Here is a 71,669-nt window from a genome sequence, read left to right as displayed (position 1 = left end):
GAATACTGAAAACAACCTTATTAAAAATACAAAACACACAAAAAAAAGTTCCTTTGTATGAGGGTAAGCTTGAGTAAAAGTAGTTGAAGACTTCCTTTTTTAAATAAAAAATTAAAATTAACAAAACAGAGTTCAAAAGCCCTATTAAAAGTCTAGTTCAGGCACTATTTCATTTTCTTCACCGCCTTCAGTAATGTTTGGAGACATATGAGAGGATAAGTTTTACTGACCAGCAGAACTTTAACTCCTAAGTTCTTTTTTAAAGAAGGTAAATCTATAGAAAAAAAACCACACTTCAAAAGTTATTGTATCTAACCAAACAGGTAACTGGCTCCTTTAGGACCTCCTTCACACCAAGTGTAAAGAACAATAGGTGGCAAAATTTTACCTGCTGAATTTTACTTGATATCATTAAGTAAATACTTGTCTTGGAAGTGCTTCTTTTATTTGTGGGGTATTTACTGCCTCTCTGTACCAAGCATTTTTTTGAGCCACGGTCAAGTAATCAGATTTTTTTTATCATTGTTGTATATGTTGCCTGTCGGAACTTTTTCTGTCTTTGGTAAGATGTTGAACATATTCTTTTAATAATTTTTCCTTAACAACTGCTCGTGATTTTTTTATGTTTAGCACAAATTTATTTGTTAGCTTTAGGTGTCCTTGTAAAAATGACTTGATTAAATCAGGTCCCAGGAAAGACTTTATATTCTTTTACTTTTCAACTAGAACTATGGAGATAATTGTTCGTCATATGAAGTAAGTCTTATTTACCGATAGGAAATCAAAAATTTTTTTAAAATGATACATTTGAAAAAGCCAGCCTCCTCTAACTTGGAAAAATAATACAGTTTACCAGGTTTTAAATCATGTTTTTCTTTCAAATAGTAACGAATTTTTCTTCGACAAACACTATATTTTGCAACAGCTTTCTCTTATGTCTTGTCTCTTGTTTTTAGACTTTACATCTTTAAGATTTGTAGATTTTTACTTTTTAGATTTTAATCTTCACATATGGATAGATCGTCCTCTGTATAGTCTTTGTATTTTCTAGTTTTAACCCCCTTTTTGTAATGACTTTATATCTGGAAAAAAACAGAGCAATTCCATGGTGCCGCATGTAACTCATATTGAAGTTTATCAGTTAAAATATATCTGTTACGAGTTACTATTTCTCAATTTTTTTCAGCAAAATATAAAAAATACTTATCTCTAAGTTTTCGGTTCGATTGGTGAATTTATTTACAAAGGACGATCGTTAATTTGCTAGTGTCGGGTGTGACTCGAAAACTTTTTTATTTGAATGTTTTTTTGTTTTATTGTAAAATTTCTGTGAATCTATTGAGTGCTAGAAGCTGAAAAAATCTGAATAAGCTAATCATAAGTAATACTATAAATCGCAGGTTTGCAATCATCAGGCAATCTTTCTGTTTTTGTTTTATTTACCAAAGAAAAATAGTGCCGGAAGAAACACTTTGGTGCCGGATGTAACATTTGAGTATGAATAATAACTAGGGACAGGCGAAAAACACGAAAACACGGAAGCCGTGTTTTCCGTGTTTTTCGTCATTTGCCGTGTTTTCCGTGTTTTCTGAGAAATCCGTGTTTTTGTCAGATTTACCGTGATTTTCTGTTTTTTTTTAAATTAACTCACTCTATTCTCTTACTTACTTGTTGTTAGTGGTAATTGCTTGACGTCAATTCATCTGTCTCTTTTGCACAAGTTGCATTTAAGGCGGTATCTGAGTCACGTAATGCACGAAATCTTGCTCAGTTTTAATTAGTGGAGGCATTTACTGCAGCTAACATAACGCTAAACTAACTTGATCATCCTAAGCTAAAGAAATATTTACAGACGAATGTGAAGAACCTTGGGGCACTACCATGAGCAAGTCACCTACGGCGCGATTATCTACCGAAAGTTTTTGATGTTACTCATGATGAATTGAAAGCCCGTGTTGAAGCAGCATCTTCAGTTGTTGTAGTCACTGATGAGGCCAGCGATTCCCAAGATTGTTTCGTTCTACATATACTGTTTATACCAGTAACAAGTTCTGATGAAACGCAGATGAAGGCGGTAATAGTTAATCTGGTCTACTTAGAAAACGTTAATGCAACTACAGTCAGTCAGGCAATTATTAAGACCCTGAACAAATTCAACGTTAACTTTAATAAAGTCAGTGCATTTGTTACAGACAATGCCAGTTGCATGACGAAGACTATGAGAAATCTCCAAGGGATACTCCCCCACTGTGTTTATTTGTCATGTAATGTTTTTAATTCAGTAAGCTAAGAGCTAAGTGAATAATTTCAATTTAGAGACTTCAGCAACAAAGTTGAACAAACGGTCATAAAATCTTAGTTAAAACACAGTTTTTGCTTATTGAAGTTATTTCACTATGAATAAAAATGCGGCATTTTGATGCCGTGTTTTTTCCGTGTTTTTACCGTGTTTTTTCCGATTTTTATTCTTTTTTATTTGTTTTCCGATTTTAATTTTTTTCGCACTTTTTTACCGTGTTTTTCGCCTGTTCCTAATAATAACCTGCTAACAATCATTTTTTACATAGTTGTATTGTTATTTTAGCCCAATGTACGCGTATACAAACTAAAGTTGTCTTTAATTAGCCAATGTCAGTGTTTTTTTATATCAGAAGAAGGGTATGATGAAATATCGCTTTGTTGTGGATATACAAATTGTGTGAACTTATTGTGATAACGCCGCATACATTTAACCTGCCACCCAAGATCAATTCCAGCAAGTTCACCTCTTTGGATGATCAAACCAACATAGAATTTTTTTAAACGTTGTTTTTACTCGGAATCCAATGGACAATTACATAATCGCCTTCTTTAACGTTGACGGCTCCTACTTCCACATGGCCGGGTGAACCTGACAAAATGAATCATATTAATGGCGTAGCCATCGAAATATAGGCAACATTGTTTGCAAGTTTTAAACAAACTGAAATAATGAGTAAAAATGATTAAACTGAACAAACCTGATGAGGTGCACTTTATGAGTTTCAACATATTTCTTCAAATGATTTGCGATGAAACAACCCAGAGACGCATCTGACACTTGTCCAACTTTTATGACAAACCTTTTAACTGGGATAACACAATTCATAGAATGTGTTTAAGGCACAGTGACAATTCTAACCCAAGGAATATCAGTGGTGTCTTTCATTTCATTAAAACATTTTGTTGGGGTGTAAAATGAAATTCAATGTTTGGATTTTTTGTTTCAGCAGTTTGATAAAACTGTTCAATATTTTTGACTTGTTTGTCTGGTTTTAGAGCTCTTCAAACTGATATCTTTACCATGCCCCGGATCCCTTCAACAGTTTCTATTCCATGGCTTAAAGCAAAAAAAATTCTATGTCAGGTCAAAATTAAATAAATCTTTCCTATGAGTCAGACTGCAGAAGAAATATTTCTGTTTAAACTGACTAGTCGGTCCATACAAAAATATTTGCACTTATAAATTGCCTGGGAATATTAATTTAAACATTTCGTAATATATAATTCGTGAATACAAATAAAATAACTACAAATACATTAATATAATGGATCTGAGATGGTCACACTACCTTTTCCATCACCTGAGTGCCATGTGTACGAAGTGAAAAATGTACATTGTTTATGTGTCCATTCAAAAACTCTAAATCTCATCCTGTTCAACAAAGTTGTAATTTTCAACAAAGTCAACCTCGATGACCTCGATGACACCTGTTTATTATCTAGGTTTTATTTTGCTTGCTGAAATACCAAAGCCTGTTTCCTTTTTACATACGTGTTCACGCAGAACTGTTTTACCGTGTATTTTAATTTCGAAAACACATATTCATATTCATATTCATCTAATTTGAGTTTACACAAATCACATTCACGATCCATACATTTCTAGTCGGTCTGATCACATGTAATATGGGCGAGAAAACCCGAAAATGATGCACTAAGCTGAGAATGTAGTTGTAGCAATCAAAGAAGAAGGCGGGCATTCTCATCGTAAATACAAACGCACACATTGTTTGGTGTTTTGCCGTTGAGTTTAACATGAGGAGGTCTGAGTTCACAAAATTTTGATTTGCACAATCAATTCACTAGCATGGGTCTGCTAGAAAATACCATGAGCTTCACTAAGTGACATAAGCATATACCCCTGGTTTGCACATGACATTTAGTTTTTAAACCCTCCTTACAGTTCTTTTAAATATTGCAAATATGTATACAAAATCATTCTGAAAAAAAATAAATTAACATTTGTCATTCAACTATAAATAAGTTTTGATGATTGAAATTTTCCTTCGACGAAACGAAATTTGCTATGATTCAAGATTATCATTTTTTCCTACACTTTATGGGTATTAGTTTATTAGATGATGATTAATATTCAAGAAAACAAACTTATGTTTTACATTTTTGATTCCTCAATAGGAATATATTGGTAGTTCAAGTGATAAGCGAGTCAAAACGTTTTTTGAGGCCTTTCATAATTAAAGTAATTTAAGTGAATTATCTGTTACCATGGAAAATCGTGACAGTTTGGAAGTAAAGGAAGTAACAATTTCCACTTTATCTCAAACATTTTAGAAGTATGAAGTTCTTTCTCTAAAGGTAGATATTGTTTTTTCTTTTATAAATCAGCAAAGGTTCTTCAATTTTTAAAGGTTCTCCCATTTTATGTATTTTTATCTCATATATATTTTCATAATCAAAATTAGGCTATTGATTGAAAATGAATTATTTAAACAGATTCAAAAACGAAACATTATATTCTAATCAAATTTTTCGTCAGTATTTTGTAGTCACGAATTAAAAAACAAAAAAAAGTTTCTGCATTAAATCTAAAAATTTTCTTCAAGTTCTTTTTGCCTTTTTGATCTTAAAATTTTTCGATTTCTTTGATTAAGGGGTATCTTTCGTTTGAATGTCTTACGTCATACTTTCAAAAGAAAGCATTTCTTGTGACGTCACGTTTGCAAATGAGAAAAGAAAGTACAGATCCTTACAACACATTAAGGTATAACATTAGTTAAATATAAGACAGTCAAATTTTCGTTGATCAATCGATATCTATATTCTATTTCTCGATAACGTTTTATATTACAAATATCTCGATAATCTCGCCGATCGAACCTTTTTTTTAATGCTTTAACAGTACACGTAACTTTAACGAATGTTGAACCTGTAAAAACAGACTGCGTAGGTAATAAAGTAATTAAAATCAAATTATAGCGTTCATTTCGAGAAAAAAATTTTTAGAAATCGACAAAATGACGTATAAAAACGGATCGCCACGAAAAGTTTTTCAGAAAGCCAGTTGATCAAAAAAATACCTCAGAGCTCATGGCGATAGCTTAAAATTTCTAATACTGATTTTACATCCGCATCCACAACCGCTCTCGCAAAATGTTAAAAAATGCCTGCTTTTGTTATAATACTTTAGTTTCATTCACAAATATTTCAATCTGCACGAGTTAATTGTTAGCTTGCTTCGAAACCATAATTGTTAGCTTGCTTCGAATCCATAATTTCAAATCTCTTCCCTGTGTAGTTTCTCAGATGTTAAATGTGAAAGTTGAAATAGGACAGAACAAGTGCCGTTTTTTGCCTTAAAAGTACGCTTCACTTCAATTCAACTCGTGAGTAGTATTATCAAAATGATTCCTGCGTCATAGCATCGTGAAACAGGCAATAAGCTTCTCGGAAAAAAAAAACACCCAGCTCCAGTTTGCGTCATTTGGGAATAAAGCTATTTGAAAATTTTCTCCTTCTTCTTTAATGTTTGTTTAATTTCAGGGCGATTCGCTTGTTACTATCGAAGTGCGGAGTTGCATTTTGTAAATTTTAAGCCTTTGAGCTTTTAAATGATTGCTTGCCTAAAGTAGTGTAAATTATGTTTGTTGGTCGTAGTTGTTAAAGCCTACATTTTTTGTTACCTGTACTGGTATTTAAAAACGCAATGGTATAACTCAAAACCCATTATCATAACCGACATTTAAGTGTTGACACGGTCAATAGAGCAATTTTTTTTGACGCAAATTTAAAACTTAGTAAAAATTGCTTAAAAAGCATTCAAATTTGTTTGTGAAAATTATCACATCCCGTTTAAAAAGATTCCAGCAACTTTGCATAAAGTTCTTGCTCACGCCGGAGAAATAATTATTTATTAACAAGCACCTCTTGGTATATGAGCAGAAGAGGCAGAAGAAAGCTAACATAATTTTAAAAATATTGAACCTGTCTCTTCAGAAAACGATCTGAAGTAGGCAACTAACGCGATACTTTCATTAGTGCAACCAACGAATGAAACCCACTCATCAGTTCAACTTGGTTGGCGAAAAAACGACAGAAAAAATGGCTCTGGAATATCCTGACGTCCTAAAAGGTTTTATGGTATTCGAAGAGTTTGCATAATGTTCATTAAACAATGCCTGTAACGACAATAATTTGATGAAAAATGTTTATGAAATTGAAAAAAATTCTTTGTGTGATTATATTGAAAAAAAGTAAAGTTTAGGCAATTCTTTAACTATTATAATTATGTAATCATATATTTTGTTAAAGTGCAATATATATTTATAGTAACATAAAAATTAATTTTTTACCATGTACCGTGAAAAAACAAGTTCAATCATTTTTGTTATAAAGTTCAAATTATCTTCAAGATTTTATTGTTTGGAATTATGAAATCGTTCAAGATATTATCATTTCATTGAAATCGACAAAAAGTTAAGCCCTTTTAAAAAGCTGATTTGAAAAATATTCATTCGCAAAATATTTTTATCATATCAATCACTAAAAACTCCAAAATCTAGAAAAAATTATGATTATATATTTGTCCGCCTGCTTGTATGAAACTCACCCATTGTGATCCTGGATCAACTTACGATAAAAATGAATCAAAGGTTTTTGACTAGCTAAAACTTTGACCGTTTGGACAGTTTTAGTTTGAAGGGTAGAACTAAAACATACTCATAAAACTTTTTTATATTCGCAGAAAAATCTCTAGGCTTTTTTTTTTTAAAGAAATTAACTTATTTTATAGAAACTACAAAATGAAATCGAGACCACGGTATGAATTAGAGAATCGAGAGAGTATTTTTTTTTAAACGGTTCGCAAGCAAAACTCCTCCTTTGTTGTTCTTGTGCTGTATCTATTTGTATTATTTTTAAAGACGTTCTTTTAAAACGAAATCAAACTTGTCACAGTTTTTTTTTAAACATAAATGAGTAGTATTTTAATATGTATATGCATACATGCATACATACATACATACATACATACATACATACATACATACATACATACATACATACATACATACATACATACATACATACATACATACATACATACATACATACATACATACATACATACATACATACATACATACATACATACATACATACATACATACATGTGTTAAATATGTATACAATATTCTATTATAAAAATGTTTATTCATAAAATAAAACCAGATGGTGTTTGTAAAAACATGGTTGTTATCAACAGTTAAGATGTATGAAATTTAAGATCTCAAATTCATTGGGATCATTGGCGTACATAGGGTAAATAGCGCCTGGGGCAAACACCAATCTCGCGCCCCTCCTCCCCCACATAAAGTGCTTAATTACAATTTTTTAATAAATGATGACACAAACTTTTAATAAAATTCTTTATAAAAATAGATCTAACACTGAGAAATAATTCAAAACTTAATTTATTTTATATAATTCTCGCTTACTGCATCGCAACCAAGCCTCTTTTGCGCCCCTTTTAGATTGGCGCCCATGGCACGTGCCCTGCCTGCCTTACCCTAGATACGCCACTGATTGGCATTGACTTGTGTACAAGTGTTTGTGTTTCTCAAAAACAGATATCTTGATTCTGTTACTCTTTTTTTTACTTGCATAAACGCCGACGATTTTTATTCTGCACATTTTGTGAAAGTTTTTGTGTTATTTTTAAAACACAAGAAAAGCTGACAAAACTTTTTTAGATAAATCTTTTTTATAAACGGTTGAACGACAACCTCCTTTCTATTTTATATAAAAAGTTTGATTTGTTATTCATAATTTTTACATGATTCATCTTATAAAAAACTTTATTCGCTGAAAATTAAACATAGGCTTTTTTTTTTTTATTCGGACTTAAAGTTTAACTTAGCACCAGCTACATTCGATTTGTTGATTAAAGCTACTTTCAGTCTGATTTTCAACTTTTGCATTAACAGCATAACTTTTTTGTTTGCTTCCCTTATTTGACTGTTTACAATTGGAAATAAATTCTTGAATTGATTTTCTAAAAGGTGCCCAATTATGTACGTTGAATAATGGTCCAACAATGCCTCCAAACAAACTAGGCATCAAAACGTAACGAAGTACTTTTAACCTCTTTAGTTGTTTATCGGTATCATTTTTGACGTAGGTCGTGTACGTCATCAACCAGTACACAGAATATGGAAACCATGTCATTGTAAAAATGGTAATTAAACAACTTAGTCGAATAAGAACTTGTTTGCGTTTTCTCCGCACAGAACTTTCTTTTAAATTTCCAGAATTTAGTTTGATATAGCTAGTTATACATGCTGTAATCATCGCTAAAATTGGCATTATTAATCCAAATGTATACATGATGCTCATATAAGTAAATCCAAAAGAATCGTTGATCACCCATTTACGAAAGCAAATTCCAGCTTGGTGGTCTAACTTGTAAGATAACATATAGGGCAAGAATGATAAACAACCAAACAGCCATGTGATTGTAAACACTTTGTTCAAGTTTTGATCATTTATCAATTTGCGAAATGGATTGATCATTAGTTCGCACCTTAAAATGGACATAAAAGTCAGCAAGACGCAGGATGCCATCGAAAAGACAAGCATTGTGCTGTGCCCATCGCTTATACTACACAGAAAACTTTCAAGATATTTATTTAGTGAAGGAATCTTGCGTAGATCGATAGTCAAGTACGGTATTATACCAATATACTGTCCGATGTTAATAAGAGACAAGTGAAGTAGGAATCTGCAGAACTTCGTTTTTTTATCATTTTTCAAAAAAAAAACAATAACTACATAAATGTTAATTAGAAGGCCGAAAGTAATTAAAACAGCATATACCATTGCCGTTGCATTGTTTTCAACTTCTCTGAACGGTGAATTAGATCGAAGAAAGGAATCAGTATCATTTAGCATTTTATTAAATCTAAAATAGAAATAAAATTTAAGAGATGTATTGTCACGAAGAGAAAAAAGTTTTTTTACTTGTCTTGGCTTTATAAAACTTTTTTTTTTTTTTTTTCCTCTAAAGGTGTTTCTCAAATTTTTACAATCTCTTTGTACCCTCCCATTAATCTTAGTATGTGTCATAGATTCTCAAAGTTATCGCCTTTAGTTCCACTTTTTAACAAAAAATTAAGAAAACCACGTGATTTCAGTGTGAGTTTATTTTATTAACAGTTAATAAAATACTGTAAATGTTCAGCATTTTATCTTTCTTCAACTAAATTCTAAAAACATTTCAATCTGATGTCTGATGATTTGTGAATTGATGATTGATTGATGATGATTTGTGAATTAGAGGAAGTTATTTTCGAGCAGACAATTTTATTTTTTTAACTGAACTCTTTGTCTTTGTAAAATAAACCCCAAAATGTTAACATAATTACTATTACCACACGCGATCGTCATTCCTCACAAACGTCATTTATGACTTAAGGTGTGTAAAAATAAACGTTACATATAAAAAGGGACTAATCTCAGTCAATCAAATTAGAAATGCCATTCTGTTTACTTCAAATCGCTTTTACTTCAGATGTATAATTTTACAATGAGGTCTCTAGAAGTGAAATTCTGGGACAAGAACCCCTCTCCCCTCCTAGGTTGACGAATAAAGCTTAAATTGGTTCCGTTCCATCTTTTCATCATTTAATGATAAGTTATTTAGTTTGCGACTTATTGTTTTTACTTTTTTTGATATTAGAATTTTCGGTATTAGAATTTTCTTTTTATTCTATTTAATAAATTAACCATTGAAAGTTCATTTTAAACCCTAAAAGACGCATTTTACTTGCATTTTATTAATGATTGACATTTGCAAACCCTACGCTTCACCATTCCAAAACTATTTTGAGTGTATATAGACCAATAATGTTACTTATCGCGAATCTGCTTACTCATCTTTCCAATTATAATGTTCTTTAAAAGCTTAACATAATAATTTTTCTAAAGTTTGTAACGCGCAGGAATGTATAAATAAATCAACGCGATATAATAAGCTTATTCCGCCCGCGCCTCGAAAATATTTTCATTTCTGAGTTCTTAAAGTATCATTATAATACATTTAAGCGACTAATTTTAACATAATAAGGATGATGCTACTATTTGAGTCTAAGGCTACACAATACTGATGAGATTCCTCTTTAGGACTTTACAAAGAGAAAACTATGTATTGTGTCGCCAAAACGAATGCACGTAAATCGTGCGCTCTATTTGTGGAAAAGTATAAAAACGCCTCTCGATTAAAAGTCGCTCAATCGCGTGTAGTACTTAATGTAAAATATCGCATTTGTTTGTGGAAGAAATCATTGTACTGACCTGCTCTCGGCCAAACTTCAACGTCGTTTCGGTAGAGAAAAAAGGGTCTCTCGATTAAAAGTCGCTCAATTGCGTGTAGTATTTAATGTAAAATATCACATGTGTTTGTGGAAGAAATCATTGAACTGACCTATTCTCGACCAAATTTCAACACCGTTCTGAACATCTTCGAAGTTTTTTATCGTACAGCTTAAAAAAAAAATTACATTTATCAATTAAAGTCACTAGAAAATTTTCTTATTATCAAAATTATATAACTTAGTATAATATAATAATGGAATACTTACTCTTTCGTTGTTTAAATTTTTAGAAGAAAATTGTAACACGTTTTCATACGATTCGTATTATTTACTGTTAACCGTTCCCTGGTTTCTGTTGATCCCTGCCTGGTTTTTACTGTTAGATTAATTGTTTGCAGTTGTGAAAAAACGCGTTCTGTTTGGAATGTTTAGTTTGCAAATAATTTTAATTGTAAGGAAAATCTATCACAATGATAAATATTAAGACAGGTTTTAGAAAAAATTTCAGGGCTTCATTTAAAAGATATCAAATGCAAAATAATACAAGAACCGCGAGAATGTTCTGCAAAATGATGCTGGAATAGTAAAAATTACTCTTGTGTTGCTAAATAGCTCGTATTTTAAAAAATCTTCTAAACAGGGCAAAGCAAATAGATGAAGTTGTATATGATATGTATCATATATATATATGCATCTTTTATATATTGTAAATGTATGTTACATGTATCTTATATATATATATGTTTAGGAGAACTTGCCTGGTTTTGTTTTTGACCATTGAAAAGAAGTTTCAATAGGTGAAAATCAATATTTAAATTAAAAAAAAAACGAAAAGAAAAGAAAAAATATATTTCAGCACACACTTTTTGCTTTTATATCGCGCAAAACAGATGTTAGATTTTGTGTTTTGATGACGAAGCAAAATAGAAAACAACAGCTACAAAACTATAAAAAAAATAATATATGTTAATAAAGAAAAACAAACTAAAAAATCTACTTTCGCTTCTTTAACCAAAAGAATTGGGTGTCGCAATAGCCGGCATTTTAATTACTTGAGTGGCACTTTTGCGAATGGATTTAACATGTGGAAAACTCTAGAAAAACTGGAACTTTAAGTGATTTACTGGTTGTAAATAAACATGTCTAAAAGACAGAGGAATCTGGTAAGCTCTTCTCAATTTCACTGTGAATGTGAATTGTTTGTATTTCATTGGATTTATTTTTAGAAACAATGAGAAGGTTCTTGCACCTAAAGTCGGATTTTTTCAATGAAAAAAAAAAAAGAAAAAGGCTATCGCTTTTTTTAAAATGATGAAACTGATCACAGCGTTAAAAAAACATCTTTCTATTGGCAGTAATAGAATTACTTAAAACAAAACATTTTTTCAAATAGAATGATTTAAACTTCCATGGCCCAACGTGCAACGAACTTTTAACTCACTGTATCCTTGGCCTCTCTTTAAAAATTTTGTTTCACTCCATAACAAACAAAAAAAAAAAACAAACATAGTTGACATTAATTTTGTATAAGAAAACATACATATTTTTTTCATTTGTTTATTTTTATTTTATTTATTTTATTTGTTTATCTAAGAAAGTTTAATCTAAACATTTACAATAATTAAAAATGTAAAAAATTGAAGATAAAAACCTGTTTAAGAAGTTTTTTTTTTTCTTTTTGCAATTTTAATTTCACAGTGTATTTAAATATTTTTTTCTTGGAATGTAAATTAGAATTCTAAATCTAGATGGTTTTCGGCTTTCTTCTTTAAAAGTACGTGATTTTGCTTTTGGAAAAGGATTAACCTTTTCAGGTTTATAGATGAAAAAGTGTTTTGGTACAGAATGGCCTATTTCCATAGTTGATGAATTGTTTTTCTTTACAAGAATATATTTACTTTGAAAAATCATTAGTATATTTTTATTCAAATTTTATTTAGTAGAAATATAATTAGTTCAGAAATTTATTAATGGAACTGGTCTGTCGGTTACACTTGTAAACAAACTTTATCATCAGTTAATGCTTTGATTCACTTGCGATAGACCAGATGATAATAAAATATAGACCAGATTCACTTGCGATAGACCAGATGATAATAAAATATAGACCAGATAGACCAGACAGACAAAAACCTGTTAAAATGTTTAAAGGATAAAAATGATAATAGATAAGATCCAATAATAATCTCAGCAACGTCATACTCACCTTTCCTGGGTTTGAGGCCATTCAGTTACTACAGGTTTTATTGCAGTATTTCTCTTTAAGGGTTGAAACACCCATCGAAAAACTAGACTGGCGTGCACATTTATAATACCTGTTTTGCTCACATAGATGCAATCAGGCAAATACCTATTTAAAGAACACCACTAAATGTTTTGAAAAAAAAAAAAAAAAAAAGGCAACTTTTGTTTTGTTAAAACTAGTGGCTCTTGTTAAACTTGTAGCTTGGAGGTTCCTTAGTAAAAGAAAAAAAAATTTTATTCCTTTTTAGAAAATCAGAACAACGTTGCTCACCGGTTTTTTGCAAAAGAAAATATTTTAAGTAAGGGTTTTGACAGTCCATAACACATACTACCGCAATGATAAGGTACTGTACTAGGGTCTCTTCTTCGTATTTAGAAAATACTGTCCAAACAGCTCATCAGTTAAAATATTTACATTTTAATTCGTTATTTTTAGAATTATTCTTCCAAATAAAAGTAACACGCCTTTAAAGCATTGTTCCACTTATACCTAATTGTTGCAGCCCGAAGTGGAAGTACATCATTAATACCAGGGCTGTGGAGTCGGTAAGCTGCTGTTCCGACTCCGACTCCGACTCCGACTCTTTGATTTTATCATGGACCGACTCCGACTCCCGACTTCGACTCCGACTCCCGACTCCGACTCCGACTCCTTCATAAGTAACCAATTTGTAACAACAAATAGTTGTTTGTTTTACTACAGTTATTTGTTTGTAACAACAAATAACTGTAGTAAAATGTTAACATTGGCTATTTCATCACTATGATAAAAATAATCCATCCACTTAGTGCTTTAAACAATATTTATAAGAAAACAATTTCTAAACAAACAACTTTTCTGAACTCTTGTTATGCAAAAAACTCTTATGCAGTTGCTAATAACATTATGAATTTGTCAAAATCATGTTTGAAATAATGTCATTTGGACAATATTTCAAACATGAAAGAACTTGTTCTTCTTTAAGTTCGTATTCTTTAAGAATCTTTTCTACTAAGACCTGGAGAAATTCGCTGGTGTGATTAGTTTTGGCGTCTTTTACTGCCAATGTCTTGGTAACTGCTTCATTTTTTTCAAAAAAGAATTAAACATTGATTGGAAAATAGTTCACTCTGTTAAGAAACACAAAGCGTCCCTTGAGACATTCATTTAGTTCTTCTTTTTTTTTAACAGCTTCTTCAATCACTAATTTTCTAATATTCTCTCTCTCCAGAGAAACAAAGTTAATTAAATACTTACAGCCTTTCTGTTTGTGGAGCAACTCTTTGGTGCTTGGTGGTGGCACGCCTAGCTTTCTACTAAGAATATGTAGCACAGTGCCAGACAATTTAAGTCGGGAGTTAGGGGATCATGAAGTTATATAGTTTAAGGGAAGGTAGAGGAGAGCGCAAGGGAGGTGATATATGATTCTAAGTGATAAGCAGCAAAATACCCTATTGCTTATCACTGTTTTAAAGGCCTAAAAATAACATGTCAAACTCCTTGTCCTCCAGTTGTTGCAAACTACAATTCCCATTGTGTCTGGATATCCTACAGCTTTCAGACTATCCTGGGACTTGTAGTTTTGTAACATCTATAAAATCCTTATGAAAGTTATGAAACTTTGAAAGATTTTTTTTAAACCGGAGTTGGAGTCGGTACAATTTTTCCGACTCCGACTCCAGCCAAAATGAGCTCCGACTCCGACTCCGACTCCACGACTCCGACTCCGACTCCACAGCCCTGATTAATACTGCTTCTGCAGCGAGAGTTATACTATCGACATTTGATTTTAATTTCTTTTTTCCAAAATTATTTACAGGCTTTCTTTTCATTTTGGCCTAATGTGACTTATTGAATAGCGGTACAAAATCATTTTTCGTGCAAAAATTATTTTATCAGTTTTTGTTGATAGAATTATAATATTAGAATGTGAACCATGATGTACAAAGAATTACGAAGGACTTCTGAATAAACAAAAAAGAGGGAGAAGAAGGACTTCTGATTGAATAAACGAAAATGAAGGATCAAAATTTCTTCTTCTTGTATAAATGTAAAAGAAGAAGGAAAAGGTCCCCTTCTTATTTAAATCAAAAGAAGAAGTTATAGTTTTTAAAGAAGATTTTTAGGAAGAATTTTCAGAGAAAGAGAGTTTTTTTATGATTAAAGATTTTGAAATTGTTGATAAAACAGAAGAAGTAAAGAAATAAATATTTGAAGTAAAAAAAAAATTGACTGAAAAAAAGTAAGAAGTTTCGTCGTTTAAAGCTCATGGATGACTCTACATTCTTATTGAAATATTTTGTATACTAACAATTAGATCTTTTGTAGGTTATTAACAATTAATTACTGACAAAAATCAAAAACTGTGCGCAGACGCGGGTTGTTATACTTGTCCCACCGTAAAGATTCTATATGGAGTGAACTCTTTTCGTAAGATAGCGAGAATAAAAGTAAACCTATATGCGTTGTGTATGTTAAATACGATGAACAACAGGTTGCTTTACCCTTTTCTGTTTTGCTTTATTCAGCAAAACTTTTGAAGCAAATAAAAACTCATTTAAAGAGTAACTTTGTTGAAATTCGTTAACACACCAACATTTAAAATTTATAGAACGCTATTGAAAGTCAGTAATTTTTTTTGGTTGACCAGTGTTAAAGGAGGATGAAGAATTTGTAGGAGGTATGGTTTATGGAACTGCATTAAGTTTAATAGAATTAAATTAAATATCTGGTCATTTTGTATCGTTTTAAAAAATATAGATCCTGTGCGTTTAGAGATATTCCAGAATGATTTAAGATGGGCTGGAACATTCATAAGTATTGACCTCTCAAGTTTGTCAATGCCCTAATCAAATGATAACTCAAAAAATATTTTATGATTGCATGATTTTGCAGTATCTTTGAATAAAATGTTTATTACCTCATAATTTAATCTAAAAACAAAGTTTTACTTATTCTCCTTTTACCCAAAAACCATATAACAGTAAAAAAAAAAAATTTTTTTTACTATATTTAAAATACAGAGGAAAGTTTGTTTGATGCCCAAAACTGCAGGGTCGTAGCTAAAAAATGATTAAAAAACTGCTACTGATACGTAAAAACTGAGCATTACACTTATATTGAACTGCAACAGAGAGTCTGAACTAAAAAAACCATATTAAAACAAAGCATTTCACATAAAAATGGCACTCAGTAAAGTTAATTTGAGACAATAGCAGCGGTAGATAGAAAAAATGACAAAAAGCCTCATGAATTACTCGTAAAAATTGTGTCAATAATGAAATAGCATTTTAATTGATATTCAATTTTATTTTAGTAAATATATCTGAAATCATTATGACAACATAAGGATTGAAAAATGTTCATTTGATTATCATTTAATATTGACAATAATTTTTGGGTATTTTTTGTTTCTTTTGTCTTACTGTGCATCAGCTGAAATGAAACTGTTATATGTAGCCAAATCCACTGGTATAAATTTTGATAAATATGAAATTTTAATTCTTCTAGGCATTTACTTAGCCTTTAGAAATTAATCTAGACTTAAATAACCGCGCCAAATTGATATAATAAATATTTCCTTTTTTTCTTCACACCAACACAGAGTCTCTTTGTAAGAGGTTAAAATTTCACGAAAATTACACATTTTGACGGTACATTTAACAATTTATTGAGACATTTTTTACACTCCACTAATTAACAGAGGATATTGTGCAGTTAGGTTAAACCGTTTTATTTTCAATTCCCCGATGCAACATTTTTTTGAGAAAAACTTCCACATTGACACATTTCTAAAGTTCACATCTTTTAACATTCGACGCTAGACTTAACTTTTAACTAAATTCAAATTAAAAACGTTTTCTTTAAAAAGGTTTTAACACTAGAAACATACTTTAAAAAAAAAAACAAGAAAAAAAAAAAAAATCTGGTTGACCAAGATGATATTAGGAAGCACCAACTAGCAGCTCAAACATATCCGAATTAAATGCTTTCCTTCTTATATTATTTAGGATTTAAATGATCTCTGAGAATCTGTATTTCTCTTATGCATCCTTTACAAATCTCAATTTAAATTTTGAGGTATTTTTTTATGTTCTCTCAAACTTAGGAAATCTAACAAGTCCTCTTTGTTCTTTTAGAGATCATCTATAATTCTTTTAAATATAAAATATAAATGAGTCCTCTATAAACTTTTGTCCTGAGCTCTGAGCACCAGCACATTACGGCTAGGATTAGGGAGAGTGTTCATTTGTTTAAAGATAATTTCCATAAATGAAATGTAATAGAAATCTTTCATCATTCTAGGAAAATAAATTTTTCGCAGGCAACTATTTCCCACGATTTTTTAATACTATTTTTTTAGAAGCATGGATTTTTCCATCCAATGTAAATTGAAAATAGTTAATTATCTTGACGTCACTTTAAACCTCAAAGACTACTCTTTCCGGCCTTATAGTAAACCTGAGAATGTTTTAAGCTACATTCATGCTGAATCCAACCATCCACCTAAAATTTTAAAGCAGATCCCCCATTCCATCGAACTACGATTGTCGGCCAATTCATCTAGCGAACAAATCTTCAGAAATTTTTCTTATATGTACGAGGAAGCCTAAAAAAAGTCAGGTTACAACCAAAAGCTTAGATACATCCCTAATTTACAACCTGTTAACAACAAATACCGTAAGCGAAAAATTATTTGGTTCAATCCTCCTTACAGCAAAAATGTTTGCACAAATATAGGAAAGCGGTTTTTTAAACCTGGTCGACAAACATTTTCCAGTAAACCACAAATTCATAACATTTTTAATAGAAATTACATTTAAGCATAAAAGACATCATAAACTCCCACAACCAAAACATTCTACAAAAAAACCAGCAAAAAAACCCCAATATTAGAGAAAAAACCTATAATTGCATTGATAAAACTAAGTATCGTTTACATTAGAATTGCCTTACAAAATGCATTGTCTACCAAGCCATCATCTCCTCCAGCAACCCAGTAACGAAAGAAAAAACACATTACGGCATCAGCGAAACACCTTTCAAACTAAGATACGCAAACCAAAAATCCTTTAAATATTAAAAAATACAAGAACGACACAGAACTATCGAAAGAAATATGGAAAATAAAAGAAGAAAATTGCACGCCTATTGTTAAGTGGAGGATTATTAAATATTGCAAACAGTACAACCCGGCCACAAAATGTTGCATGCTATGCCTGCATGAGAAGTACATGATTATAATGTTTCATGAAGGTACCTTATTGAATAAGAAGAACGAATTGGTTTCAAAATGCAGGCATATAAATAAATTTCTTCTTTCGAAGTTTGATACAGGCAACTAGGCCTAAATTATTTATTTCTTTCTTTCTTTCTTTTCTTTCTTTTCTTTTCCTTCTTTCTTTCTTTCTTTCTTTCTTTCTTCTCTTTCTTTCTTTCTTTCTTTCTTTTTTTCTTTTCTTTTCTTTTCTATTCTTCCTTTCTTTTCATTTCTTTATTTCTCAATTGTTTTCTTTCATTTCTTTAATTCTTTATTGCATTCTTTCTTTATTTCCTTTCTTTCTTTATTTCCTTTCTTTCTTTATTTCTTTCCTTCTTTATTTCATGATGATATTGACAACGTGGAGATTCAGATTGGCCATTAATAACTGTATCGGCCGTTAATAAATTTATTTTATTTTTTTGGTAATTCTTAGAAAACTGTATTTCCCATCAGTTTTAAACGGAAAAAATGATCATGAAGTTTAATGGTTCTTTCTTTCATTGATAAATTTAAAAAAAAAAATTTTTTTCAAGTTCTCTTGTACAGTTCCTTTAAAATAAGGCTGTAAAGTAGGCGTTGCTAAGTATATCTATACCGTTGCTAGGGTATTTTTTTAGTTAAAAAATTGGCAAAATTAGGCTACTTCTAGAATTTCTGTAGGCTTTTTATCACCCGAGCATATGGATTTTTTTTCAGATATTGGAAGATGCATATTTAAGGAAAATAAATAACTTATACTGTTCATGGTGGACCTAAGGCCACGGTTGTAATGGGTAATCTATCAAAGCGCGTTGAACGCAAAAGGTGATTTTTGGCAGGTTACTCCTTCCCAGGTCCTTGCATCCACATGGTTTTTATTCCGAAAAATCAATGTATGTCTTAGTGTTTTTCAAAAACACCTAAAAAAAACTACGTGCAAGTATTGGCCTAAAGAGATATTAGAGCTCAAAGTTAGGGTAAAATTTCAAATGTTGTGGTTTCGGACCACGATTTCTAGACAACTGAAAATGTAATCATGTTGAGTTTTTACTTTTACTGTAGAAATCTACCCAGATTAGTAATAAAAATTAAAAAGAAATGTTTCTGTCATATTCATGTTGCTAAAACTACTCCTCAAAGTAGCAATTGCACTCCATGCGCAAAATTTTCTCAAAACAGGCTAAATTTTGGGACCCAATATCTCCGAAATTAATAAAAATTTTAGAAAAAAAAATTACCAGTGGCCTACTTTCATTGTCTTTTACAAAATATCTAAAAATGAGTACAATTTGAAGACATCACTTCCAGACTTTGCCTAGATTTCTCAGACAATAGCTCTTAAGTAGCGTTATGCTAATTTATTATAATTTATTCTCCCTGGAAATATTGAATCCCGTAAATCAAGAGAATCCTTGAAACAAAATAAAAGTTGCTTAAAACTTGTTTAAAACTTGTTTAAAACTTGTTCAAAACTTGTTTAAAACTTGTTTAAAACTTTCAGAAACAACAAGTTTAACAAAAGCATCACTTTTTGATTATTTTTCTAATAAGCATCTTGTTAGTCAGTAGAATCTAAGGTTTAATAGAAAACATCCATTCTGAGAAGTATATGGTTGAGAAAATAATAGCGGTTTTTGATATTTGTGTTTTTTGAATGAAAATGTTGCAGTTTTTCAAATTGAAAAATCTTGGAATTTACTACATAAGAATGTTTCAGTGTTTTAAAACAAATCGATAAATAAAAAGCGATATCATGCATATGTTGCGGCTGAGTTTTTTTTAACGCTTCAAACGCGTCTATTTTATGAAAAATCGTATACAAAAAAGCATTAAAAGGCATTTCTACCTAAAGATGAACCTTTTTTTTCTTTCTAATAATAAAATTGAAATTATGTTAGTTTATTAAAGCTCTCGTTACAAAAAAAAAAAAAAAGAAACTGTCATGTCGGGAAGCAAATTCGTTCACCGCCAACGTTGCCATTACTTTTTTACAAGCTCACATTCTCTGAATGCGAACTCTGAATTCAAAGGAGAACAAATCCAGCTACATCGCAAACATTTTATGCGTGAAATTGTTTCTTTGACTCAGGAGAAGCAGATATAATTTCACAACTTGAAATTGTATGTGATTCTCCTGAGTCTCCTCTTTAAGAACCTTTAAATATCTCCGACGAGCTCAATAACCTTTTGATTAATCTGAATTTAAATTAATAAATTTAAATGTTTACTAATTTATCAAAATTTTACTAAACTAATGTTAATATCTTTTTAGAACTAGTGCACATATATACCAGAATCTCGAGGGTAGGTAAATGTAATCCGGAATCCCAGAATTGAGAATATAATCCAGGATTACAAACCTTATGTAAAACCACAGAAATACTCGAAGTGACAAATGATAAACAGGGGAAAATGTAAACATTAAATATTAAAATTTGTAGGACACTCAAAGAAAGAATCGAACCAATACAAAAGTTGGAACAAGCAGCGGCAACAAGGAACAAGCAGCGATAGTTTTTTTAGTGTAAATTAATTTGGGCAGAAGTTTTAAATTCTGTTTTTCTTGTTAATTAAGGTAAAACAATAAATTGCAGAACTTTTTAATTAGATCAAAAAAAGTATTAAGGAAATTTCAAACCACTAAGATATCCAAGAATTGTTGGAAACACTTCACACACATATAAGTTGTTGCACTCAATACAGCATCATCATCATCATCATCATCATCATCATCATCATCATCATCATCATCATCATCATCATCATCATCATCATCATCATCATCATCATCATCATCATCATCATCATCATCAATACAGCATACAGCATAACACAATAATATCTTTATGTTATCATTCATGCTTGAACAATTATAATTTAAATCAAATTACAGTTCTCATGTCTATTCACATTAATATATATATAATAGGAAGTGAGAATCATAATTAGAAAAGAGTAATATACCATCTTTTGAAAGTTTAAAGCATTTCAACATCAAATTATATCCCTTAAGAATGCTTCAAAATTTTCTACTGTGTAATTGGACCGTTAGACAGAATAATCCATGCACACTTTTGGTCTGCAATGAAATTAAAAGTACAACAAATTACCTCATCAGTTTAAACACACTTGATTTCACTTATTTTGTTAAATTTGCATTTAGACAAACGATCCAAAAGTGTGACAATTTATTAAATGTTAACAAAAAAAAAACTGTAATATTTTGTAAAGTGTAAATTTAAGAATTCACTTAAAGAAAGGTTACAGTTTGAAGCACTTACGCAAAAGCAATTGTTTTTTACCAAAACGAAGCCTTACCGTTGTGCTGGTATTAAAGCCAGTAGTTAAGTCGTTGACACCGATTAAAAATAGGGAATGCAAGGATTGTCTAAATACAAATCTTGGAAAATACCCTTGATACCACCAACAATGGAAGGCAACAAACTTTCTTTCAAACAGCTCCTTAGTGGACCTTCACCTCCCCTTTCGTTGTTTTCATTTTGCTTTGTTTCTCTTATTTTGTGAAACAACATTTAATGAAAAATGTTGTTAACAGCATGGTTGCTATTAACAGTTTAGTATAAAACTGAAATATTTATTTTGATTTGCTGTTAAAGTTTTATTTAACATATTTTACTTAACACCAGGTTCAATTAACAAAAGCTTTAATTAAAGATGGTTGCAATCGCTTTGTTGATTGCAACTAATTTCAGTCTGATTTTCAACTTTTGCATTAACAGCATAACTTACTTGCTTGCTTCCCTCATTTGACTGTTTACAATTGGAAATAAATTCTTGACTTGATTTTTTTAAAGGTGCCCAATCACGTACGTTGAATAATGGTCCAACAATGCCTCCAATCAAACTAGGCATCAAAACGTAACGAAGCACTTTTAACCTCTTCAGTTGTTTATCGGCATCATTTTTGACGTAGGTCGTATACGTCATCAACCAGTACACAGAATATGGGAACCACGTCATTGTGAAAATCGTAATTAAACAACTCAGTCGAATGAGAATATATTTTCGCTTTCTCTGCACAGAACTTTTTTTAAAGTTTCCAGAATTTAGTTTGATATAGCTAGTTATACATGCTGTAGTCATCGCTAAAATCGGTAATATTAATCCAAATGTATACATAATACTCATATAAGTAAATCCAAAAGAATCGTTGATCACCCATTTACGAAAGCAAATTCCAGCTTTGTGGTCTAACTTGTAAGATAACATATAGGGCAAGAATGATAAACAACCAAACAGCCATGTGATTGTAAACACTTTGTTCAAGTTTCGATCATTTATCAATTTGCAAAACGGATTGATTATTAGCTGGCACCTTAAAATGGACATAAAAGTCAACAAGACGCAGGATGCCATCGAAAAGACAAGCATTGTGCTGTGTCCATCGCTTATACTACACAACAAAATTTCAAGATATTTATTTAGTGAAGGAATCTTGCGTAGATCGATAGTCAAGTACGGTATTATACCAATATACTGTCCGATGTTAATAAGAGACAGTTGAAGTAGGAATCTGCAGAGCTTCGTTTTTTTACCATTTTTCATAAAGAAAAAAATAACTACAAAAATGTTAACAAGTAGACCGAGGCCAATTAAAACAGCATATACAATTTTTGTTACAACATTTTCAACATTACTGAACGGTAAATTTGATTGAGGTAAGGAATCAGTACCATTTGATTGAAGTAAGGAATTATTTAGCATCTTTCATTATCCAATCTAAAATATAAATAAAGCTTAATTAAAGGGCTTGAGTTGTTACAAGTTCTTAAATTGAAAAATACATTATTTATCACCGCTTTATAAATAACCTCATCTACAAAAAGCTAGTACAACGCTAAAGACCTTGTTATTAGACGGTCTAATAGTAAAAAATGCACTTTTTATTTGTTATTTATTTATTACTGCTCTTTACAATATGTAATTTTATCGTTTTTTCTATATTCTCAAACTTTTGCCATTTATTCACCCCCCCTCCCCAAATATTCTTTTTGACCCCTCCCCCCTCCCCCTCCCAATAATCTTTGGATATATCACAGTTTCTTAAAATTATCGGCTTTAGGATTCTTTTGAAATAAAATTAATGGTGACTTACAGAGAAAATATTTTACAAACAGTTAAAAAATGATGTTTAAGTTCAGCATTTTATCTTCAAGTAAATAAGTAATTAAATTTAACAATGCGACATAAAATAATTTAGAAATAAATAATATATGTTAACATATAAATAAATACAATTTAAAAGTTAGCGATACTTAAAACAGTAAATAAGCTTAACATTGGCATTAAATTTCTACATTTTTTATGCGTAATCAAAATAACCTTACATTTGATTTTAATCGAAAACTGGAAAAAATTGAAACAAGGTTTTTTATATCTTGTTTTTACATCCTTAAGTATTGATTGATTTGAACATGTGATCACAGAAATCGCCTCTTTTTTTGATTAAAATACAACAAATAGGGCTTATTGCCATCTTAATATTTCTGATAACCCTTGTGACAATCTTCTCTGTGGTCACCTACTTAAAAATCATTTTTACTGCTGTGAGATTTATTCAAGGACGGTAAGTCTGTGTAGTGAAACAAAACCCCTCAGCAGAACTCGGTACAATATTTATGAAGATCTCATCTTTGATTTTCATATAATCAAAGATGAGGAGATTTCTCCTCATAAAATGTAATTTGTAGATCATACACAGTTTCTATGACTAAAGATAAATTTATCAGCTTTTCTTCATTTGGAAAATCCACTGTTTACAAATACGTAATCGTGATCGCTTTAAATCAGTTTGCAAACTTAATAAAACACACATCCAGTGTGTTCAGAAAACATTAACCATTTTTGATCACAATTTTCATCATTATTCAACTTTTTATAAAAATATTAGGTTATTAAGATTTATTCTGGCTTTTGAATTATCTTTTATGCTCATTATCATGTTTTTATCATCAAATAAATAAGTAATTAAAGTTAAATAAGTAATTAAAGCTTTTATGTTCATATCATCATCATTATCATTAGTGGCCATTGAGAAGGATCTTCATGTGAAATTATTATCTAGAATAGGAAAAAAAAAAACTTGCTAAATAACGTAGAGCATAAAATAAAAATTCGTTTTGTACATAATTTCGTTCCATTTCAGGGCAAAGTCTACAAATCCTCTTATAAAAATCTATTTTTGAACATCCAATCAAATTAGAATCTTAAAAATAAGCACGTTTTCTATAACTTAAAATAAATTTCGCACTTGTGCTTTTAAAAATCAAACTAAGACATTTCATAAATGCCATTCTTCATCGCAAAAAAAAAAAAAAAAAGCGAAAATCATATTTTATGTGGCTTTCAAGCTGAGAACTTTATACCTTAAAATGCTGATTATTTCAGAAAATTCTAACGACGATTATACTGTAAAACTTACGTTTTTTTTTGAAAAAAAAAAATACATTTTGATATTTACTTAGAAACGAAAGAGAAATTAACATGTTTAAAGTATAATTACGTTTGGTTTGTTCTTTGATTATAAGGGAGAACCTCAATAAATAGGACAGTTTTAGTAAAATGCTTTTTAAACGTAGATAAAATTGTTCAATATATATATTAAAGTATGTTTGACAACCACCGACTCTTGCTCAATGAAATAGTAAAACAAAAAAATTGGATTTGCATTTGGCTATTGGTAAAAAGAGAGTTTTATTGGAGCATTCAATATGCGCATCACTTTATCCAAAAACGATTAGTCACACCAAAAACACCATTATTTAAGCTTGAATGTTTTACACACTGTAGTACTAAAGACCGCTAACTATTTAAGCATGGAATTTTATTTTCCATAGCTTTAAAAATTGCTGCAAAATCAGAAAAATAAAAAACATTTTTAAAAATTACTTTTTACATTCGAAAGCACAATAAACATCCAATGTCATTACAGTCACAGCGCAATAGGATGGATGAGTCGGTCAGTTGATATCTTGTTTCTATCACTCTTTGTTACAGGAATTTGAATACCCTTGCATCGATGCTTCTATAAGAATCTGAGTTTGTCCCATTCAATACTCGTCCCATTTATGAAGATTCTCCCATACATCTGGCCGCTTGATCGCGCTAATAACATTAATATGTGTTTTTGATTGTTATCAGAGTCAATCAAAAACAAATATTATTTTTTAAATAAATAAAAAAATCGTGCCATTACATAGTTGGATTTTTTTTATTTTACTTATAATTTATATTTAGCTTTAACTATGTCTCAAACTCAAAAAATATATAAAAGACTTATACAGTTGAAAGATTGAATAATGCTATCAACTAAGCAAAATTCATCTGTAAAAAAAGCTCATGAACAGTTCAAGATCTCCCAAAAGCACAATTACAGATAAATTTAAAATTTTCAAACTCTCGATACTACAAATGAGTTTACAAAATTATCAAAGAACTGCATCCAGAAATTCAAAAATCCCACACCCTCCCACTCATCAACGGTTAAAGCCATTTAGATCTCACTACACAGGTGTTAGAAATCCTCACGTTATTTCTTAACTTGCGATAAGAGTGTTATGAAGTATTTTTTATGACCTTAATATGGACAGCAACTAAATTCAGTTAGGTGCTAACTCTCGTTATAAATTATTTGAACAAACTTCAATCAGTTATTTGAAATAAATGGATTAAAAAATAATTTGTATATTTAAACATAAAAAGCTCTAAGACTCCAGAAAAAAAACATTGTGATACCTGATGCTAATTTGTTTCAGCCCTTCGAGATATTGCGTAGAAATGCTATTTGAATAAATAACCAATTTTTCATGAATTGAAACTCGTCTTTTCAAAAGCTTTACTATTTTTAACGCATAAAGAGTTCTTATTTAAGAAATTTCAGAAAGTTCGATTTATCTTACCTATAGAAGTTGGTAACTATTCGTTACTATTTGTTAAAAAAAAAAAACAACAGAAAAACCAAAACAAAACCAAATGCCGATGCTTAGTAATAATTCCAAAGAGTATTTGAAAGAGGAGCTTGTTGTGAGATTTGAAACTGAAAGTTTTAGAAGATTATGTTGATTGTTAAAAAAATTAAAAAGTTTAGTTTGGAAATTTCTCCGAACAAAGTTTAGTATAACGCAGAGCAGGCTCATGATCCGTAACACTTACAACTTTACCAGTTTCAATTGAAGCGTCTACGCAAGCTTTTTCATTTTCAGTGTTATTTCTTTTATCTTAATTGTCGTCATTTTTAAATTTCTCCTCAGAATCACTTTTATTTTATTTGCAGCCTGGTTGCACAAAAACCCCCCGTCATATCCGTAAAACTTTCGTTTTTTTGAATGTCGTCATTTGGTTTTTGGTGCGTTGTAATGAGTGCATTAAAAAAAATTTATATAAATTTTTTTTATAAATTTATTTTTATTACTTCCCCGTCAGACCTTTTAAATTCTTATTTTCATACCGTTTTTGGAATTTTCTTCTTTCTATCTTAGTTTATGCAGTTTCCTCTTGGTTTTGCGCAATAATTAAAAATAAACAGCAGTGACAATAAATAGTCTGGCAACGCCAACATTTTGTTAGTTTCATCAATAATATTACATATTTTTTTAATGATGCATTCACAATATATTTAAATAAGACTGGAGGTTGAATTGCGTGTTTTCCATTCAGGCTCACAGAACACACAAAGATCGGTAAAATAGCATTGATATCGCTGAGCAACAAAAAATATATATATTTTTGTATTTTTAACTTTTTTATTTAAACTATGCTAACTTTGAGCTGAGAAAAAAGAAAATGACAAGAAAATTTTTTATTAGCTCTAGTTTCTAAGATAGACAATAGCAATAAATTTGTATTTCAGTTCATTCGCAACAAAGCAATATGAAATGTAATTTACATATTCTAACAATATCTAAAGTAAATTTGGTTTTATTTGTTACAGATTCTAACAGTTTTAAACACACTGTGGAGCCTTACTCCATGTTCATCTCTAACAGCTCCATAACTGGGGGAAAGAAGTCTAAGCGTGAGTGGAGGAAATGAATCTTGAGGGAATCTTTCTGCATCCAAGTTGATGGTATTTTTGCAGAAGTACTATTACCAATCAAATGTAGTTATCATTTCTTTAGTTGTCTAAAAATCCAAAAATTGCTCCCTTGAGAGCTTCCCAAATTTCCTTTTTTTGCATCTTCAAAACTTTGCCAAACGCAGGATCCTTTATAAGTTAACGCATTTGTGACCCAATAAAAAATAACCTCTAACTTTTGTATCACTTTTTTTAGAAATTTGTTTCTTAATTATCGAAAAGCCTTCTTTGTTCCTACTTGAGACCAAATTTTTTATTAAACTCAGCATTAATATGTAAGGGTTGAAGAAGAAAATCTTTTAAATCCACAAGTAGTTCAGCAATAACATTTTTTTCACCTGTGATGATATTTCTTGATGGCCATTCTTCTTTTATGTGATGTGGACTTCTGTCACTACTATCCCACATACACAAAAAACAGCAGTATTTAGTATACCCTAATTGCATTCCTAAAAATATAAAAATGAATTTTAGATGACCACAATGTTTCCATTTGTGCTCATTGTAATTGATTAAGTTGAGGAGAGCTTTCATGGTTATGTAAGTTTCGTTCATGAGAACTAGTGTTGTAACCAAAACTAAAAATTGTAACTAACTTAACTAAAAAAAGTCGACTAAGTTTTTAGTTTTCAAAAAATATATTGTAACTGTTACCCAAAAAAATACTTTTTTTAAATCTTGTAATGCGTCAGTTGTGAAGTGATTTCAGCACCGTGTTTTTAATTACAAATTGCTGTAAATTGTAATTTACATCTGCAGGGCATCTGTTTCAAGGTTCGGTTTTCATAGTTTTTCAGGTTTTTTAGGGAAAGGTTTGCAACATATGAACTTGGAATTTTGTAATGAAACTTATCTAATTAGTCCCCCGTTATTATTAAGTACTTGTTTTAACTTTCAATGAAAAGCGGTTCAGATCTGGATTTTTTCAATTTCTAATTAAAGTGAATTACAAATTATAAAACACATGTGAAATCAATTTTTAAAAAAAAAATGGTGTCATATTTTTGAAAGGTGTGTTATATTCAGAAGCATTTTCGGATTTCCTTTATATAATACCTGCAATAATTTTTTGAGGTAACAATAGGTAATTTATTTCTTTCTACACTCATAAAAACGCAGATATTTACAGTGACGACAATAAGATTGAAACAGGCAATTAATGCTTTTTATTATTTCTGTATTGTGTAATTGAATATATATATCTTGTACAGCTCTCAATTTTGTTTTTCTTTTAAAAATTATTATTAAAATGCTAATAACTAATCATGTTTTCAGTATAAAATATCAGCTGTTTTTGACGGAGTTGTTCTGCTAACAAACCAATTTTTATTTAATTCAATAAAAGAAAATTTAAGGCAATACTAGGTACAAACAAAACATTTTTATTACCTAATTGTCACAAATTACATTTCGTATTTTAAGTTTCTTAAAAACAATAAATTTTGATGAATGTCTTTAAACTGATTTATTTGTCATAATTCATATTATGTTCATATAATTTCATGGTATAGGTTATTTAGTTTTTTTTAGCACTAAATCTTGTTTAGTCAACTAATTTTAGTTAGACTAAAGCTAACCTTAACTCCCACCCCTAATGAGAACTACATGGCAAATAAAAACAGATGGTTTCCATTGTGTAGTAATACATCTTTCAAGCTTAGCGCAGATAAGTCTATGAATAATTCCTCATTCAGTTGGATCATAATTTAAATTGAGACAATGCATTAATCCATAGGCATCAATGCTTATAAGATTGTTTTTCTTCTCAAAAGAAAAAAGTAGATTCTGCTGCCGTATTCTGTAATGTAGAATTTCGACATTAAATTGGAAAAGACTCCACTGCTTTAGCCTTGACCCAATCAGTTCTACCTTTTCCTGTGACAAGTCCAAATTTCGAACAAGATTACTTAATTCTCAATCTGTGTGATGCATAATCTGTTAGCACAAATTCAGGATTGAAGTGGAAGGCTTGTTTTATTATTTTAGCACAAATTCAGAATTTGAAGTGGAAGGCTTGTTTTATTATTTTTCTATTTCATTTCCGCCTTTATTTTCTGCTTCTAACTCATAACAAGGTGGTAGAAGAAAATTTTTGCTTTTATTTTTTGAACTAGACTAATATGTAATTTTCAATGTCATTTCGGAATTAAACAGTTGGAAATACATAAGAAGTTACTAATTTTGCTTCCAAAACAAAATCACTGTTGGGCAGTGTATAAACTACCGCCTTCAATTCATTGTTTCAACTGTTATTTTTGTTTTGGTTTTTGTTGAGAGGGGAGGGTGGACGGGGAAGATTCCCGGTGCCCCGTGTGTGTACAAGCTTCATCAACAGTTAAAAAATGATGCTAGAAGCCCATCTTGTTTTGTGTTAAACAATCCAAATAAAAAATCCAAATCCTTGAGAAATACTTTTTTGATCAATTGATAGCAAAAACGGCGCTCATCTTGCACAAAAGTTTTCATTTTAAATTCTTCATGTAAAGTATAGCCCGCCTGATCTTTAGAAATGCTTGGGTCTCTGGTGTTTTACATCATTTTAATTGTTGACTATTATTATTATTATTATGATTATTGTTGTTATTATTATTATTATTATTGTTATTATTATTATTATTATTATTGTTATTATTATTATTATTATTATTATTATTATTATTATTATTATTATTATTATTATTATTATTATTATTATTATTATTATTATTATTATTATTATTATTATTATTATTATTATCATCATTATTATTATTATTACTATCATTGTTATTATTATTATCATTATTGTTGTTATTATTATTACTATTATTATTATTATTATTATTATTATTATTATTATTATTATTATTATTATTATTATTATTATTATTATTATTATTATTATTGTTGTTGTTGTTATTATTATTATTATTGTTATTATTGCTATTATTATAATTATCATTGGTACTATTCTTCTTCTTATTTTTATTATTGTTATTATTATTGTTGTTATTATTATAATTATCCATTAATTATAGCATTAGTTAAAGTATTATTTAACAATTATAGAATTATCCAGAAAAAATAGTCAAGAAAGGTTTTTTTGCCAAGTTGAAACTGTTTCATCAATGGCTTTATTAAACCATTTTGCTTTCTTACAAATTCATTTATGCAACATTAAGAAACAAAATGTATGTTTAACATATTACATCTTGTTGTATTAGGGGGGTTAAAAGAGAGCTTGTGCAGCTAGTCGAGCATTCATTACAGAAAAAAAGTTAAAACCACTAGCTCAATTGTTAGTATGTATAGAGACCATAGGCTTATGATGTATGCATAAAATTGCTAAAATTCGTTACCACCCATTCCACACACACCCCACCCTCCTCATCTATCTTTGCAATTGTGATGGCAATTATCAATTTCAAAGTTTGATCGTATAGAGAAAAGATTACTCTTTACGATGTCCTTAGAACGAATGACCGATAATAAATAAGGGAACTATAGCCCCCGAAAATAAAAAATGGTGGCTACTGGCGCTATCCCTATGTTCGCACGTCACGTTTTTGAACTTCCGTCAGTGTTCGCCAATATATTTCTTTTTAAAATATATATATTCTTTCAGTCGTTTTTTGATTTAAATGTATTTAAAATTTGTAAAGACGAACAAAAGAATGATATCTAAAAAAAAAATTATACGTTTGTATGCTTTACAACTAAAAGTTTGGTTTTGATCCTTATTCATGTAGCTTCACCAACTCAAAAAATTAACATAAATTTAACTAACAGATTTTGTATTTACAGTACAATTGAATTGATAGGCTTGGGCTACCCTTAAGTTCTAAATATTTTTATGTTACGTTATAAAAGAGCAGATTGGTAGTTAGACTTTAGTTAGTCTTAAGATGCTCTTACAAGAATCAGAAGTGTTTTGCACGACTGACTTTTTCTTTTCAGGCTTTTTCTTAGGTTTAGCTGATGACATTAGCTTCCCCTTTGCTACCACGTGGTTGTCTTTGCCACCACGTGGTTGTCTTTGCCACCACGTGGTTGTCTTTGCCACCACGTGGTTGTCTTTGCCACCACGTGGTTGTCTTTGCCACCACGTGGTTGTCTTGCGAAATTTTCTTTTGAAATATACTCATTAGGATTGGCGAGCGGAAAGCGTCCACAATATTCATCCAGCCACTCTTCATGGGGCCATATAGTCTTATGTCGAGTGGCTGCATATGATGAGTGGTATTAGATGGAATGAGGATTAAATTTATTTGTAAATCTGATAGCTTCTTCACTAAAGGAAATTGTATCCAACTTTCGTGTATGTCCGTCCAAACAATAACTGGTCTTTGAATATTATCATCTGTCAGTCACTGGTCAAAAGCGTTGGATAAATATTCATAGAGAACTTTATGATTTATATAATCCTTAACAGATTTACCAAGAGCTACTAAATTTAGAGGCAATGTTTGGTATGCAGTCATGGGGGTTCTCTGGTTAGCATCTATAACAAGAGGGGAAGGAAGAGATCCGTCAGCACCAACATTTGCTGTAGTAATAGTGCAAACAAAGTTGTAAAGAAACACTCGTAGGCTAAGCTATCATGCTATTATGCTGAGCTATCATGCTTAGGTATCATGCTAAGCTATCAATCTCTAGGATATGTAAAACTAAAAGCAATTTATATTGTGTATTATAAATAATAAAAGCATTAAAGAAATAAAAGAAAAATAAGCAATAAGTTTAATATAAATTTACATACCAAAAGCTGTTATTCTTTCTTTGTCTTTAGCTACCGTGGCATAAGAATCATTTTTTGATCCTCTTTTAGCCAAGACTTTTCCACCGCTAAAAAATAATAAGTAAATTATATAGCTACCTAGGCATTAAGAACTTATAGCAAAGGTTATTAGATAGTGAAAGGTTAATAGAATAATATTACTCATCTTTAGTTTGATTATTTTAATAAAATATTTGAAATTTAAATAATAGTTTCAACTTTAAACTCAGTAGCTTTAACTGCTTATTAATTAGCTATTTTTAAATAAAACTGAGCCATACGTGAATTGACTCATGCTTCACAGTTTATATTTTATAATAAGGACAAAAAAAGTCAATTTTTTTAAAAAAATGTTTGATAGGAATTACTAACAAGGGACTTATATTGCTTCCAGTGTTCGCCACCACCACCCTACACCCACCCATTCAAATTCATCCACTAATTCTATGTTTACTAGATATTCCTGCATCCTAATAACACCCTGAAAAAAGAAAAAAAATAAACTAGATTACAAACATCCAAAAGCTTTTCTAAAATTTGTCATTAATATTTAAGGATTTTTTAGGACAGTTTTTTTTTATAAGAAATTCGGTGCCTTTATTTGACAGATAGTCAAAGTTTCGTCAATTGTAAAAAGAACACGAAATTTTTTTTTATATACGATTTCTGAACTTTCCGGCAATTAGTTTTTGCTCTATATGTTTTTTTAGTGACCGAGTGGCGAAGACTAGGTCGCATGGCGAACATTGGGTGTTTTATCCTATAATGTAATATAAAAGGTAGGACGAAATTCTGAAAAACCATAATTGTAAGTGATTACATAAAAATACTTATACTGAAGACTTTTTGAAAATAATTTTTAAAAGAGAGTGTAAAAGTGTCGAACTTAAAATTGTTTGTTAACGGCGTTTGAAATTTTTGTGTGTTCAAAGCCAAAGCGTTTATCGGGGTTTAAACAAATTTTCATTTAAAAAAATTTGATAGATGTTTAGCCACAAAAATAAATGACTTTTTTCTTCATGTCTTCTTTACCTATTAAATCAATACTTTTAGGGATTTTTATCTTGCATAACTTGAAATGAGCTACATTTTGACAAATGAGTAACATTTTGACATCCACCATTGGAGATAACACTCAAGCTAAACTTGAGGAAAGATCCTCCACCATCAATACTTAGTTTGATGAGAGGCGGTGAAGTGATTGCTCTAACTCTGAGAATTGTGTTATAAAAATCTCTTAAACTCTTGCAGTGAACCTTCGCCAAATAATCAGTTTTTGTTGATAGCCTTGTAACTGAGATTTTGGAAACTTTGAATAAACTTTTAACCTTTCGACCTGCCATTGTAAAATTTTCCCTAAATTTTGTTTCAACAATTTTTGAATTTGTAGTCTTGTTTAATGTTACAGCCAGTTCTTGCATCTTTTTATTTGAAAGACCAGTATTGGTTTGAACTTGAAGCATGTCCAAAGTAGTTAGGGAAGTTCTTGATATGTACTTAGCTCTGGAGGGATCTGGAGTGGTTGTTTTAGCTTTACCACTTTCTCTGCTCAACCTAATTGTTCCCTGTGGAGAGGATACCTTTTGAGTTATTACAGAGGACGCAATTTTTTCAGCAGTTCTTAAATCAGTTGCTATCATTTTCTTTAAGTTTTCAAACTTGGTGGCTTGTGAAAAATTATGTGTTATTCCTCTTTTGACTACACTGAGGCAGTTTGAGCATAGTTTATCAAATCTACTTGATGATTCTTTCAAATCTTGATCGGTTGAAAAAGCGTACTTTGTAGAATGTCCTTTTAGTTGCCCAACCTGGCAAATTAAAATCCTCTTGTCTGTGATCTAATAATCACTTTGTTAAAGTCATGGCATTTCAGTGCTTAAAAAACTGATTTTTGAAAAAAACTTCAGTACAAACTTGTATTGATAAAAAATCTTTTTAGTTGTTTAGGCTGTTTACTCCTTAAATGGAATAACTTTGATGTTGTGACTTTTCCCGGAAAATAAGAAACATTTGTTTTCACATTTTTAAATAGTAGAAAAAAACTTGGTCATAGCAATCAAAGATCTTAGGAGATACTTCAATACAAGAAAAAAAAGCACAACAAGGTTATAAATATTTGATTTATATAAAAAAATCTTAATTCTAGCATTAACTTTGAAATTATTTTACAAACTACGAAATAATTTTGAATTTACAATTCTAAAGTAATTTTTACAATATCAAAAAAAGTTTTTATTATATTCAATATTTGTTCAATCATTTTAAACAAAAACAACAAAGCAAACCTATGGATTTAACAACTAAAACATAAAGAATTTTTTATGTGTGGTTTGACAAATAAAATATAAAGAGGTTTTTATGTGTTTTAAATTCAGAATAATTAGAAAAAATGCCTCTAAATATGTGTTTTCTTCCCCATATTTTATAAAAACTTGGACATAAAAAGCACTCTTTTTGCAGACAAAGTACACACAAATGTGAAGTCTAACAAACATAGAACCCCAAATCCACTAGTCACATGATGTTGTTACTAAATTAGTTATTTGATGTAACTTTGAATCTTTAAAAAGGCACAAAAAGCTGTTATATTTTGGCAGTTTTTTCAAAGGCGAGATTCCTACTTTAAGAGCTATATCTTTGCACAGATAAAAGATATCTTGCTTCTATTTTTATTTGCCTGAAAGATAAATGCCAAGGCTTCATTCTATTAAATTTTGAAACTTCCTTAGTCGATAATAAGGTTAGAATAAAAAAGTAAAGCACCCGTTGTCTCTTTTTAAAGAGGCTTTTAGTGCCACACCCTATACTTTAGGTCCCTGTACACAAACCACAAGTGTTAAAGAGCTGATTTTTTGACAGGTTATACCCAACACACATATGTAAAGAGTTTTTGATATTTTTTAAAAACTCCATAATCCAAAAGTGAAAAAAAAAAAAAAAAAAAATAGATTTACAACGGGGCTCCAAGTGCGATCAGTAGCGCAAAATGCTATAATACTTTAAATGTGTGTTTCTCCTTTGGCTATAGAGATTAGAATTCAATTTTTACATCTGGTGATATCTGAGACCTTGCAGATTAATGTCCCATCGGTCATATTTTTTTGGTCCTCAAAATTGAGGTTGAGACCATTTTTGGACAGGTGTGTATTATATAGGTATGCAACGGTAAATGGTATCATGAATTCCATCGTGACGGAATCACCGATTTGAGCTTATTTTCCACATTTATGTTATAAAAATAAAAAAACTGTAATGTGCATATTGTTATTCTATATTTATATAGAATAACAATACATTTCAAAATTTATATAGAATAACAATATGCACATTACAGTTTTTTTATTTTTATAACATAATTGTGGAAAATAAGCTCAAATCGGTGATTCCGCCACGATGAAATTCATGGTATGCTGTGCAGCAAGCGATCGGGTTTTCAAAAACAATACACCACCGACCACGTAAAAATTGACTTAGTAAATAATGCTTTTAGCAGTTGTTACTTTACAGTCGGTATTAAAAGCAAAAGTTATTTAGGTTTAGTGATTATCTGACAAACAGCGGGCAATTCATTCAATTACGGAATCAGAAAAACTTTACAAAAATTTATAGGTCATAGAGTGTCCCTAGGCTCCATTCTTGGAGCATTTGTTTTTATTGTATGTTAGCGACTTATAATTAAGTAACTGTAGGATTGTTAGAAAAGGTTAATAATAAAAAAAAACCTTTTTTCAAAGTTGTATTTGTTGCAGAAAGAGCCAAGACTTACGCGCTTCTGACTCGCCTACTTAATATCCTTAAACGTTGATGGCCGCTCCATTACTAAAGCGAAATACGGGTTCCAAAGACTAACTTAAAAACAAAGATACTGTAAAAGATTTTCAAAATAAACTTGTTCCAAAATGCAATTTTAAAAGCGAGCTGAAACAAACATCGTTTTTAGAACTTACTTACAAAACTTTATTCTAAGTTATAAATAATTTCTTTACTGCTACCTTTTTGTAAATTTTAATAATTTTTGAACGCTTTTACAATCTGTATTTTTTGAAACGATTGTCAATACTTTTAAGTATAAATTTAGGCTTAAAAGCCTAAAGCGGGGTTCGGCGATAAATCGAACTCGTGTCTTCTTCTTTCTCTGGCCATCATTTTTGACGAAGAAATAAAAGATAAAAAAAAAACAACAAACAAACCACAAAATACGTGGCTTGTTTTATTTTCCTATGACTTGAGTTATAGTATTTTGAGAAACATATTTAGAGCACACACATGGAATGATATCACTGGATCTCCTCACAGCGTTTCCTTACATTTAGTTTATAAAATAATTCTTGATTGTTTAGTGGTGTCATTAAAAGTTCAATATCGATTTTTTTTCTCAATCTGTTTATCCCGGTGGTATAGTATTTTCAAACTCTTATTATAAATTTCGCGCACAAAAAAAAATAATTTGAAATCCACTACGTGATTGAAAGAGATTTCATGGTCCGCTAAATTAAGTACAACTTACCGCTTAAGATCTTAAATTCTAAAGTTCTCTAATTTTTTTTATTTATTTTTTTATGTGTTAGAAATATGAAAACTTATAAATTTTTATATGCATTTAAAAAAAATTAATTAATAAGGCGTTTCACATATAGTCATATATAAAATGCCTCAGTGTAACTTACATAGAAATAACGGATATACTTGTATACATATAATCTTTTATGTTATATGGGTAAAGTTTGTGTTGAATTCCAATTTCATTTGAATTTGTGAATGAGCTTTTTCAAAAATGAAATCTTATCAAACTATCATTATTTTTTAATAAAAGTTCATCAGTTGATAACACAGGAAGGTAGGGTCTCAAAACTTCAAAATTCTTATATATATGTATATGTAAAGTTAAAAGCCATGGACATTTTTTATAATCATAAAGGAAGTTATATGCTTTTAAGGGTATATAAATGCTATTAATATGTGTCTTTTCAAAATTAGATAATATGAATAATTCAGTTCAGTTATTTGAAGGAGAGCTTTCTATGGTTACCAAACCAATACCAAAGATTTCTCATCAAAAAGATGTTATTATTAAAGTCTCATATTCTGGAGTTTGTGGTACTGATTTGCATATTTTAGCTGGTGACTTCCCGGCATCCAATAATGCATTAACATTAGGTCATGAATTTTGTGGGATTGTCCAAAGTATTGGGGAAGAAGTATTCACTGTTAAAGTTGGTGATAAAGTGGTGGTTAATCCTTACAATCAATGTAACAATTGTCATTATTGTGCAAGTGGCCAACCAAACTACTGTGTTAATGGAGGAATAGGATTAGCAGTTGGCATTGGAAAAAATGGTGGGTGGGCTAATTATTGCAAAGTACCAGAAGTTTTAGTGTACAAAATCCCTGTTACAATGCCACTTCAAAAGGGTGTTTTCATTGAGCCTTTTTCTTGTATTTTAAGAGGTTGGTCAAATTTAGGAATGATTAAGACTGATGGAAAGATTCTTATATGTGGTGGTGGCATTATTGGGATGCTATGGTCTTCTTTGCTGCACTTTAAAGGATATCGTGATATTGTTGTTTCTGAGGTGTCTGAAAGACAAAGGGTTAAATTGCTTGAGCTTAATTTGGGTTTTAAAGTTGTTCATCCAGATGGCCTAGATAATATTTACAGAGAATCAGTGAGGAATAGCAGCAGTCAATGGGGTTTTGATATTATCATTGATTGTACTGGTGTACCTAGAGCCATTGAACAGTCATTTTACTGGCTCAAACATGGTGCCACCTTCTTATTGTTTGGATGTTGTCCAAAGAAGTTATCCATTTCTTTAAGTCCATTTGATATCTATAACAAAGAGTTAAAAATTGTGGGTTCTCTTGCCAACCCATACACTTTTCCTGCTGCTATTGCTGTTGTGCAGGATATGGAAAAATATTTGGATTTTGAGAAACTTAACATCAAAACATATGATTTGCAGAATTATACTAACGCTTTAGATGCATTGAAAAGTGGTGAAATTTCCAAAGCAGTATTCGATAGTAATTCATAGTAATCAGCATTATAAATGAAACTTGGAATCTTTTTTGTGTTTACTTTGACATGTAAATTTTACTTGTTCTTTAATACTGACATCTTTTTAGGATAATTCTTTTTTTTTTAAATGTGGTTTGAAAAAATATTTATCAGTCTTAATTTATTTATATACCTATTTATACTTCTTTGTTATATTTTTAAAGAGTTTTTTATTTTGTTATTGCGTTTTTTAAAACATCTTAAATGTATCTTTCTTCCATTTTCAATTTCTGCACAAGAAACGTATAAAATGAACAGTTCAATATTGAATCTTTTATTTACTTCAAGAAAAATTTAAAAATAACATTTTTACTGTTTTCTTCCTAGTAAAACAAAAACATGGCACACACAGCTTCTAACTTAATAATAACAGTTTGTGTTCTTCTCAATATTTGTTCTTCCATATGTATTGTTATGATTAACAAATGGATTTACACTTACTATGGCTTCCCAAACATAACTTTAACTTGCATACACTTTCTTATAACATCTTTGGGTTTGAAAGTTTGTTCAATTTTCAACTTGTTTAACCCCCGGTACATTCCAATCAAAGAAATGCTTCCACTTTCCTTTGCTTTCTGTGGGTTTGTTGTTCTCACTAATTTAAGTTTGCAGTATAATACTGTGGGTACTTATCAGCTAATTAAAGTTTTGACAACTCCTTGTATAATGATTATCCATGTTGCATTTTACAAAAAAACATATACCATGAAGATTATCTTGACATTGGTATGTTTTTTTAGTCAGAGTTTGATTAGTTTTTCTAATATTTAATCTATTTTTTGTTTCTTTATTTGTGTGAAGTACACAAAGGTAAGCCCGAAATTACGTAAACTTTGTCTTTTTTTTTGTAAAATGTGTTTTTTTTTTAATGTTGTAAACGCAATCTTACATAAAATTGATTTTAGCTTGACCTTGATTGTGTACATTTTTTCTTATTTGAAGAAGGGGGTGAGCAAAGAAGAATAAGGAAAGGATTTTCCACAAAGTATACAAGCAATTTAATAATTTGAATCTTGTTTAAGATACCTATAACGGTTGGTGTTTTTCTAAATTCCTATTATGACGTCAAATTTAACTTGGTTGGTGCTTTATTTGCTGGTTTTGGTGTGATTGTAACATCTTTCTATCAAGTGGTAATTCAAGTTTCAAGTTTGTCAATTTTTAGAAAATTAAAAAATGTACTCCAGCTTTTTTGGAAGTTTCTCAATTGCTAGAAGAAGTAATGGCACTTTGCTAATATTAGCTTTTGCTTCTTTTAGTGGGTTGGTACTACCCAGCAGGATTTGAATATTGACTCAATGCAACTTTTGAGTTATCAGGTATCAAATGTTTCTGTTTGTTTTAAAATTTTTTAAGAAATGAATAAGATAAGTTTTTAAGAAGCTTAGCCAGAGTTTTTGGGAGTCCCTCAGTGCTTTCAATACGATTGGCTATTAAATTTATGTAAATATGTGTAACAAATTAAAAAGATTTTACTTGATAATATTTTCTTATGTAAAAAATAGAAAAGAAAACAACAAGAAAGGTACCAGTAGGTTAAACTCTAACTTTGAAGACTTGTTTGATGCATCTATCTAAACCATAGATGTCTATGGTAAAGTACCAACACTAGTCATTTAAACCATAATTGGAGAGCCATCAGAAAATAGTTGACTCTTTGACCAGTTCTGGACCTTTGTTTTATGAAAATGTTTTTCCAGCTCTAACTCTGATGAAAAATTTAATTTTTTTTATTTTAGCATATTACATCCTATATATAACTAAATAAAAAATTTTGACAGTTTTTACATGGAAAAAAGTGTTATTTTGAAACAAGGCCATACAATTTTAACATAAGTTCCTTTGCAATCTTTTTGGTTTACAATAAAATAAAGAACTTGTTTTGGACAGTTTGAGAGTAATTGCCAATATAAGAATGAAGTATTAAAAGTGCTTTCATAGTTTAATGTTTTTGTTTTATTATTATTATTATTATTATTATTATTATTATTATTATTATTATTATTATTATTATTATTATTATTATTATTATTATTATTATTATTATTAGTATTATTATTATCATTATTATTATTATTATTATTATTATTATTATTATTATTATTATTATTATTATTATTATTATTATTATTATTATTATTATTATTATTAGTATTATTATTATCATTATTATTATTATCATTATTATTATTATTATTATTATTATTATTATTATTATTATTATTATTATTATTATTATTATTATTATTATTATTATTATTATTATTATTTTGAGTAAAAAAAGCAAGAGTTCTAAAAATCAACAAAAGATATAGAAAATGAACAAATGAACTGGTCTAAGACAATAATGGCTGATAAATAATGAAGAAGGATGGCCTCATTTAATTGATGGTGCTCTATAGCGAAAAACTCCTTGGCCTTCTCTAAAATAAATTTCTTAAAAAAATTAGATCTTTTTTGTTGTATTTTGCATTTGCAGGCTCCTTTATCAGCTGGTCTACTATTATTTGTCATTCCATTTTTTGAACCAGTGTATGGTGAAGGAGGCTTTTTCCATATGTGGCCTCTTCAAACTTGGGTAAGAAATGAAAGTTGTTTTATAGTTGCATTTTATTTGAAAGTATTGAACATTAAAATTGATTTTGTTTAAGAGATGAAACTGTATATACATTAATTTCTAATTTTTTTTTTTTTTTTTTTTTTTTTTTTTTTTTTTTTTTTTTTTTTGTTGGCTTAATTTTTGGTTTTAGCTTCTTGTTGGGATAAGCGGTTGCATTGCTTTTTCAATAAACTTAACTATCTTTTGGATCATAGGGAACTTATCTCCAGTGACGTATCTTTTCAAATAGTGATGCACTTTCAGTTCTCTTTTTACATGTATAAGTTTTCGCAGGTAAAAAATGTTATAGTGAAAAAGTTTATTTGAAAGTGTTACGAGTTACGAGTAATACGAGCAGTGGAAGGGCTCTCCATTGTTCAATTTTTTACACAAGGTACAGTGGTAGAGTTTTCCACTATGGAGTTTTTTTTTCGAGCCAAATTAATTTTTTTTCCATTTCAGTGTACAACAAAAATGTTTTTTACAAGTTTTCATTTATTACAAACTTCTTAAACAACCAAATTAACAAATATGGAAACATGATTTAATGTTTAATGGCTGCAATAATTACTTTGCTAATTACTGATATTTTTTTTAGTGAAATAAATTTAAATTACAACGTTGACAAGAAGCGGTAAAGTTGTCAAAACTGAACGCAAATCTTTCTCAACTAGTTCCACTTACTAAAATTTTAATTACAAGCGTGTTAACCTAACTAACACTAGCACGCTGTAGCAATAAATATGTATAAATATATTACTTATCTAGTATATGCATTTAATCATTATTTAATTGAAATTATTAAATTAAATCTTAACAACAATAAAAAAAAAACCGTCAATTTAAATGCCAGGGCTATCAAATTTGCTAAAACTAAATGAATGTTTTCGTCCCAAGTAACCCTCCTGCTGTCCCAAGTACGTTATCCCAACTACTTCACTTATTACAAAAAAACTTCTTTTGGGCCAGACTTGTATATTTAACATATATATATATATATATATATATATATATATATATATATATATATATATATATATATATATATATATATATATATATATATATATATATTAAAGAAAAAAATGAAGAAAAAAAGCTTTCCTTGTGTCGGGTATTGTTAGAAATTCTCCTTAATAAATATGTAGATACAATATGGTTGGTCATCTAAAGTTTTGTGCCACCCTCTTCTTTGGCTATATGCTTTTCCGTGATGACATTATGTTCAGTCAAATGTTCGGGATCTCAAGCACATTGTTAGGCGTTCTTATGTATACTCACTTCAAACTGCAAGATCAGCCGAAAAAAGTCAGTCTTTCAAGACAAGTTTAAAATAATTAAAATAAAAAATTGATGTAAATATTAATTTAAAATATAAATTTAAATTATAATTTTTTTTTTTTTTTTCAAATGTAATGATTTTAAATGCTATTTATTTAATGGACTCAGGTTCACATCTCCAAAAAGAAAGTTTCGAGCCAAAGCGTTTATTTGCAGTTTTTCGTCATATTTGGAATGGAATTGCATTCCCATTTTTCCAATAAATTTACTTAAGAAAATGAATCGTAATTAGTTAAAATTTAGCCCCTGAAATATTTGTTTTACAAAATGATGTTTTTATTTTTACGGTGTATTAGTCCGAACTTACTGGTACCGCCCTGTACATTACATCGTATTGCCAATGATGCTACTCTCTTAAGTAGCATCATTGACAATAGTTTAGTTTTTAAATATCTTTGATGTTAAATTTACGGTAATGAAATCTTCAATTAAAACATAACAGTTTCAACTTAAGCTGTTTAACAGTAACAGTCTTAATAGGCATCATAAATGTATTATCCCCAAACTTCTATCGTTTGCATAAACTGCTTCCATCGTTTGCATATTGTTCTATCGTTTGCAACAACTTTGCAACAGCTTATATTAACCTAATAACCTCCAAATACAAACTTGTGTTTTAGAGCAATTCAAAGGTTTGTTTGCATCCTTTATATGTCAATTACCAATATTTGCGAAGGTATTGAACCTTTGAAATAGTTATTTTAATAAAGTGAGCGATAACAGCATATATTTATATAAAAAAAGGGTACAAAACAACTTTAATACAAATATAAATTCAACTGCTGATTAAAAAGTAGTCGCTAGACTTTGCTTTATTACAAAAATCAAAATAATATTCAAAATAATAAATACACAAATTACGAAAATGAGTGGCAGAAATGTTCTGGTTCGTCAAAAATCTTTCTTTTAAAAAAAAGTGTATAAAATATTAGTCAATTCTACGGCGAGTTTAACAGCATGACGGATGGAGGATGGTAGAGTGTTTGCTGAATACTCGGAAATGTTACTCAACAATAGTATGCATGCAATTTTCAGTATTTTATTTTTTTACTGTTAGGTACCAGACTCAATAGATTTCTTGAGACTGTTGCTAAGTTACCATTGTAAAATTTAAAACTGTCTTGTTTACGAAGAGCCCTTGTTAAGTGTTATCGACAAGTACGTCATATGTATAAAAGTTAATCATCGTCAATGTTTGACTGTTACGTCAATGTTAAGTGCCCAGTTAACATGGGAAACCTTTCGAGAGTTTATTACGCAGGAATGCGGCTTATGACCAAAAGGAGGTCATTCCCCGCGTTTTATTTTTGACTTCATTATGCAAGTATGACTGTCAAGAATACTTTCGAGTTCGCGTATTTCAGCTTGCAGCGAGGTGATCTCTGTTTGTAAATCAACATTTTTACACTCCATCTCATCAGATTCCTAAATAACATCAAACAGGTAATTTGGTCGTTAGTAAACTATTTTCAAAAAATAAAAAAGTTTAAAAGAGGGGGGGGGGGGGAAGTAACTATTATTCTTTTAGCACTATTGTTCAACTGTAAATATTTCCTGATTTTCGTGTTTCAAAGGTTAATACCATTAATAATTGCTTTACTAGCTCTTTGGAAAGTATTGTTTTAAAGTTTTTAAGTAAATCTAACAATAAAAGCGAATGATGTTGGCTATTTGACTGCATTCTAACTCTCGCACAACGGACTTCGGACCTCTTAAAATCAATATTTAAGTTTCGTAAATTCTGTTTAACATTTTGTTATGAACTTTAAATTTTATTGTTTAAATTAAATTAACTTCCATTTTAATTAAATCCGCTTTCAATTTTTTAACGTTTCAATTTAACGTTTAATGGATCAGAAAATATGAATTGGGCGTTCTAAGTTAAACTTCAAAAAGTTAAGTTCATTTGATCAGTTAAGAATCTAAAACTAACAAAGATTTCTTATTTTGATGAAGAAAGTTGATTAACATATAGAATCTGCATGTTAAAAAGCTCATGCGTGACAGTAGAATACAATTTATCACAACTGATTCAGTTCGCCCATTTCATTCTGGATCTTCTAAATACTTGTTTTCTGATGAAATTATCAGAACTTAACAAATGATTGTAAGAAAGCGATTGAATTAGCTCTGGCGCTATATGTATTTACATGAGCTGCTATTCGTCAAATTATTTTAACGAAAATCGAATGTTCAATACTTTGAAAACTTCTCATTAAATTATTTAGGATTCTTGGCTTTAAATTCAATATTTTGGTTAAAATTTACTTTATCGCTCTGCATTCGGTAATAAAATTAATAAACAAAACTTCAAAGTCTTGCGTAACGTCACACGCCATGTTCATTGGTCTTTTAGAATTAAATGCTTTTCGTCTTGTAAGGAATCCATTCTACCAATATTTAAATCATAGTAAGCTTGATTTGCCAAACTAGAATAACCTGATTTGTCAAACTGGAATAACCTGAGTTCTGTATAAAATGGATGAATTTAGCTATAAAAAGTAACACTTTTTTAGCATTCTCATCTCAGAAATAAAAACACTCGGAGAGATAAATCTGTAATTTCAATTCCCCATACAACTTTGAATCCTGATTTAAATTTAAGATAAAGTGTTCGGTGAATTCCAATTGAACCTCATCGGTCGCTCCGGTAAAAATTCTTTTTTTAATCCTTGCTTTAATAAAGTTTATTTCATATTTCCTGAAGTTTGAGTTCGGATACTTCAGAATATAATTGCTAAAAATTACTTTTTAATTGGTACCATGAAATATGAACTAAATGATTGATGCAAATAGTCATTAAAAATAAAAAAAAAGAGGAACAAAAATGAAAGTAAAATGAATAATTAATCGCTTTTATTTTCATATCAATTTATACGCATAAAGAATGAGATAAGAAAGCCAAAAATATTTGAAAACTTTAATTAAATAAAGTTTCCTTAACAAATACCAAACAAACATAAAGAATAAAAATTATCAAAAGAATTAGAAAAAAGAATAGCAAAAATATAAATACAGAAAGGTAAATAGAGAAAAAAAGAAAGAAAATACAGGAAGAGTAATAGTAAAAAAGCAAAAAATCAAAAACTTTGCAAAAAGAAAAAAGATTTTCATTCAAAAGTTTTAAAAATTAAGAATTAATATTCAGCTTTACAGGATAGATTTAAGTTTACTGATATTGTACTCGTAAGACTAAATATTCACAAGTAGACAATCTAACTCTTAAAAAATCCAAAAACTTAAATGTACAGGGTGTTCCAAGAATATCTCTACCCAAATGATGCAAGTCCTCACACTGCATAGCTGACGTGATTGAGCACCTGTGCAATGGCTAACAAGAGAGTTTTTTTTGTCAACCACGACCCCAAACCCGTCAGCAAATTGATTGCTAGAGTTTTGGAGGAGTGGGACGGTATTACACATGATGATATTACAATCCTTGTCAAAAGCTGCAAGAATCCTGCAAGAATTGCAGATTTTCTAAACAACCATGCTTTATGTGGGTAGTAATTGATTAAATCAAAGGGAAGTCAGAAACTTTTAAACCACCATGTATTTTTATTCCTAAAGAATTGTTTTTAGTTGTTTGAGTATTTAAAAATTGTGACACTACTTTGATTTCACAAAAAAGTCAACTTTGCTAGTAAGTAAATGTAAGGATACCTTAGGGATTAATGGAACTAATTGAAAATGTTAATTGAACCGTTTTTGTCTACCTGGAAAACTTTACAATTGGCGGAAATAGCTTTGCTTATATACCATACTTTCGTTGGGACATTTTGAATTAAAGTTTATTAAACACGTTTTAGCATCTAAAATGGTAGCATCGGCACAATTTAGGAATTTGAATTAATTTACAGATTACGCAAGTGCTGGTCAAAAGTTTAACACACTTAAAATTTAAATTGCAGTATTTTTTTATAAACTTAATTTTCTGGCAGTAAACACACTGCAACTGCAAATGATTTGAGAAAGAGTTTTGCACAAGTTCATTTCAATTATTTTTTTACAGCGATGATTGTTAATTCATTTCAATTCATAATTTTACTTTTATAAAAAGTTTGTTCCTTGTTTAAAATTTTGAATGACTGTAATTGAAATTCACTTTGTCTTTTTTGCTGAAATTCTCCGAAATGTTTGAGGAAAAAGGGCAGTCAGCTCAGAAAATAAACAACGTGGTAACAACGTGCTCTACATCTTTTTAGTGATCTTACCAGTGATAAAAAAAAGCACGTGATAAAACCATGTGCATGGAGAACCATTCAGATATTTAAAGAAACTAGTGGTATTGTGGACATAAAGTATTCTGCGCGTCGCAGGGTGACAAGTTTCACCAAAGATGATAGTATCTACAGAAGCACAAGAAAAGTTCCTAAGTACTCAACAAAAGATAATGCGCAGGAAATAAATATGTGTTTTGAAAACACTTTTCAAGGCAGACGGTAAATAGAAGGTTTATTAACCGAAATCTATGTAGGGAGCGAAAACCCGACCCGAATACCCGAGGGTACCCGTAGACAGACAATTTTAATAAGTTTAGGTACCTGATGCTGAAGTCTTCGGGTCGGGTATTACCCGATGTAAACTACCCGAAGTATTATCCGTAGAAGTACCCGAGAATAAAATTACCCGATTTATTTACTTAACCATCGGACCAAAATTTTCGCGTGATCGGGTTCTTTCGTGAATTTTTTTTATTGCATTATTTAAAATTTTATTTTATTTCAGTTCTTTTAATATCACTTTTGTTTCTATTATATAGTTCCACCTTCTCCATGTAAATATTAACTTTTAACTAATCAAAAAATAATACTTACACGGAGTAGGTGGAACTAACTCCTTGTAAGTATTAATTCACTTATTCCAGTTACTCCATAAAAGTATTAATTTTTGTTTCGCTAAAAATTTATACTTTTATGGAGTAGGTGGAATTAATACTCAATTCTCAACAGTTTTTTTTGTGCTATCACCTTTTAAATATAAAAGTAAATAAAATTTTTTTTTTTAAATTTATATACCTTTTTATTTAATGCGCTACCCGCTTTTGTTACCCAATCATCTAAACCACCCAAGAACGACTAATTTTAGACTAAAAAGTGTTAGGCTAAATAGTGTGTAAGTATAATCTAAGTATAGGCTAAATAGTGCTGAATTAAATTAAGAAATTAAATCAAATTAAAGAACGACTAATTATAGGCTAAAAAGTGTTTGGCTAAATAGTATAGGCTAAATAGTGTATAAGTATAAGCTAAGTATAGTGGTGAATTAAACTGTATTATAATTCATCAAAAGATTAGAGGAAAAAAAACACAGAAATCAAAAAGTTTCATAATTAATATCTTGAGCTGCGATTACAAGGAGGAGGAGCCTTAGCAGGTATTTAGGGCTGCATCATGTATGAAGGCCCTGTCCTCCTCTTATTTTTTAATGGCCGAATGGATGAATATTAAAATAGTTCAGAACATTTTTTGGCCTGAATGATCGTTCCAGTAAGATAAGTCTCCATGCTACAAGAAGAACCTGAAGGATCGTTCCAGTAAGATAAGTCTCCATGCTACAAGAAGAACCAGAATGATCAAGTAAGACTACTCTCCATACCACAAAGCAAAATTTCGATTTTAAAGTAACTTGAAGCTCCAGTTTTTGATTAATTTTTTTCACTTTCAAAGAAAATGTCGCAATTAAAATTTTGATTATGCTAAACTTATAACTAGAATTTTATTTTATAATTCAAATGTAAGTGGACCATTAATATTTCGTATAATAAAATATTAATTTTACATAACTCCGATGAAAACTAGATATCTTCACTTTAAGATTTTTCTTTATTAGTCACTTAAAGAAGATAAATTTGTTCCACTCAAGAAATTTTGCGCAGATTGTATCTGCTACGAGTTGTGTTGAAAGGTCAGTTAAAGTGCCGATACAATACACGCAACGTAATCCTACGTCTTTTTTACAAAGCTTTTGGTAAAAAAAAAAGTTTGATGTTGAAAAAAAGGCGATGATAGCTCAAATAACCAAAACGGTTGTATAGTAGAAGAGTAACTAAAAAGTTGAAAATGTTGACAAAGTCAACGGGCTCTAGACATGAAAGGGTCTCTTAAAGATGAGAATTTCATCAAAAATAAAGCTCGTTAAGAGTTCTTTACGTTCCACAAATCAAATGCGGCTGAGTTCACTATCATTAACAATAGTTGAAAATGAAATGGTTCATTCTTTAAACACCAATAATTTAGCGAAAAATATTGCTTATTTATTTGCAGTAAACTGTAGGTTTTTCTAAACATTTGAACTTTCAACGGGTTTCTAATGGTCTAGTTACGTTACCGTGCAATGACAATGACATATGACAGTTAAAATTTATAAATATATTTTAAAGATTAATGCAACACGTACAGGAAGTAAATGCTCAGCATATAACGCTCATTGCTTACCTTCATTAAACACCTGATGTGCTCTTTTCTTTTGTTTCTGCATTTTGACGCGGCAACTTTGTTCCGTTCTCGTCTCATTTTCTTACGCTCGCCTTCTTCCAGTTTTATCTGCGAAAAGATTTGATGAGGGAGATTTACCGCATTGTTTTAAACCATTTTTCAAACAAACACTGAAAAATCTGTTAAAAAACTGAAAAAAGAAGAATAATTACTTGTTATTAATAAGTAATTATTCTGTTTTTAATTAAATTAATAACTTATTAATATATTTTTATAATGCAATAATAAAGTATATAATATTTAATATTCAACATAAAGATAACTATCATAAATAGTTTGTGTATTAACTGATAACTATTGATTTTATTAATGAAATCAGAATTTTTAAGTTTTTTGGTTCAGTTTTAGCTTTAAAAAAAGAAACAAACATGAAGAGCTGGAACAAAAAACTGATGCAAGAAAAACATAAACAAGTTGAGCTTATACAGTTTGTGCAGAATAATTCAAACAATCTTACAAAATCATCTTTCCGATCGCTAAAATATAATGAAACACCATCTTGGTCTCCAAACGAAATGAGATTTTCACGTTTGATTACAGGAAAATGGTGAGTTAAGTCAAAATTTGGAGCGAGTTGATCCAATGGATATCCACCGATCGAATGATTTAGATCAGTTTGTAATAACCTGCATTCCTAACAAGTAAAACATCGAAAAAAAATATTTTTAAAAATGTACAATTTGCTAATTATTGAAACAAATCACAATAGCTATTTTTTTCGCATATAAATAAAGTTTTCTTTAAAAAGTTATAAAAATTTTAGTTGCAAAAATAATAAAAAATCAACAATTGACAATTTTAACTTTATTCTAAAGAAAGCTTATGTTTCAGACCAGATCGAAGTACATTGAGAGCCATGTTGACTCCACATTCAGGCTATAAAGTTAATAATACGTTCCGACTCATGGTAACAGCACACCAAACAACCTTCAACTTTATTAATGTTAACGGAAATCAATGAAACTGTTAAGTTTTTTTTTTTGACAATCAATACATAAAAAAAATCACGAAAGTTAAAAGTAGGTTCTTACTGTGTCGTTGAAAAAATTAGTCGACCATATCGGGGGTGAAAGGTGATACATTGTATTCTTTTGTACTAATATGTTTAAGGGAAAAGGTAGACAAGAAAGCGACAGGGTTTTTTTCGTAATGGTTATTTCTATTTAAAGCCCATTATATTTAGGTTACACGCGATGTTGAACAAATAGTTCATGCATTTTTTGGATTATGCGCTCTAAAAGCTTAACATTTAAAAAATTTAAGAAACGAATTTGCTTCAAAACATGTGTTGTTAAAGAGGAAGATAAGAAGACGAACACTGTTGAGATTTCAAAGAAAAAAATTTTTAAAAATTCTCGAACCTCTGCATATCCAGGAAGAACTTGATCCATCATTTTAACAAATATCAGCTTGATGAAATTGGCAGCTTTTGTCGTAGTAGACCTCGAAGACGCAGCTGTTTAGATCTGATGAGCAAACGAAATTTTCTTCTGTTTGCAAATTAAAGCTCTTCAAACATATTTGACATAAAGCAAGCGCTAGGACCTGACCTGGAAGATCATTTGCTCACCACAGTAACTGAAGCATATACACAAACACTTAGTTTGTGTGGATGCTCAATTTGAGCCAAGCGAACCCCTTTAAAACGTTTTTCTTGAAGCGATTAAGGAGATTAAAATCACGGAGCTTCTGTAACAAAAGCAACTTGTTTCAAGGGTGTGTTTTTTAGTTAATGTCTCCCCCTCATTTTCTCTTTCTTTTAATGCTATTATTTCCGAAACGAATGCCATTTTATCGCATATTCCCATCGTTAGTTTGGAAATAAAAAATACATACTTGAGTAAGTTTCTCAAACGGTTATTAAACATAAAACTTTTTTGTCTTCTTGAGTTGTTGTTTCTTCAACCATGCTCATTGATTTTAGCGGTATGTTCGATCACCCGTGATGCTTTTATGAGTGCGGCAAACAGTTCAAAATGAAATGCTCGGCTTTATTTAATTCTTTCAAAATGAAAAGCGTTTCAATGTTTGCTTCAACTAATATCCTGTTTGAATCTTGCGGGGAATCTGCGGTTCGAGCTGGAGACTAGAAACGAACAACTGCTTTAAAAATGTATTACAAACCGTTCGGGTAGCAGACTTGCAAAAGTACATTTTTGACTTCTTTTAGATTTTTTCAGAAATTCGAAATTCTCATGCTCAATTTAGCCAATAAAATTCATTAAGCAAAATCTTTACTACTTTTGAAAGTAGTTTTACGAAAAGAGAATCGTCGGTTAAGAATTAAGACCTTTTCTACACAAGGCAATAACTGTTTGGTACTAAAGGCCTGAACACACAGCGACAAAATGAAAAGACAAAAGTTTGGTCAAAAATTAAGTTTTTAATTTCGATTGAAAATTATCAGAAAATACAGTGGCTTCCAAAAAAAAGAAACTTTTTTAGAGTACCATATAGTAAAAAATAATGAAGATATTGGATGTTTTTTTAATCTTCGAGAAAAATGGCTCTTAAATAATTTTTCCTTAGAGTTTCATGCTAAAACAAAATATTTTTGAAAATAATTCCAAACACAAATATAAAGCAAATAAAAAAAGCAAAAAAAAAAACAATAAAACAAAACTGCCACAATAACAACAGACATCAAAAAATGGCATTTGCAAGGTATGCATCTTTTTACATCGATTTCGGCCCATGAGAGATAGTAGGGTAGGGGCGAGAATTTTTTCTGGAGTTTACAGTTGAGAGCCTACCAATATGAGTAGTGTGAGAGCCGTATCCTGTTAAAACTGCCATCATTCGTTTCGAACGATCAGCACGCCTGCTGATAAAACAATGTAGTTCTCTAGCGTCTCTATTCAGACGTGTTGTTCGAGTTACAATGTATATATATATATTGCACAAACTTGTTAAAATTAAAGTAATCCCAAATATCAACACTTTTACCGTCACCATGCAACCTTGATAAGATAAAGTGGTTGCTATATCTTCTACTATTCCAAAGACAAACAACTTTTCTCTATGCACTAATTTTGTGAACCTTAATCTTGTCGCTATGATCGGTTTCCTAACGACTATACAAACACCGATGTTTTCCCTTGGTAATTCGTTTCTAATTATACTTGAATAAGCACGCGTATTACAGTTTTCATTGAAGGTGTTGGTACGTTTACGCTAACTACATATCATTTTCTGGTATGTTTTTTTACATGTATTTAATAAAACTGAATTAAGAAAAAAGTAACCAGTAAGGTTGTTAGTGACGTAATGCAGAGAAATATTTTTCTGTCATTCAAAAAAAAAAGAGTATACAATTATCAAATATGGTAACTTTTGAGTTGTGTATGAGTTTAAAACCTCAAACTTTCTACAGCTACCTTACATGCCTTAGGAACCTGATGAAGTATAAATTTTTTTTATAGCCTAAGTTTTAAAATATTCTTAACAAGGGCCTCCTCTTTTTGTGATTAATTATTAAAAATTTTACTTTTTTTTAAAAAAGAACCAAAATGTGGTCGGACATTTTCAAAATAATATTACTAAAGTAAGTCCGAGCTTTTACATGTGAACATGTTCACATTAATAACATTTTCAATTTCTGCTGGGGAATCCGGGGAGTGCTATTTGTTTCAATTAAATTTATTGAAATAACGAGTCTTATCTATTTCTACAACTTTACAACTTTTAACTCAGGAAATCGAGACACATTTATTTAGTTTTTTGGTTTTTGTTTTGGAGTAACTTCTATCTAGGTGTAAAAGTTCTTAATAGATTTTTTTTCATTGTAAGATTCCAGGTCTCTCAAATAGGGAATTTAGGCAACTTTTATAGCCAACTTAAATTTGCTTAATTTAAATGTAATACATACCTTAAGATATATCATTTTAAAAATTGTTTCAACCACCTCTGTGGCTTATTTCGTTCTAAACTTATGGATGAAAAACATTCATGGGTGCTTTAATATTTTCAATACTAGCACTTTTTAAGAAATATTTTTTTAAAGTATTTTTTTTGAAAAGAGCAACATTTTTTGAAATACTTTTACTTTTAAGGTGAAATGAAAATTGAGCGTCAGCAAATTTATTTGATGATTTTACTAGAAATAAGATTGTTAGTGCAAATTAATTCACCAATTCATAAATATAGGTTTTTCAGGGTTCACAAGCTCGGACCATGTAAATTAAATATTTGAATATTTATGAGCGGAGTTTTCATGACGGATGATGAGAGCATGGTAATAGATATTACAAGATAGTCCAAAAGTTTTTGACAACCCATGCTGAAGATAGCAACACTTACATTATACTTAAGAAGGCTGAAAGCAGAATATTTATTAATGCTTTGGATAGTATTGTAGGTTACATAGGATCTGATTTTTTAAAAGTAATTCATCACAGTAATGCCACTTACTGAGCAACCGGTTTCTGTTTAAAAATTGCAATTTTGTGGTATAATTAATTCATCAAGCTCGACACCCAATTCACAAAAAGTATTTTATCAGTAAATGTTTAGGATAAGTAAGATAAATGAGTTAGTGAGTGTATCAGTGCACTTAGAGGTACCTACCTATTATAGATATATGTAAAACCCTTGCTATCTGCTAAAAAACGTCAATGAATTTTGTCAATCATGGTTACTGCAATTCCACTCGGCACAGCCATATTAAACGAGCTCATGTCCTTTTTACCGATAGAAGCCCAGTCCTCCTTCCTCCAGTACCAAGCAGACAAAACATACGTACTAGAACTATGACCTAATGTGATACACATTGGCTAATAAAATCTTGTTTCGTTATGCTGCTTCTTTTTACTACTTTTTTTTCTGTGTATTTTATAACTTTTTATTTTTGCTATGGATTTCCACTATTTTTTTATTTCATTCTGCAAAGTAATGATCACAGAAAAACTACATCTAAACTCATGTTGATTTATTTTATTTTGGTATGGTAATTGAGAGTATGAGATACAATTTGACTGATTGCACGCGATAACTTATAATATAACTGTTTTAACATCTTATGAATAACAATCCTGAGCGGCAGTTTTGCTAATACATTACTTAATAATGGGATTTAGAATGGGATTTTTGCCGTGAGAAAGACTTTTTTTCTTTAATTTATTTGATGTCAATACCCAGTGGGCATGCATCGTCCGCAAGACGTCCTACGGACAACCCAAGGACGTCTGGACGTCTTATGGACGTCTTATGGACGTCCTACGGACGCCGCGCGGACGATGCACGCCCACTGGGTACCCTTAAAATATAAGGTAATATGAGAATATAAGAAAACCTTGTTGAAACTAATAAAAAGTAAGCATTTGCAACAACGTCACTCTATTCGTGGTTATGCCTACCTAGAGTCTGTTTAGAGAGATTACATTATCTTCCAGGGTTCAAAATTAGTAGCTCTACTAGAAAAAAAAAATCCAATTTTGATAGAAATTCATCCAGTAGGCATAAAATATTTTTAGACTTATATACGTAGAACAGAAAGTTTGCTTTCATAGCCAAAAATGAAAGGTAACTGGATAATGTCACCAGATAAAGTGTCGGATCATCCGTCATGTAGAAAAATATCACGAGAACAAATCAATAGTTTAACTCACTAATTTGGCAAGTTGTAATTTTAAGTAAAATTGAGTTTTAACTGTGTGAAAAATTATTTATCAGATTTGTGGACCAACACCAGTGAAATGTCATTTTTCAAAATGTTACAGTTAAAATGTTTTGGTAAATCATCAAGCCTTGATTCAAGGCCAACATGTCGTGCAGTAGCAAATCCAAAGAGGGGCAGATGGGGAATTGCCCTCTTTGAATTTCATTGAAGTATATCCTTCTCCCATATTATTCAAAATTAAAATAAGAGTGTTACATGTTTGCGTGTAAATGTGTTCTACGTTAAAAAGCGTGACAACTATTTACAAAAAGTGTTAAGATTAAGTAACTATACTATTTCGGCCGGGCTTAAGAATAAATTCGGACTTAGACAAGCTTTTACTTGTCTAAACAAGACTAAGATTTTTGTGGTCATTGAGAATATTGATGCAATTATGCCAACTTATATGTAAGACTTTTTCTAAATGAACTAACAGTTTTATGCCAAAATGGGTGACAATTAAGTATATAACACCATTTTAGAATAAATAAATAAAAAATTTCAAATGTGGTAAATAGACATGATATTTTAATTTGGCATGTCTGAGTCCAATTGACATAAAAAAGGCAAGATCTATTTTATATCTATAATGTCTAAAAGCAGTATTCTAATTTTGTTATTATTTTGCATTCGGTTTGTCTATTAACTGCTTTAATGACATGCCTTAGGATACATATCAATAACAATGCTAATTAATAAAGTCAAAAAGCAAAAACTAGCGTAGCATTGTCTGATGTCTACTAGCTAGTCACTTTTTCTTACTTAGCTAGCTAAGTATGAACCTATATTTTTCTGTGAGCTTTAATTATCAGGGAAATAATTTTCCCTAATATTTAAAGCAATTGTTAAGTTTAGCATCTCATAAACAAATACACCAAGCGCAAAAGACTTAGCCAAGTCAACTTTTACCCTTTTTTGTATAACTGTTTTGTGCATGTGTCTTAATTAGTTTAATACAATTGCAATATGTATTTATATGATAATTTATGTAGCATGTTTATTGTTATATTTTCTAGAATAAGTGTATAGAATTGCTATTGTGGTTTATAGAACTTTTAAGTGAAATACTTTTTAAAGAGAATTAAAATGAGTATAACAGCAAATACTTTGTATTGCAATAGTGAAAGCAAGCAGCATCTTGAAGGTGGTTGTTCAGAAAAGGAATTTCTTAGCAACTATATTACAGAAGTATTATCTTCTAAGCGTAAACCAAATGAGATTGATAAGTTAAAAACTATATTAAAAGAAAAAGCAATTATATTGGATAAAGCAAATACATGCAGAAAGAAAAATGTGCAACCACGTAGAATTTGTAGAAAACACAAAAAACAGTTAGGTTTACATGAAGTTCCAAAATGTGCCAAATACAATGATTTTCTTCCTTTACATAGTTTGTGGCTACAATATATTAGTTCAAGCTTTAATTCTGCTTCTCTTAAAGCTGATGAAAAACTTTTGAAAATTGATTTCCATGGTGCTGAATTTACTGTTAGGAATTCTAAATGCAAATCTTACATAGGAATTAAAGGTATAGTAGTCAAAGAAACTAAAAACATGATAGTTATGATAACAAAAAGTGATGAGATTAAGCATATTCCAAAGTCTAACTCGATTTTTGAAATGAGAATTAGAAACTTTTTAGTGAAGATAGTTGGTGATGCAATATGTGTGCTACCATCAGTTCGGACAAGCAAAAAGTTTAAGCCTAGCAACAAAGTTAATTTTCTTCTAATCTCATAAGAAGAAAGTTTGTCACTAATCAATAAATAGTTAGTGCCTGATACTTAAGACATTTTTCATGTTGTAAAACATTTCATATAAATTTAGTATCTTTTTGTTTTAATTTTGATTTTGTTATTTGTATTTTTTATGTTTTCCATTAAGTTTCACAAAAGTTTTTGAGGTTTTTTTTTACAGTATAGAGAAAACAAAATAAATAACATCCTGTGTAAATGACATTCTTATTGTAAAATTTATTTGATCAAAATTTCATTTTACTTTTTTTACCTCTATAATAACTTAAAACTCAAGAGTTAGTCTTATTCAAGAAGATTTCTGCTTTATTTTCTGCATTAAAGAGAGGTGTGGCAACAAGTATTTAGTTTTGATAGTGTAATAACAGGTGGGCCAAAAGTTTTGAGACAATGCTTAGCTAAATTAAGCAATCTAGGCATGCAAGAAAAGTATTTTTATGTTTTATTATAGCCGATATGATTCAGAGATTACTGTGCAGTAAAAAACTACACTGCCAGAGTCGGTTAAACCTTTCATCTCTAATAAACTCCAATCCAGAGTCAACCAGGGTTAGCTTCAGCGGGTTCAGCAGACTTGTTTTGATTTTAAAGGGTTTATTTTCTTAATTGAGGTTATCAATTATTATATCTACAACCACTTTTACTTGAGTACTTAAGTCCAACTACAATAAGTTAGAGTTAATTAAAAAAATTTTATACTTTGATTAGGGTATAATTTTTTAAATTGGTCTGTGAATCATTAATAATTTAAAAGTAATTACTTTTAAATTTTTCAAAAAAGGTTCTATTCTTAATATCTTTATCTTAGGTTTTTGCTTCTTTGAGAGAGTTTGGAATTTTTTAATGCACGTCGACATATTTTGCATCAGGTAGCTCAACAAGGTCAGGTGCAAATGATCATCCTTTACTCATATCTAAAGAAAAAAGAAATAACACCTTTTGATAAAAAAAAAAAAAGTTAATGCAGTTATTAAACTTTCATTTTATGGAAAAGATTTTAAAAGAGCAGGTGACTGTAGATCATGCATAATAATATATCGAAAGAGTTTTTCTCATAGTCCTCTGACTAATATTTTTACTGCAATGTGCTAAAATTAAGAAATTTTATACAAATTAGAATCTGAGTGCACCAACCAACCCACTTATATTGAATACGCGTATAGTGATATTTTATCATGTAATACTGATTATGGAAAATCTTGGAAATAATTTGAGTGTTTTAAAAATGTGAAAATGTTATGGTAATTATTTCCACTGTTTAGTTTCACATACTATTGACCAATTAAGAATTGTTTCTGGTAGACTTGCAATTACTGAAAAAAAGTAGAATGGCAGTTTAATTTTATAAAAACTACAACAAGCACCACAGCAAACGTTTAAGCGAGCCATGTTATTTCAAATTCATTTACAAAGATACAAGTATTCAACAAATTAAATAATAACTCTGATGAAACTACATTATTAGAGTTGTCTCAAAGTTTTACAAAGTTACTCAACCAATATTAAATACTACTATGCCATATAAAAAAAAGAGAAATTACCCTAATGGATGAATCTCTTTTTGTTACCTAACTTTTGTGTCACTTAGTCCAGTTGGGGTAAGTTCAGCAGATTTGAAAAAAACTAATTAATAAAATTAATTAATAAAACGGCATTATCGGATACGGAGTAACAAACTTCGCTGAGTAAACACTTTTAAATTAATCATTATTAAATACTCTTAACAGTTTAAAATAATATCTGAAACCATTTTTATTAAGAAGTATGTAAATGTCTTTTAAAACTAAAAAACTTTTGCTTCTTTTAAAAATATTTTTACTTAAATATTACTTAGACAGTAAAATATATAAGTCAAAAGTTCAGAAAGAAAAATGTTAACTTACTAGCTTTATTTTTAACTTACCCTACACGGCTGCTCAACTTACCCCCCGCCCCACCCCCGCCCCACCCCGCTGGGGTAGGTTGAGCAGCTCGGTAAACTTTAGGGAATATTTTCTTAAAAAAAAAAAAAAAAAAAGAGACGAAATTTTATCTGCTAAAAATTGCTTTAAAGAAAATTCTTTTTTTTAAAGCAATCTTTTGCAGATAAAATTTTTTTTCTAATAGTGAAAAAGTTATGTAAATCCGACGCACTGTTCAAGAGATCTATTACATTTAGTAAAAATTGCTCAACTAGCCCCTTCCCCGCCCTCCCCCGCCCTACTTTATGTATTATAATAAGTTATATATTACATAAGGTATCATATAAGTATCGGCGTTTGGTTTTTCGATTTTTAACAAATAATAACGATTAAAATAATAAGTTCTGTTTAAGCTATTAAAAAAAATCTAATTTAAAATAATTTGTATATTTGGACATACCAAGGTTTCAGAACAAAATTGCGATGTCTCGCAAACCTTTACCTTTTTTGTTTCAAAACATTGTTCAGAGTTGCTGTTCTATTTAGATTAAAACAAATTTAACTAACAATTTTACGTATAAATATAAAAATGACACACAGAAAACCTGGCTGTTTTAAACGCATAGAGTTCTATTTTAATAAACTTCAGAAAATTTGATTTATCTTAAAAGATTTATATAGAAATTTTTTTTTTGTTCGTTTTAATTATTCGTTTTAAATCGAAAAACCAAACGCTGATGCTCAAGTAAATTTTAGAAGTTAGCTTGTGTTCATAGTAAGAGCTTTACCGAAACAAACGCGTTTTCTCAAAAAGCTATTTGATGGTGAATCGTGCAGACCAGGGGCCAATGCTATAAAAAATTCGAAGTTTTTTTCGAGAAAAAAAATCTTTCGTAAAAACGCAATTTTTCACGTACGAAAAAAAGTTCGTAATCTCGAAGAATTTATCGCTGTTTGTATTTTTTTCGCCCATTGCTATAAAGCATAAAACGTCACTGAAATTTATATATATATAAAATATATATATATATTTAAATATATATTTACAAATGTTATAGTATAAGTATGTAATATATAGTATATATTAACATAATATAAGTATGTAATCAATCATATTTCTAAATAAAGATTTTACATTCAAGTTTATATACAAATAGTTATAAACTAATGTAAAGTAAACTACTAACAGTGCTAATGATATAACAAGGGTAATAAACTACTAACAGTGCTAATGATATAACAAGGGTAATAATAATGGCAATTTAATCATTCTATTCAAAAACAGCAGAGATATATTACAGTATATAAAATTAACAATGATAACATGATGTAATGTATAGTATATATCAATTATATATATATATATATATATATATATATATATATATATATATATATATATATATATATATATATATGTAAATATATATATACTTCCAATAGTTTTGTTAACTTAATACACTAACATTGAAAATAGCTTCTCCTACACTGTATAATACTATAAATTGTGTTGGTAAAGATTCCATGACAGTCTCTGAGAACATGAAATATATATATATATATATATATATATATATATATATATATATATATATATATATATATATATATATATATATATATATATATATATATATATATATATATATATACATATATATACATATATATAAAATATAATGTAGCAATACATGTTTTTATTTAAATAGTTTGCTAATTAAAACATACTAAGCTTCCCAAGAAGAACCTCTTTGTTTTCTCTGATTTATATTGCTAGTAACATTTTAAGTTCTTTAGACAGCATTTTATTTGTTGTGTATTTGTGTATTATTTTGTTGTGTATTTGTGTATTATATGGCATATTTATCGACTATTTATACTTTTCTTTAGTCAAACACTATGAAAAATTTGTTTAACCAGAATTACTATCGAAAACCTTCATAAATAAGTATGGAATTTTAAATTCATACATGCATTGTTAACGAAGCACAACAAGGAACTGAATAATAGATTAAATGCAGTTTTTAAGTAATTAGTTTATTATGAAGTTACCAAAATCCTTTTAAGCTTTATCTATAAAATATCTGCATAAAAACACAAACAAAGAATGTTCAATGATTTTGAAGCGCTAATGTTGTTCCAGCAATGGCCGCCAAAAATCAAGAAGAAAATATCTAAAATTGAGATCAAAAATCTATCTGAAGTTTTTTTTCGAAAAAACGCATTTTTTATCTGAAAAGGCGATTCCCTTGTTCGTTTATAGCATTGGATTTAAAAACGAAGTTTTTATCTTAAAAACGGAATTTTTTGAATGTTTATAGCAATGGACTTTTTTTTTCTTCGCTTTTTACGGTAAAAACTTCGTGTTTTACGGAAAAAACTTCGTTTTTTATGTTTATAGCATTGGCCCCAGATTTTTTTCAAAAATACCTCATTTGTTTAAATTAGTAAGCGACTCACGGCAATTTATTGACTGGCACTTTAAATTCGCTGAGCAAATTCACGGCAATTTATTGACTTGCACTTCAAATTCGCCGAGTTTAATGTTTACTTTAAATGCGTTAAACTAAAATCTTGAAGTAAAATGCACATCTTTACAAATACATTACTCAAGAACAAAAATTGACTATCATCATTTTTTTTAATATATACTTATATTTTAATATATGCTTACATTTTCTAGCCTATATTAGTAGTATTCTTCCGAGTATACTGTTTAATAGTATTTTTTTATCATCCTCACAGCAGGAAAAAAAAAAAGATTTTTAAATTAAAGAATCGTTTTTGTACAATTAGAATCCAACAATTTGGATGTTAAACTATCTACCCTAAAATTTTTCTCGAAGAAATCTTTTGATATTACTTGTATATCAAATTTGAATCGAATCATAAATGTTAAGATGCAAAGTTATAGATTTAGTACTGATTTAATCACGGTTTTCATCAGTAGCGCTAGTTGCAAGTATGATTCTATTTTAAAAAGATGAGTGCGTTTATCAATTCTATTTATAACACGTTGAATCCTATTTTTCTACAAAATGGAATGTAATAATGCAGGAATGTATTTTTTAAAATTTTTTTATTTTTCTAGCGCATCGTAAATAATGCATGAAATAAGCGACGAAAACGTACTGTATATATGGTTTTCACAACTAACTAGTTAATTAATGAAGTTTTTATTAATTTATATATTAGAAGACTTGTAAAACAAACGGTTGTTGAAATGGGATTTAGTTTTATGCAACTTTTTAATCAAGATAGTTCTTGGTAGTTAAATCTGATGTTCCAAGTCAGTATTTAAAGATATAGTCTCCCTTTTCCTCACTTTTATGCACAATTTTTCTTATAATCTTATAGCTACATAACAACTTTGGTATCTAGTCAATATTGGTAAGTGTATAGCTATTTAGTTGGTTTTATCTATAGTTATAGTGAATCACACAACACACACACACACACACACACACACACACACACACACACACACACACACACACACACACAAACAAACAAATTAACATAATTATTTTAAAATAAAAACAATAAAGATCTAGTAGTAATCCACTCAAAAAGTTAAAAGGCTTGATTTCTAGTAATTATATGTAATCAAGATACTTCGTGAAAATTAAATAACTCTGGAGTTCTAATTTTATTATTTCAATATAAAATCTTTCTTTTCCTCACTTTTATGGATTTTTATGATATTTTGCCAGAAGTACTGTATACTAAGAAATAATGTTGTACTTTACTTAGGTATATTAATTACTCACATATATTAGTATCATATACATAGGTTAATAAAAGAATATTGAATATAATAAGACAATGGCAGACTGTGTACATTACATTAAGCGATGCTTGATAATTACTCCATGTTGTCAAAAAACTTATGGTTGCAGACAATGCCATGATGTGGTTGAAGACCATGAGCTTGATCGTAATGTTGTGAATCATGTTCAGTGTGTGCAATGTTCTACAGTACAGAATTTGGCCACACATTGCATTGAATGTGGGATACGCTTTGGAATGTATTCATGTTTAATTTGCAGATTGTTTGATGATAATGATAAGCAACAGTTTCACTGTAACAAATGTAAAACATGCCGAATAGGTGGTGAGAAAAACTTTTTTCACTGTGATAAATGTAATATTTGTCTTCGAAAAACCTTGCTCAACTCTCATCAGTGTCGCACAGATAGTGGTAAGGATAATTGTCCTGTTTGCTTTGAAAATGTGCATTCTGCAAGTGAGCCAGCTTTTGTTCCAAAATGTTCTCATTTGATTCATGTCCATTGCTACAAAAGGATTGAAATGTTTGGATTTCAAAGATGTCCCTTGTGCCATACAAGTTATTCTGAAGCTGTCAATCCCAGGGTTAGTTGGATTGGATTAGTAACTAATGGTTTGAATAACAACAACGTGGAGATTATTGCTGTTAATACTATCAACAACAATGGAGTCAACAGTAATGATATCAGCTCTGTTTCTAGCTCTATAGAAAATCTCAATAATAACCCTATTCCCTCCAACCTTAATCAGCAAGCAATAAATCAACAGGTTGTTGAGGAGATGCTTGAAACTCTTAGTATTGAAGATATTTCATTTCTATTGAATGACAACAATAATATAGATTGAATAGTACTAGTACATACTACATAGACTTTTCAAATAATTTGTGTAGACTGAATTTTTTAAATTGGCTTAAGTAAAAATCAAACCACTATCAGTTAAACTTTGTTTTAAAGTTTAAACTTGCTATAGCTGTTGTAATAAAAAAGTTGTGGCTGCATGGTATTAAATCTGGAATTCACTTAAATTTTTGGTATAAAAGTATAATTTTTAGGAGTGTTATAAAGTTTTTTTAATGTAAGTTTTTTTTATTTAAAAAAATGTATATATATATATATATATATATATATATATATATATATATATATATATGTATAGACACACACACAACACTGCTAAATTGTCTGACAAGGATTTTTTAACTAATTTATCAATACTTTCCACTTTGCAAAGATTACCCTGGGCGCTTTTAGCGATTAACTTGATATTTAGTTGAGTGAAAAGGATGCTTTTAATTTGTTGCTCAACTATACTATTCTGAGCCAGTTGCGTCTCATGTATTAAGTCTTTTTTTTATTAAGTATATTGTTATGTATTATATTTATTATATGTTATGTACCATATTAAATTTATATGTAAAGGATTAAACAGTGGTTTCAAGAAAAAAAAGAAAAAAAAAATGGCGTACCAAGATTTTTTTGTTTTAATTTTTTTTTAAAGTAACCAAACTAAAGAAGACATTAACCTCATTTTTTTTTATTCAAGAAAATTTTTTATTAGATAAATTATGTGTCAGAGTGTTAAACTAAAACATACAAATATGTTTAAAACCGTTATCGAACAAAATAATAAAAAAAATCAATAAAAAGAACTGCGATTTATCAAAATAACAACAATAAATGCCAAAAAATGGTATTTAAAACATCCCCCTTGTGCTTCTTTGCCAGTTATGCATATTTCTTGCATTAATTTAATAAGATGGTGAAAATTTCGATTAGAGCTATTCTAAATATAATAATTTTTAGGTATTAGGCAATTTCAGGAGGTTATTCGAACCCAGACAAATTCTTCGTCGATCCAAGTCAATGGATTGATTTGATTAGATTTAAGTCCTGGTAATTAAGCTGGCTAGGTCATAAATTTTATTTCATTTTCTTTCATCCAATCTTCTTTGAGCCGTATTGGAAGGAGCCATGTCTTATTAAAACTGCCAATATTCGTTTAGATTAATCAGCATGTCTGCTGATGGAGCCATGTTGTTCTCTAACGTCTCTATGTAAATGTGTTGATTGATTTGATATGTACAAGCATTACGTTAATCTCCATCTTTTAACATTAATTTGGTTTTTCTTGTTTGTCCCTTCATAGTTATTTTTACAAATGACAATTTTTAACATCAACTTTTCTATAAACTAAGCAATTCACTCCATACGCGCCGAGTCCACGGAGAAACAGGGGCAGTGGCCCCCCCGGAAATTTATACTAATAATATATTATCACGGATTAATACGGGGGCGAATAGATACTCTGGCCCTCATGATAACCCGTGATAATATATTATTAGTATAAATTTCCAGGGGGGGGGCACTGCCTCTGTTGCCCCCGTGGACTCGGCGCCTATGATTCTCTCCTTCCCAGCGAACATGTTCGTATGGGGCCTATATGGGCCCCACATGGGCTGTTTCATGGGCTGGTCACATGGGGCCCATCCAATATTTGTCCGCAGGCGCCACATGGGCCCTATAAGGGCTAGATTGTAAAATTGAAAAGGACCATCTTTTGATATGTATTTTAAAAAAAAATTATATACCAAATAAAGATATGTTAACTATGCGGGGTAAATAAAATAAGAGATGTAATTCAGGCGATTAATGTTTTTCACTTATAGTCAAATCCAAACCTGCACATCTAAGTATCTGCAATAGATCTGATATTGCTGCATGAGAAATATTGTTGTAGGAAGAGCATAAAATTATGTAATATGTCTTTAATGTCAAACTCACTATTACTGTCTTTACTAAAAAAAACTTTTTTCTGCGTCAGAGGCATTTTCACATTCTTCCTCCGATAAGAAAATATGCCATTCTCAGAGTTGTTGTCACTAACATTTAATTCAGTTTTCTCACTTATTTCTGAATCATTAAGAAGAGATAATTCATAAGTTGGTAACAAATTGAATGCTTTGTTTACACGGTCATTTTGAATTTTTTTCTGTCGCTAACTTTGATAATATTGAATCAACGACATTTTAAATTTTTCGTCGTTTTGTTCTTTGGCAATTATCCATAACAATGTCACTGAAATTAGATACCAATAGAGCTTAAGTTGCAATAGCTAATAATTATAATAAAAATACTTTTATTAATATTTATTTTGTAATTATATATATATATATATATATATATATATATATATATATATATATATATATATATATATATATATATATATACAGGGCCGCCGCGTGGGGAGGGGGTTACTGGGTACTTTTTACCCGGGCGCAGGATCAGAAGGGGCGCACACATGACAATAACTTTTTTTACTTTAATAAAAAAGATACACAGGGCTTCAAAGAAAAACTCCTAGTTTTATAATATAAGTTTATTGTAACAATACACTTGACACATATTTTAAAATTAGGAGTTTAAGAACTGTTGCCTCAGCAATACAGCATTATCCGAATTCATATGCGGAAGTCTGAGACTACTCAAAATTTTTGCGGGAAAATACTCATAATGGCTTCTTTGTTTATAAAAAACACATGTATATCTATATTTATTATATACATACATACATATATATATCAACAAAAGTTAAATTATATTGATAACTGAGATTCCAAGACTTCATTTAGATTTTCTAAGTAACATAAAAATAGCTTTAATACTTGAATTATTCTGTTTTGTAAAAACAAAACATGTTCAGTTTCAAGAAAAAAGATTCTGGCTGACAAAACAGAAAAAATGCGGCAAATAGGACAGCAAATGAGCAAAAAAATAAACGTACACTCGAAGATTGTGGTATACGAGCTACAAAAAAAGGAGATGGGGATAGGCCTGCTGTTTCCACATTGATAATTACAAATTCCTCCCAGACACGTCAAGCTTTTGAAATAGTAAGTTCATTAATTTAAACATAACCTTCTTTTTCATATATCTCTCCCATTATACTATTGCTATATAAATCAAGAGATTTTTAAATCTTTTACTTCATTTTCTATAGGATGGCTTTGGAAATGAGTCTTTTGAAAATTTTTTGAGCTCAGAAGAAGCACTGCCTCCTTCAAGTAGCACAATATCGGCAACAAGAGTTGAAAATGGAAACAATTTATTGGTAAATTTTGCTTTGCAAAGATTCTTTTAATAATCATTTTGAGCTTGTGTAAGTAATATAGTTATTTAAATGTTTATTTGAAATAATAGTATAAAGATAAGTTGGTTGAGGCAATTAGTACAAAAGATCCTGCTTTGTTGGCTGAAAATATGTCTAAAGTAGAACGTGATGCAGTTGTTCTTCAGGGGCCTCCTAAAAATCCTTCATCTTTTCCGAAAGACTCGAACAAGATTAAGGTTCCTGAATCAGTTTTCCACGAAATAACTCGCAATGGGGAAAAAATAAACAGAGGTTGGCTTGTTTGTAGTGCAACTTCTAAAATATTTCTTTGCTTTCCGTGCTCACTTTTCGGAAGCAAGCAAGCTTGCAGGGCTGGTAATCAATCGCATCTTCTACGTTGGAATGGTGGCATCAATGGAAACTGGAGAAAGCTAGCTGACAAAGTAAAAAGCCACCAAAACAATCCTCACCATCGAGACTATTACATTAAGTTGAAAACAGCGCTGGAAAGCATGGAAAATCAGTGTGGGGGGTTGATTCAAGTCTAGAAAAATTGGTAAGAAATGAGGCAGCTAGGTGGCGTGAAATTCTGCAGTGCATCTTAGATGCAATTCTCTTCTTAGCATCATGCAACCTTAGCTTTAGAGGTATATTTATGAACGTTAATTGTTATATTTATATTAACATTTTAATTTATCTGCACTCTAATTAAACAGAAAGTCGTGATTTATATGTGTAATTATAATTCTTGTTTTAGGCTTATCAAAAATGATTGGTGATGACGATAACGGCAACTTTCTTTCAACTCTAGAGCTACTCGCAAAGCACAACAAGACTCTTCAGTTACACCTAGAAGAAGTTTCTCGCAGCCAACAAGAATCTAAACAAATTGTTGCTCATTATTTGGGTTGGAGTTCTCAAAATGAATCAAAGTTATCAAAGAGTGTGGAAGAATTGTCCGCGGTGCCATTATTAAAGAGGCTCATATGGCAATTTACTATTCCATTATTATCGATGGAACGCCTGATGTCTCTCATACTGAGCAAATTGCGTTTGTTCTCCGCTTCGTCTACTATGGTATTGATAAAAGATGGGTAGTTAAGGAGCGTTTTCTTAGGGTCGAAAATCTCGAAAAAAAGAAAGGTGTAGATATTGCCAAGCTAATTATGGACGTCTTGGAGCAAAACAACATCGATCTGAAGAACTGCCGAGGTCAAGGATACGACAATGGTGCCAACATGTCTGGTGTGTACAAAAGAGTACAAGCGATCATTCTTCAAAAAAATTCTCAAGCTTTCTACATGCCATGCAGCGCTTATAACCTTAACCTAGCTGGTGTTCAATCCCTTGAATCTTCTGTAGAAATGAAGAACTATTTTGGCCAGATTCAGTTACTCTACAAGTAAAATATCTATCTAGAGTAAAATATTACTCTAGATGATGAGATGAAACTTATGAGGACTCTTATCGAGGATCTTATTAGATTTAGATCTTCTTGGCCCGAATTAGTTAATGAAGCACATTTGGTTGCCTCCGGTCTAGCAAGCTATGGATTTCAGTCAAAATTAGTTCCAAAAAGGACAAGGAAGAGGAAATCGTTTTACGAAGAAGCAAGGAACGAAGTTCATTTCTACGAAAACGATGAAAAGCAGTTTTAGGTGAACGTGTTCAACACCGCTCTCGATACTTTAATTCAACAAACGAGAGACAGATTTCAAGCTGCAGAAAAGACGACGAACATTTTCTCGTTCACTGCAAAAAACGTTTTGTGAAATTCACAAAAAATTTGGTTACTTTAACAAAACATTTGGTGAATATTTATGCACCAAATGTTTTTGTTAAAGTAACCAAATTATTTGGTAAAATTTAGCTTGCAGTATATTCACAATAAGCACAGTTAATCATAATTATAGTGACATTAATAAATTTTTGTGTTCTCTTGAAACTACGATGCCTAATAATTAACAAAGAAAAAAAGTGGCTACAAAATCTCGTTTTTTTCTCCTAAACCAAACATATTTGGTTAAGTTAACAAAACAAGTTTTTGCAGTGTTCCTATGGCTCTCTCAGAATCAAGTAGTAGGTCGAGTGAAGAAAAAGAAGTTGAACAACCTAACGTGAAGGAGAAATGTAAAATTTTGGCGCAAATCTATGTGAGTGATGTAGATGAAGACAAACTTATCTTAGAGGTCCGTCATCTGGATACTCTGAAGCGCGCCAATCTTTTCGGTCCAAAAGAAAATCTCACTTCAATGAAGCTATTAAATGGAATCTATCAGAAAGGTCTAGAGTCTCTCTTCGAATCAATATGAATTTTGTTACGTATGTTTAACACGATTCCCGTTTCCATCGCCGAAGGAGAGCGGTCTTTCAGTAAGCTTGGTCTAGTAAAAACAACATTAAGATCTACAATGAGTCAAGACCGGCTAACTAATCTCCTAGTTATATCTATTGAACACGATCTTGCAAAAAATCTGTGCTACGACGAGGTCATTACGAATTTTGCTATGAATAAAGCCCGGAGAGTAAACTTCTCTTGAAGCATTAAATATCTATTACATTTAAAACTTACAGTTACTTGCAATATAAATAAAGTTCAATAACATGTCTATTTGTGCATTTCTTTTTTAATATATTAAAAAAATTATTAGAGGCTTCCTCGACCCACGCCCATAGAATTCAGTAAAAAAAGATTAGCATTTGGACAGCACTCAAACTTTTTTTTACTCAAACTAATTTTGACCCCGGGCGTCATTGAAGATCGCGGCGGGCCTGTATATATAGATATATATATAAGGTAAGTATGGGTATTAAGGCCCACCTTTGTCGAATGCGCGGTAAAGAAATGCTGATTTTTTTTTGCTACCAGTGATAAAACCAGATAACTCTAATATTTTAATGTCGAAAAAAAGTTTCACAATTTATTTTTTCCCTAACTTTGGATTAGTGGGCCTTATTACCCGCCGGGCCTTAATACCCATACTTACCTTATATATATATATATATATAATAGTGATTGTATATATAAAGTTTATATAATAATATATTACTAATACATTAAAAGTATCAAAATTATTATTAACAAATTTTACCTTAATACTTTAATAATAATAACTTAGAACTTTTGCTTTAGATAAATCTTTTCAAAACAAAGAAATCTTGTCAGTGTTAAAACGACTGCATAATTTTGAACCGTAAAACTATTACAAAGTTTACAAATTTATTAAATGGAAGAAGCACGTTTTTACAATTGTTTATTAATAAACACATTTGACGGGAAAAAAAAGTGATAAAAAACATTACAGAATATATATTTAACGGATTATTCCGTTAAATTATTGCGTTAATGGGCTGGCCGAAATGGTACCCATCTACAGCCCGTGTAAAGTATCCAATGCCCACATGCCTAAGTTAAAACCCATGTGGGGCCCATGTTGGCTGGGTAACCTTGTGAGCATGTTAATGGCCGACAACATCGGTTTTGTAACGACTGTATGAAAACAAATATTTTTTCTAAGTAGTTATTTTCTAACCATAGTTGAAAAAAACATGTTTTTTACAGTTTTCCTTTAAGGTTACTTAACCTAAGGTTGGTTCCTAACGAAACATCAAGCCATTTTTGTGCTCCGTGGTTCTTCTGACCTTTCAGATTCTGGATGATATTGATGTCGTTACATGCTCTTAGAGTATTTTTTACTCAATTCTCAGAAATTTGAAATCTACTTGCTATTTTTTTTGTTGCTGGAGCAATTCTTCATACCTTTTATCTGCCACTTTGTTGCTTCACTTGCTGCTCTTCAGTCAGATCCCAATATCTCGGTAAAAAGTCTCAAATGTGACTAATCTGGTCATCATTCATAATTTTCGCAGCTGATTAATATCAATTTTGAAAATGATAAAACTAACAATAAATAATTTAATGGTTACGAATAATCTACTTTAAGAAGAAAATTGAACCGAAATCTATTTAAAACTTGGTGCGGATATTTTTAAAAGACATTTTCGACGATGTTGTTTAACATGCGCTTGATAAAACTATACTCATAAAAAAAGTTATGAACTAGTAAACTTGTTTGTGAAATTAGTAAAAAAAAACCCCTTTCTTTCCTTGCAAAAAAAAAAGAAAAAAGAAAAAGAAAGAAATATCCATCAAAGAGGGTTACTTTTTTACGATATTTTGAAACAGAATTTATTAACAATCCTAGTTTTTTTGAAACCACAGTATGTTCAGATAAAGCTAAAATGCATATGATTTTTTCTTTTGAATTTTATTATTTTTTCTAAATTGTTGTTTAATTCATTTTGATCAGCAGAAAAGTGCACATTTAAAAAAGAAAGTATTATCTTTTTGAAGTTATTTAACTTTGAATAGTTTTATTTGTGAGAATGTCTAGTGATGCTGTTGCTTCGACCAATGATGACGCATCACATTGCAAAAGGTATGCTGTTTCTAAAGGATATTGGTATGATCCATACATAGAATTGTTTGTGACTACCTTACCCAACAGAAAAGCTCCAGAAATCAACAGGGGGTATTATATAAGGCACTGGTGCATAAAACATTTAGTTGAACAGTTTTTATTAAAAACCAATTGCCAGTGTCAGATAGTTAACTTAGGAGCTGGTTTTGATACGTTATATTGGAATATTTCAGAAAAGCAACTAGAGCCCAAATATGGGTTTTATGAAATTGACATGCCACAAGTTGTTAAAAAGAAGAAATCTATTATTCTTTCCAAACTCCAATTAAATAAGCATTTCTCATCTGAGAAAACAAAAACAACAGATTTAACTTTGGACACTTGTATGTATCACTTAATGGCAGCAGATCTACGAAATGTGAAAAGCATCGACACTTCACTATCTGCTGCAGGAATATCAAAGAAAGTACCAACATTAATTTTAGCAGAATGTGTCTTTGTATATATGGAGCCTTCTGCAATTAGCAAGTTGTTAAATTATTTTACACAGGAGTTTCCTATTTTATCTTTAATTGATTATGACCCTATAAGTTTAAATGACAGATTTGGAGAGGTTATGAGACAAAATCTTTCTCAAAGAAATTGCTCCTTGCTTGGTGTGTTTCCTGACATTCAATCAAAAAAGCAATCTTACAAGGTATTCTCAAATGTTCATATTAAACTTTTAAGTGATGTTTATAATGGCCTACCACCCAATGAAAAACAAAGAATTGAAAAGCTAGAATTTCTTGATGAAGTTGATCTACTTTATGATATGTTAAGACATTATTCTGTTTCATGGTCATACAATGCTCCTACTGGATTACTTGATACAATAAAACTTTAAAATAAAAGACAAAAAAAATGAATTCTTTACTATGTCTTGATTGAATGGAAGAAAAAAATTGTACTTGCTGTTTTTTATTTTTATGTTTTTACATAAATGTTGTTTGAGTAATTGAATTAAAAAAATACATAGGTAAAATAGATAATTAGAAATATTTATAAATTAAGCAATAGCAATAGCAAAAATTATTATGATATATCAACATGTTCCTCATTCAAATTTTACTAATAATAGCATTTAAAAGTTTTTTTGCGTTTTAGAAAATTTTAGAAATAAGAGTTTTCTTTAGAATGTTTTTACTAAGGTCAGTTAAAAAAAGATCAATAAGCATGTATTTTTGTTTAAATGTTGTTTCTTAAGTTTAATTAGCCTGCTATTAAATTTTGTATTTTTTGTACACTTGGATTAAATATGACTTTTGTTCTAACTTTTATTATTGCTGTAGAGATCTTTTTTTATTAAATACTGATTAAATGTTGTAAGTAAAAGTGTACCTGCAAATATTCTCTTCATGCTGTTGTGTAATGTGTTGCAATTTCTTATGTTATTTATCACCTCAGTCACTTTTAGACTCTTTTTTTTTTTAGCTTAAAAATTAATTTGGCTGTTTGGCTCTTTTTCATTGTTTCTATATTTTTTGTAAAAAAGAGTTCTCTTGAGCAGTAGAACAATGTTTCTTCATAATGGAACCTCAAAATGGAAACAGA

The 71,669-nt window shown here is 30.0% G+C and overlaps 8 protein-coding genes and 2 pseudogenes across 13 annotated transcripts in view; 7 read left to right on the top strand and 3 right to left on the bottom strand.

Annotated features, from left to right (window-relative positions):
* Positions 1–8,001: 8,001 nt before the first annotated feature.
* LOC145183009 (uncharacterized) lies at positions 8,002–11,013 on the bottom strand. The gene is made up of 3 exons (XM_090085413.1): positions 10,896–11,013; positions 10,609–10,797; positions 8,002–9,217 (listed from the first exon to the last, which is right to left on the bottom strand). The coding sequence occupies exon 3, from the start codon at positions 9,205–9,207 to the stop codon at positions 8,173–8,175; it is 1,035 nt and encodes a 344-aa protein (XP_089941539.1). The 5' UTR covers positions 9,208–9,217; positions 10,609–10,797; positions 10,896–11,013; the 3' UTR covers positions 8,002–8,172.
* Positions 11,014–20,614: 9,601 nt separating this feature from the next.
* LOC149890175 (uncharacterized) lies at positions 20,615–25,912 on the bottom strand. 2 transcript variants are annotated; one of them, XM_090085817.1, is made up of 2 exons: positions 25,850–25,912; positions 20,615–22,834 (listed from the first exon to the last, which is right to left on the bottom strand). In XM_090085817.1, the coding sequence occupies exon 2, from the start codon at positions 22,817–22,819 to the stop codon at positions 21,764–21,766; it is 1,056 nt and encodes a 351-aa protein (XP_089941943.1). In that variant the 5' UTR covers positions 22,820–22,834; positions 25,850–25,912; the 3' UTR covers positions 20,615–21,763. The 2 variants fall into 2 exon arrangements, with proteins under 2 accessions (XP_089941943.1, XP_089941944.1); XM_090085818.1 differs by lacking the exon at positions 25,850–25,912 and adding an exon at positions 25,004–25,210.
* Positions 25,913–36,890: 10,978 nt separating this feature from the next.
* Positions 36,891–38,295, top strand: LOC149890174 (uncharacterized). The gene has a single exon (XM_090085386.1). It carries the CDS (start codon positions 36,891–36,893, stop codon positions 37,977–37,979), a length of 1,089 nt encoding a protein of 362 aa, XP_089941512.1. The 3' UTR covers positions 37,980–38,295.
* A 46-nt stretch (positions 38,296–38,341) lies between these two features.
* Positions 38,342–41,995, top strand: LOC149890173 (solute carrier family 35 member E3-like). Its single transcript, XM_090085387.1, has 6 exons — positions 38,342–38,731; positions 39,028–39,138; positions 39,265–39,324; positions 40,485–40,583; positions 40,756–40,838; positions 41,753–41,995. Exons 1-6 carry the CDS (start codon positions 38,342–38,344, stop codon positions 41,934–41,936), a joined length of 927 nt encoding a protein of 308 aa, XP_089941513.1. The 3' UTR covers positions 41,937–41,995.
* A 660-nt stretch (positions 41,996–42,655) lies between these two features.
* On the bottom strand, positions 42,656–50,357 carry LOC145182805 (fos-related antigen 1-like). 3 transcript variants are annotated; one of them, XR_016451850.1, is made up of 4 exons: positions 49,804–50,357; positions 48,900–49,076; positions 48,383–48,572; positions 42,656–43,370 (listed from the first exon to the last, which is right to left on the bottom strand). XR_016451850.1 is itself a non-coding variant. In XM_090085389.1 (4 exons), exons 1-4 carry the CDS (start codon positions 49,834–49,836, stop codon positions 43,233–43,235), a joined length of 456 nt encoding a protein of 151 aa, XP_089941515.1. In that variant the 5' UTR covers positions 49,837–50,343; the 3' UTR covers positions 42,656–43,232. The 3 variants fall into 3 exon arrangements, 2 of the variants coding, with proteins under 2 accessions (XP_089941515.1, XP_089941514.1); XM_090085389.1 differs by having other exon boundaries at positions 48,383–48,490; positions 49,804–50,343; XM_090085388.1 differs by lacking the exon at positions 49,804–50,357 and adding an exon at positions 49,474–49,587 and having other exon boundaries at positions 48,383–48,490.
* Positions 50,358–55,184: 4,827 nt separating this feature from the next.
* LOC149890172 (ribonuclease P protein subunit p29-like) lies at positions 55,185–55,838 on the top strand. Its single transcript, XM_090085236.1, has one exon. The coding sequence runs from the start codon at positions 55,185–55,187 to the stop codon at positions 55,836–55,838; it is 654 nt and encodes a 217-aa protein (XP_089941362.1).
* A 4,970-nt stretch (positions 55,839–60,808) lies between these two features.
* LOC149890171 (RING finger and CHY zinc finger domain-containing protein 1 pseudogene) lies at positions 60,809–62,620 on the top strand (annotated as a pseudogene). The gene is made up of 2 exons (XR_016452239.1): positions 60,809–61,143; positions 61,547–62,620. The product of XR_016452239.1 is annotated as an RING finger and CHY zinc finger domain-containing protein 1 pseudogene (transcript).
* A 2,536-nt stretch (positions 62,621–65,156) lies between these two features.
* On the top strand, positions 65,157–67,061 carry LOC149890170 (zinc finger MYM-type protein 1-like; annotated as a pseudogene).
* A 1,940-nt stretch (positions 67,062–69,001) lies between these two features.
* On the top strand, positions 69,002–71,030 carry LOC149890169 (leucine carboxyl methyltransferase 1-like). The gene has a single exon (XM_090084176.1). It carries the CDS (start codon positions 70,042–70,044, stop codon positions 70,960–70,962), a length of 921 nt encoding a protein of 306 aa, XP_089940302.1. The 5' UTR covers positions 69,002–70,041; the 3' UTR covers positions 70,963–71,030.
* A 494-nt stretch (positions 71,031–71,524) lies between these two features.
* The window catches only part of LOC149890168 (apoptosis-resistant E3 ubiquitin protein ligase 1-like), a 13,443-nt gene continuing 13,298 nt past the window's right edge, over positions 71,525–71,669 (top strand). The window contains exon 1 of one of the 2 annotated variants that reach the window (XM_090084174.1): positions 71,525–71,669. This exon is cut by the window's right edge and continues 154 nt beyond it. In XM_090084174.1, the coding sequence (XP_089940300.1) occupies positions 71,646–71,669 (24 nt within the window). In that variant the 5' untranslated portion in view covers positions 71,525–71,645. The other variant, XM_090084175.1, reaches the window with a different exon arrangement.

This window comes from Hydra viridissima, unplaced genomic scaffold (assembly GCF_058129835.1).
Source record: "Hydra viridissima isolate aposymbiotic clone 2 unplaced genomic scaffold, HvirCarnegie_v1 scaffold_4, whole genome shotgun sequence".
NCBI classification, from domain to species: domain Eukaryota; kingdom Metazoa; phylum Cnidaria; class Hydrozoa; order Anthoathecata; family Hydridae; genus Hydra; species Hydra viridissima.
This window is presented reverse-complemented; position numbering and strand designations above follow the sequence as displayed.

Excerpts from the sequence above, each read along its gene's own strand:
- LOC149890175 (XM_090085817.1), bottom strand. The coding sequence starts at position 22,819 with ATGCTAAATAATTCCTTACTTCAATCAAATGGTACTGATTCCTTACCT.
- LOC149890169 (XM_090084176.1), top strand. The coding sequence starts at position 70,042 with ATGTCTAGTGATGCTGTTGCTTCGACCAATGATGACGCATCACATTGC.
- LOC149890174 (XM_090085386.1), top strand. The coding sequence starts at position 36,891 with ATGCTATTAATATGTGTCTTTTCAAAATTAGATAATATGAATAATTCA.
- LOC149890173 (XM_090085387.1), top strand. The coding sequence starts at position 38,342 with ATGGCACACACAGCTTCTAACTTAATAATAACAGTTTGTGTTCTTCTC. Across the intron at positions 38,732-39,027 it reads TGAAGATTATCTTGACATTG|ATACCTATAACGGTTGGTGT; the intron begins GTATGTTTTTTT and ends ATCTTGTTTAAG. Across the intron at positions 39,139-39,264 it reads TAACATCTTTCTATCAAGTG|TGGGTTGGTACTACCCAGCA; the intron begins GTAATTCAAGTT and ends TGCTTCTTTTAG.
- LOC149890172 (XM_090085236.1), top strand. The coding sequence starts at position 55,185 with ATGAGTATAACAGCAAATACTTTGTATTGCAATAGTGAAAGCAAGCAG.
- LOC145183009 (XM_090085413.1), bottom strand. The coding sequence starts at position 9,207 with ATGCTAAATGATACTGATTCCTTTCTTCGATCTAATTCACCGTTCAGA.
- LOC145182805 (XM_090085388.1), bottom strand. The coding sequence starts at position 49,524 with ATGTATCACCTTTCACCCCCGATATGGTCGACTAATTTTTTCAACGAC. Across the intron at positions 49,077-49,473 it reads CTAATTTTTTCAACGACACA|GAATGCAGGTTATTACAAAC; the intron begins GTAAGAACCTAC and ends TTTACTTGTTAG. Across the intron at positions 48,491-48,899 it reads GCGATCGGAAAGATGATTTT|ATAAAACTGGAAGAAGGCGA; the intron begins GTAAGATTGTTT and ends ATCTTTTCGCAG.